Below are 72,089 nucleotides of genomic sequence, written 5' to 3' on the forward strand. Positions count from 1 at the left end.
CCTGCAGAGAAAAGATACTCTGAAACCTCTGGGGCTGTGAGGGCCATGTTTATAAGAACTGCCCCCAGTCGTACGCGGATAGAGTCGGGTCTACCTTCTCACGGACCAGCAATGCAATAGTCAAGCTGTTTTGTTTGCCATTATTGTTGAACTGAATTTTAAGAATTTTAATCATGAGCATTAAAATTTGTATTGTTTTAATTTGTAATGTAAAAAACTAAACCAAATAAACAGTATTTTCACTATTTTATCAGTATTTTATGATTCTATCAGTTGTTTATTGTTTTGTCTAGTGTGGAAGTGTTGTTTTATAGTCCGTGTCTTGGCCTGTTTTAGACTTTCCTCACAACTGCTGCATTCAACTCCACTCCTCCCCCACCTGGATTATTCACCAAGACCATTGCAATGCTCTCAATTTTTTCCAATCAATCTCCTCCACATTCATTGCTGTTTACACTGGACTTCTGCTAGGTGAGCTCACTCCATTCTTTTGACATTGGCTTGTTTTTCATGATCATTCTCGTCAACACATTGTTTATTCTTTTGTTACTTTGCAGAACAGTTCATTTTGCCTTTACTTTGTTACTTTTCTTCAGCCTGTTTTCAATTGTGCATCCATTTCAATCTCATTTACCCCATTCCAAGTGTCCTAATTCTTTTCTATAGGGTGTGTTACGCTCCTCAGTGAAGGGGAACATAACCGCCCATGCACACACACACTGGGGTAGGAAGAACAAATGTAAAGGCAAGTGCACTACCAAATGTACCCGGAAACAAAACAAGTCTCCCAAAAGAGGGATTTTATTTCCTTTTTAACAAGCAAAGAACTACTTGTTAACCAAGTTAATGAAAGTTAATAACAAACAGGTTTAAATATATAGAACATGGAACAGGGTTACACAATATAACAATAGTCAGGTTTTACAAATAACAATAGACAGATAAGGTAAATAAAGGGGTGGTGGTTAACTGACAAAGGGTAGGAGAAGGACCGTGCGAATGGTCTGTGAAATCAACAAAGTAACAAAAAGGCCCTGACTTCCCTACACCTCTATCTCTACTTATAACAATACTAAGCCCTGAATCTAACCTACCTGCTACAGAAAGATGGTGACATCCATTCGTTCCTAACCTAGTGTATATAACAAACAGCTATGTGATGCAGAGTTTACCCATGGGTTTCTTACCTAGCCCTTCTCCATACTGACAGGAGCCGGAGCCGGGCAACACAAAACTAAAACACCGCCATACCGCTCTCTCTCCACACACTAAACAGCACAGGTATATATAGGTGATGGGTCCTGCTGTGATTGGCCGGCAACAATAGATGGGGGAACCAATGAGGACAGGTAAAGCACCCCCTCTTCAGCAACAAATGCCCACAACCAAAAGAGAGCTCTTCATCAGCAAATCGCACCTAAAAGAGAACTACAGACAAAATCAAAGACAAACGGCAACACACAGATTCACAAGAGACCAGGAACGTAACAGTGTGTTTGTTGGGTTGTTTGTATGTGGATGGTCTGAATGCTTCAGCCCAACACTTTATTTCTTCCTTCTTTTTCTGCTGTTGTATTCCATGTGCTTTTCTACCTTTACCAAGTTATTTTCCATATCCATTCATATCCCTTCTATATCCTTATATACTATAATTGTACTCTGCAGTCTTTCTCTTGTCCTATATTCTATACTTCACTTGGAGTATACTATACAGCTGTCTGAGTTGTGGGAAAGCAGCCCCAACTGTGAAGAGCTCCTGCATGGATTTATTCAAGCAAGTTTTGCAGGGGTAGACCACCAGATTAAGGCAGCCATTTCCATTTTTGGTCTTTTTGTCTCTAACAGCTCTGCAATTGTTGCTCATTCTTCTTGGCAAAATTGCTCAAGCTCTCTCAAGTTGGATGGGCACTGTTGGTTAAGAGCAACTTTCAAGTCTTGCTACATATTCTCAACTGGATTGACGTCTTGGCTTTGACTGGGCCGTTCTAGGACACTCAGCTTCTTCTTTTTAAACCACTCCAGTGTAGCCTAGGTTGTGTGTTTTCCACAATTGTATGGCTGAAAAGTGAACCTTCACCCAAATCCAAGGTCTCTTGCAGACTGAAGCAGGTTTTCCTCAAGGATTTTTCTATATTTGGGTCCATCCATCATGCCCTCAATCCTGACAAGTTTCAGTCCCTGCCGATAAAAAGCTCAAGGAGATGAGTAGTGTTGTCTTCGTGCCACACATAGCGTTTTGCATTTAGGTCAAAAAATTCAATTTTGGTCTCATTTGACCAGAGAACTCTTTGCCACATCTTTGCTGTGTCTTCCACATGCCATATGGCAAATTTGATGTGACTGATCTTCAGCAATGGCTTTCTCCGTGCCACTCTTCCATATAGCCCAGCATTGTTGAGCACCAGGGTAATATTTGTCAGTTTACCCCATTCTGTCAGTGAAACTCTGCAGCTCCACAGATTTAACATGGGCCTCTTGCTGGCATCTCTGATGACTGACCTCTGTACCCAGTCAATTAGTTTCAGCAGACAGTCTGCTCTTGACAGGCTTGTGGATGTGCCATATTCTTTCATTGTAATGGATTTAACTCTGCTCCAGGGGGATGTTCTAAGTTTGGGATATGTTTGTATAGCCCAACCCTGACTGCTGCTATCACAAAACTTTCTCTCTGGCTAGTTTTGAAAGGTCCTTGGTCTTCATGTTATGGTGGTTGCTTGTATATGCTCACTGACATAAGCTGGGGCCTTCTAGAAACTGGTGTATTCAATCTGAGATCATGTGACACTAATTGCATACAGTTGGAATCTATTCAAATAATGATATGACTTCTGGAGGTAATTGGCTGCTCCACAGCTTATTTAAGTGTGTCATAGCAAAGGGTGTGAATACTTATGCAAGGAAGACATTTCATTTTTTTATCTGTAGTTAATTAAAAAATATAATTCCAACATCAACATTATGTAATACTTTGTTTTGATCACTGACAGAAAATCCCATTTAAATATATTTTAGTTCCAGATTGTAACACTACAAAATGTCCAAAAGGGCTTGAATTCTTATCCAATCCATTGTACCTTTTGTTTTGTGTTGTGGGACAGCACCTATCCAGTCATGGATCTGGGTGAGATACTAATATTTATATATGAGTAATATTTAAATTATATCTTATACTCATCCAACAAACCTAAACTCACTGTTTTTGAATATATATTTGACTGCATCAAATTGGACTTGCCAAAAATAAAAATGTGGAATTAATCTTTTATTTTATATTTTAGACTGTGACGGCAAACTGCCTTACAACTCCCCACAGAGGTGCGAGAACAGAGCAATTACTAAGAAGAGCAGGATTTAAAGAATGATAACTATATGGCCTTGAACTTTGGATAATGGAAGCAGATTAGGGACTTACTTGGTTGCTTTGTGTTTGTGCTTATGATTAGTGATGTGTTTAGAGAGGGACCTGTGCTATATGTGTAATTAGGCTCAACGAGGAGTAAGGGTTTGTTGTATGTTTTTTGACTGTCTGTTTATTTTGAACACCGGGAATAATAAATTGAAACAAATTCACAAAAATACATGCTGTTTTGCTGAGCCCCACCTTTCAGAGACTTTACATTTATATGTAAATAAGTGACTGGTTAATATGTGCCTACCGTCCACTTGCTAATCAAGCCAACCATAAACCAACGTTGGACCAACAAAGTTTCATGTCTGCAAAATGTTTGCACTTAAATGTGTTAATTATATGTTTTTTCAGTATTAATAGCACAGGCTATGCAACCAGTGGCGTAGGTTTCGTTTCAGAAATGAAGGGGAAATGCATTTTCATTCCGTTGAGGGATGGGGTGGGGGGGTGAGGGATGTCATAGAGTGGAGGCGTTAATTCAGTCGTGAATAATGACAATGAATTAATGTATTTTTGAAGTTAAGTGTAGGGATATGCACCACCCTAAATTATGCCTATGTGTAAATGATTGCCACTCTCTCAATATTGGGGGGGATCTCACACATCACACACACAGAAGTCCACAACACACATTCACAGAGTTTTGCAGAATGACTTTATTATTATTATTATTATTATTATTATTATTATTATTATTATTATTATTATTATTATTGCTAATTTTATGATTATTTTTGCAGTGAGAGGCATGGTAATGGCCAAGAGAGTTCAGTGATGCAAAACTAACACACCTTCCATGTCAACATCTTTGTCACCTTCTTTATCATCATTGCCTGACTTTCAGTCGTCATCCTCACGAGTGACATCCCACTCTAGCTGGCTTTACCTCACTCAGTCTAAATCACACTTTTGCTGAAATTGCCCAAACAGTTCAAACACACATTTTTAATATCTGGTAGAAATGTGACCCTTAGATATGCCCCAAAGTGACCCTTCTGTGTACATTTCATAGTCATACACAATGTATTTTGCAACATCCTGGAGTTTTAGCAAATATCAGCAAATGAATGTCATAAACGGAAATACAAAGCTACTCAAAAACACTCCATGTAATAAAGAGACATTGAAAGACTCCTGTTTAGGCAGAGGGAATACAGAAGGGTCACAATTTGTAACATACATTAAAAATTGTGGTTTCTTCTATATGGGGAAATGGGGATATGTGAAACTTCTACCTCTTTGCCCCCTTTCCTGCCTCCACCCCCCACCCTGCATCAATACACACACACTTCTTGAATCGCCCCTGCCCCACACTGATGACACACGTCCGTCTGACAGCGGAAGAGCTCCACCTTGTGCTTGAAGTGCTGGAAGGCCTTGCGTCGTTTCTTGGCAATTTTCTCATTGTCTTTCTTCCTGAAGATCTTCAGGGAATTCCCACTATACAGCTTGTCGAACACAAAGGCTTTGGGTCCGGTCCACTGCTGGAACACGTCCAAGTCAGACAGGAGGCTCTGATTGGAGTTTTCAAGACAGTCCTTGTCACAGAATGGACTGAGGGTCAAGAAGACAAGACACTGGCTCTTGTCCGCTTGAGCCATCATGAGCTTCTCCAGTACTCGGCTGTGGAGCAGCTGATGCTCAGGGGACTCCAAAGTCTTCTTGAAGTACTTTGATCTCTCGGGCACAGCCGCCACCAGCTCCTTGCTCTCATACAGGGACTTCTTCTTCAGCACCTGGGTCATTGCAGAGAGTGCGGTCATCAGGGGAGTCTGATTCTGGAGCTCCTCAGATCCCTTGCACACGCCCACCGAAACCACCACAGCAATGGCGAACAGCTGATCTTTGGGCCTGGCATCATGGAAACAGAGATGAGAATTGGGGTGTGAACGTCAGCCATGTCTGTGAGTGTCTGAAGCGCACCTTGACATTCATAAACTGAGTTAGGGTCTGGCTCTCTCGTCGCCTCTCTCTATTTGCATCTCTCTCTCTGTCTCCCACACCCTCCTTCTCTCTCTCCCTCCTTTCTTTTTGTCTCTCCTTATTTGTTCCCATTTGTCTCTCCCTTCCTCTCTCTCTCATGCTTTCTCTCAAACCCTGTGTCTTTCACTCTAGTAATCTCTGAGCTTCTGTTTTTCTCTCCTTTCCCTTTTCTATTTTTTGTTTTCCTTCTCACTCCATTTCACTCCCTCGTTCGTTCAAGACAAAATCAAATTAGCTGTGCTACTGCAATTTCCCCTTTGCTTTCGAGAAAATAAACATAAAATACTCACTTTGCAATGTTCTTGCTCTTGGCAGTTTTTGGCAGCTTGCTGTGATACATGGGAGCGGGAGACAGAACATAAAACCATTTCAAGTTACATCAATACATCCCCATCAATTTGACCCGCCGACATTTGGTCCCCATGACAATTCACTACTGCAACAATTCGTTCCCGCAGCAATTCGTCCCCACAACAATTTACCAGATTAGCCTACTATACACAAAACAATCCAAGTCTGAGGATTATAATCAGTAGACCCGTTCGCAACATGGAATAAACATAAGTCATATGAGCACACCTCAGCACACAGAGTGCAGAAAAAATCACGACAAAAATAAGGAATCTCTTGCTTCCATAATACACAACGGTCGCGTTTGTGTAGCACAGATTTCCGCAGCACAGTTCTGCACAGAAATTCAGAGATGTTCGTTCTTCGAGTGCTGCTCCGTGACATCACAAAGCCCCACCCACAGAAATCTTTGCAGGGTTTTAGGAAGACATTTTTCAATGAGGTGCAAGTGATGTCAGACAGAGCGCAGCCACGAGTTGATGAAGCTTGGATTTGATACAAAGGAGTAATCAAGACTTTGCAAGGATGTCTGGGAAAGGATAGGAATATATAATGATGGCAAGGGCAGGTGTAACTGGGTGTGTAGAAAGATGGCTGAAATGGGATGATTAAGGTGAAGGTGAACAACAATCCATGGGGAGATGGGATCAGGGATGGTGACCTATTCTTTTATCTTTCTATTTTGCCCTCTCTCCCCCACTCCCTCCATTTCTCCCTCTGCTTCTCTTCTCCTCTCTCCCCCTCCCTTCCTCTTACGTTCCTCACATTGCCACTCCTGTCACACACTGTCTCTTTCTATCCCTCCCTCGCTTTTAGTTTCTCTCTCCCTCTCCATCCCCCACTCACCTTCTCAACTGAGCAACAATTTTAGAAAGGGCAGTGGGGTCCACTCCATCCCCCGCCCCTGCTTCAGTAACCTCTCCTCCATCTGCCTTGTCCTGATCCTCCTCTTTCTCAGCCACATCCTCTGGCGCCTGATCATCCTGCGCAAAGCTCCGCCCCCCCAGGCACAGCAAAACAACACACAAAGCAAATCTCTGGAGGTGAGAGAATGGACAATTATAGAAAAAATAATACAATTACACCAATATGCAACCAAAAAATTAATGTAATATATGGTAAAAATATTTGCTTTTTATATATATTACAGAAGAAAAAGTATGTTTTAAGTGAAAGTAATTGCTGACAAATGCAAATAAACCTCTCTGAAATGTGTTAATATTTACCTTAGAACAATGGTTCTCTTTCATAGACCCGGGGACCCCCCTTTGTATGAGAGAGAACCCCTGACAACTCTGTGCTGAATGGGGTCATATATACATTGAAATTCATGCCAGTAATTCATCTCAGAATAATCAATTCTGGAATCTATTCTGTTTTTTTAATCATATGGATTGGACTCCAGCACTATATTGATCTTGAAATCGATATGAATATTTTTAGTAATTGATAAAAAGCAGACACAATGAGAGTGCAAAAAGCTTTAATTAATTAATACAAACCATTACATACATTAAAATTCCCAAAATACTTGGGTATTGCATTACAGGATTTAGCCGATTTGTTGCGTCATAATGAAATACTAATCACACGTTAAACTGTACAAGCTTAATTCAGTCACTACCATTGCGCTCAATGTAAAACATTCAAGACAATAAATATTGGTAAAGGATTCTTGCCTTCTAAGCGAAGTGATTCGTTTATATTTACACCAATCAGCCATAACATTATGACCACCTGCCTAATATTGTGTAGGTCCCCCTTTTGCTGCCAAAAGAGCCCTGACCCATCGAGGCATGGACTCCACTAGACCTCTGAAGGTGTGCTGTGGTATCTGGCACCAAGACGTTAGCAGCAGATCCTGTAAGCTGCGAGGTGGGGCCTCCATGGATCGGACTTGTTTGTCCAGCACATCTCACAGATGCTCGATTGGATTTGGGGAATACCCCAAAAGAGCTGCAGTTTTGGAGATGCTCTGACCCAGTCGTGTAGCCAACACAATTTGGACCTCGTCAAAGTTGCTCAGATCCTTACGATTGCCCATTTTTCCTGCTACTAACACATCAACTTTGAGGACAAAATGTTCACTTGCTGCCTAATATATCCCACCAACTGACAGGTGCCATGATAACGAGATTATCAGTGTTATTCACTTCACCTGTCAGTGGTCATAATGTTATGGCTGATCGGTGTATGTATTTTATTAAGTGTTGATAAAATGAAACATTCACACATTCATACACTTTAACATTATTTTTACAGATTTCAATTTTAATTAGTGTATCTGATATGCAAGAAAACGGTATAGCTGTAGCTTTAAGTTTCTAATAGAATTCATCTGCTTATTATTATGTACTGTATATGTGTGTAATAAACTGAGCTTTATTTAAGTTTACATAATTGTTTAATTGGTTTGTAGCCAACCACATAATCCAACAATAATAAAATCTTGATAAAGTCTTGCATGTAGCCCCAGAATAGTTTTAATAGTTATTTTGATATTACACATGTATGTGTGTATATTTGTATTTTCTTAATATTAATGATACAATATTATCATTACTAATACTATTACAATACTACCAATACTAATGATGATAACAATAATAATATCAAGACTACTAATAGTGTTATAACCAGATGGCTTGTTGATTCAGTGGCTCTGTCAATACTCACCATTGCTGTGTTGTCTTCGGGTCTGTATCTTGCCGTACGGCTGTATCTGGTGTCAGTATTCTGTAGAGTGGGAACCAACACAGGGTTATTATAGTGGAGTCAGAGGGAAGAAAAGACTTGTCCTGCCTCTCTCTCTGTTTGACAGCCCCTCCCTCCTTCCATCTGTCTCTCTCTGTGGGTCTCACTCACGGGCGAGGGTATTAATATTGCCTCCTGTGCATGTTCCTGTCCTTAGTTATTCCCACTCCACTCCAAATCTCACTCTCTCCCTTTTATGGTCTCTCTCACTCCCTCTCTCTGTCTCACTCTCTTTTATTATTAATATTATTATATTTCTTATCCAGGGCAACCATATATCACATTATTTACATACATTAATAAAGTAGCTTAATATGCAGAAAGATCCCATTTGACCAGACAATACTTGATCTCTTTGGACCCTTGCATTAAATAAGTAAAATTGCTTTGCATGTGCCAGACAGAGAGATGGAGCTGAATAGATAGAAAGGAGTGCGATAGAGAGAAAAACAAATAGAGCTCCAGAGAGAGGAGTGAACAGATAAACATACAGAGAGATAGAGTGAAAGACCTACAGAGAGGACTTTATTTGAGTTCTGTCTTATCAGGCTAATTTATGAAACAATGAACAGTGAGGCTCACTTAATCACTTTTTTACTTAATTGCTTGTATTGACTATTCATTGCTATTCTTTTTGGCTCATTCACTTGTGTTATTTTCATTTGTATCATTATTGCCGATTATCATTAAGGTGTGCATTTTATTTTACTCTGTGTTTCAATAATTATTTAATTGTTCACTTGTATATTTTCCTTTGAACATCACCTGCTCCCCACGCTCTGCCTGTTAACGCACCTGCTCCCCGACACTCCGAGAGAGGTTTAGCCCTATAAAAAGAGGGCTGGAGCAGGACAAAGGAGATTTGACCTCTGATTGCAAGCACAAGCCCGAGCACGAGCACAAGCACTAGCTCCAGAGAGGGGACGCTGGACCTGAGCACGGGAGTTCTTTGAAGGACTGAAATGGCATAATTGCATTGGAAGGATCCCTAGAACAGAAGACTGTGGAAAGTTGATTATACTGGCTTATTTGGCAATCACTCTTGTTTACATAGACCTGTGATAAAAACAAGAAATGAGAACTGAGATGATGTGAAATGTAGCAAAACATAACTTTTTATACATTTCCAGTCTGTTGCTGAGGTCTCTGGTATCTTCTCCCCAGCATAGCAACCCCATCTCTCCTCTTATAAAGACATTATAATATTATACTATATTCCAACAAAGGCACATTCTATACACCTACCTGGTGTGGTTTGTCTTCCAGCCTTCCCTTACGTGGTGGTGTGGGTCCAGTGGTGCAGTGGCTCCCCTGAGGAGAATACAGTCAGTCAAGGCAAGGGGCGCAGACAGCACAAGTGAAGGACACTGCCTTGCCTGTGCCTGGCTGTATCCAGCGACCGGCCCTGGAGGCCATGCTGGTAAAGAGGAGGAAGACCACGGAGCGCAGCTGCTGGGAGATAAGCAAATTCTGTTCAGGACAGTGCTATTATTTTATTTTTCTCTTCTTTTGAGAATTTAGGAGGGCGAGTTTGTATTAGGATTAGGGGGATGCTTTTGTAGTTTTTAGGATTAGTTAGAGCAGACATAACTTTTATCTTTTAGGAACAGTTTTTATATTTCATTTTAGAGCCCAGTGAATTTAAGGCTGTTTAGAATAGAATCATAATTTGGTTCTCCCTGGATATATCTATACCATTCATAGAGTATCCTTGCCTTGTCTCTGAAAGTGAATACTGTCATCAATAAATTCTGTTCACATGCCCGGCACACAGACAACAGGGTAAAGTGTAAAGTGTGTCGAAGCTGCATGTGGAGAGCGTACATTTAGATGGTGTTTGAGGTCCCTCCTCATTAAGTACTAGGCGTGCCGTAGTCGGCTCATTAGTGCACCGGTGCCATCTCCAGCTGTAGACCCGGTGACATACCTTTATCATACAAAATGGTATGGCACAAATCACAACGGACAGGAGAAGGGAGAGAGAAAGTGGGGGAGGTCTAAGTGAGGTGCAGAGGGGTGTGTTTCAGGGAGAGGGAGTGGGTGAGAGAGAAATAAACGTACTCAGATCTTTCATTTGAAACATTTAGTTAATAGTTTATGCTCTGCCTTACAAAAGTATTCAGACCCTCTCACAGTATTCACATTTTGTGGCTTTAAAGCTTGCAGTCAGAACACTTTGAAGTAGGCATTAATGTGTGTTATATACACAGTCTTCTCCACACATTCAAAGCAAAAATAGAAATAAGTAGAGACTTCATATAAAAATAAATCAGGATTGCACAAGTATTCTAATTATTCTAAGTATTCTAAATTAATTTAGATGGCCATAAGAAGCCACATAATTAGTTATTGGCATCTGTCTGTGTGCAAATTGTAGTTCTCATGATGTCAGAATACAAACCCCTGTCTCTGTGAGGTTCCTCAGTCAGGAAGTAAATTTTAAGTCTCAACCATAAAGGCAAGGCAAGTCAGGGATAAAATAATTTTAAATCATCAAGAAATGGAAGGTGCATTGTACCACCTAGCCACTGTCTAGATCAGACCATCCCTTTAAACTGAGCAGCTGGGCAAGGAGGAAACTGGTGAGGGATGTAACTTTGAGGGTAAAGACAGTTTTGAAAGAACTACAGAGTTCAATGGCTGAGATAAATGAAAAAAATGTGAATCAGTCAACAATATCCAGAACACTTCACAAAAACTAGCCTGTATTGTAGGCCTTATCTTACTCTTATGTCTTCAGTTTGAGCATTAAAGTGTTGGATACAATAATGTTTATGAATCATTTTGTAACTTCACAAAATGGGACAGCATAGGAACGGTCTAAACACGTTTGCAAGACACTGCATATAAGTGAGTGAGTGAGACAGGAGGTACACAAGATGGTTGTGCTTTACAATTAAAATAGTCTGTGAATATGTGCCGTGGGAGGTAGTGTCACGAGCAGGGCATGACTGGCCTTAATCACTTGATTATTTAATTATTGATTGTTGGGGTTTTCCTTCTTGTGGCCACTCCCAGATACGCAACCTGAAAAAATAAATCTTGTAAATCGCCCTGGATAAGGGCGTCTTCCAAGAAATAATAATAATAATAATAATAATAATAATAATAATAATAATAATAATAATAATAATAAAAGATGAGACATTATTATTTCAATTTGCACAATAATAACTACTTCTGTCAAGGGACATTACCTACTTCGATTTCCTTGTGATTCCTGGTCAGTCAGCGTGGTGCCAGTCCGGGTTTTGCCTGGCCCAAACAGCTACCGTCCTTGGAGGGTCTATAGATTAAGCACGTTCTGCAGCAGGCATCTCACCAGGGGCAATTCGAGAATTTTGAAAATTGCGGGGGCCATAAGGGGGAAATGAGTCCATCCCTGAGCATTTGTTCAGTGCAAGAGGGAATGGTATTAGTGAACAAAATAGGGTCCCCTTAATGTGCAAAAATAAAGAATATGCCTCATTGGACAGAATGGGTACACAACCCCCCCAAAATCACTGGAATGCATCTTTAAGAAGCCCCTTTTAACCCATTAGCTAAAGTTTCTGCTTCACTGACAATTAGTTGAGAAAACCAGAGCTTGCTAGGGTTACCAAACCTGAACTTCCAATAAAGAGGACACTTCAAAAGGTGGGAGTGGCAGTGGGGGGGCTGGAGCTAAGTGTTATGACCTCAAAAAATCTCATCTCATCTCAACCTATCTTTTCCTTTTGTAAACTGTTAACACCCCAGCTAAATAAAACGTTCCTTATTGGTTGTTGAAGTCTTTACAGACGTAAGTCATTTATTAATAACCAATAGTTGTTCATAAAACCATGACATCAGTGAACACTATCACCTTAAACATCATCATTCATACATGATGGAATGGTAGCATTGCAGGAGTGGAAGGGTTAAACAGGCACCCGGGAACTGAAGTGTTGGAAAAAGATCAAGGAAATCTCAGACATTTTTAGATCCAGCTGGACGGAGATTAAAGGACTGAAAAGTCTGTTAAATACTGGCTATATGGTAACCCAAAGATAGTGTAGTTTAACTATCACCATTGAGTAAATTGTCAGTGTTATAGCAGGAATAAAATTCAGGATAGCAAGAGTATTTAAATGATCGATTTACCATAAACTGTATTGTCTTGAAAGTAACCTGTAGTGTGTCAGTGGCTGTGTGCATGCGGAGCAGAGAGCAGAGCGCAACAGCAACTGTGTTAAACTCCTCTGTCTCGCCTGAATTCTTGCCAGGCAGTATACACACAAAAACGACAACTTTGGTAATATAAACTAATGTACTCGAATATGGACTCTGGAAACTGACTATGAATTAAATGAAAAATGTGAAGTTAGTGCGGGCACTCATGGGGCCAATCAGATTTCAGCAGGGGCCAGTGCCCGTGTGGCCCACCCCCTGGCCCCGCCCCTGCATCTCACTTAACCATAAGTGGTTTGTGGTGTTGCCACTACCTGTCAAGACAGAAGTCCAGAATTTATCAACTGCTGCTGCATTATTGTGTCCTTGAAATTTAGTATTGTCATTTATTGTGGGCATAGGTCATTGAAGTCTACAGTGTATTTGTTTACAGTAAGGGGGAAAATAGTTTTTATATTAATAGCTTTTACTAGATCATTTAGTTATTATTTCTACCCCAGGCACCATGCTCCTGCCTCCAGGCCCCCGTGATCCCCTCGCCTGAGTAAGCCCCCCCGGATACATTTTCACCCGACAGAAGGAGAGAGACGGAAAGGGAGACCAGGATTTGGGAGCAGCAGCGAAATCTATATATGGTTATTACCAGGTGGAAGAGGGCCTGGAGAGTGTGATTGAAGTCTACATCCACCTTCAGTCGGGTATATCATCGAAGGCTTTAGGCTGGTCCGGTCCAGGTATAGGAAAAGACACAAGCAGTCAGTGTATCTGTTAATCAGTCTTATTTTTAAGGGACTGGGTCAGAGCATTGAGCTCAGCTGAGGCACAATTACGCACAGACAAGACTGGGACAGACCAGGATAGGACACAGACATGCAGACACACAAACGTACACAGACATACGGACAGAAAGGCAAGACACAGTCAGATTCGGCCAGAGACAAAGAGCGATAAACAAGAACAAGAGGACACATGTAGGTACACAGATACAGATAGAGATGCATAGAGAACCAGAATGAGACCAAGACATAGAGACTGCTGCATGTATTTTTTGCATTTATAATTAAGTAGCAGACCCCTGTGCATCAAGGGGCTTCCTTAAACAATGCAGAGGATTTCCATGCCATCTTACAGAAATATTAATGAGAAGCTCAACAATATTGGAACATAAAGTCTTATATACAGATGCCAGCCTGGATGGTCTAGGAGCAGTCTTGTCACAAGTTCAGGAAGGAATGGAGCACGTTATTGCCTACACAAGCTGCAGCCTGCACCCTCCCGAAAGGAATGATAAAAATGACAGCTCCAACTGTTGGTCCTAAAATGGCTTAAAGACTAAGGACTTTCTCTGCGGAGCTTCCTTCGTGGTGTACACAGACAACAATCCCCTAGTCCATCTAAGTACAGCCTGGCTGGGGGCAGTTGAGCAGAGGTGGATGACTCAATTATCCAACCATGATTTTGAAATCAAATATTGTCCGGGCCGGAACAACCAGAACACCAACATTTTGTCTAGGTTGCCGGGAGAAGTGCTGTATGAGGGCTTTGACCAAGTTCCAGATAACTGGAAGGCAAGTTTCTGTACTTCATTTGGAAAAATACCAAAATAAATATCAGACACCTTGGATATGTATTCCACTATTTGCCTCTCCATCTCAAAAGGAAAGATCTGTCTATTCTTAATGTATCCAAATTATGCCGTTCTTCCCTGTATGTCCTCTACATCTTTTTGCAATCTCGACATGTGACAACCAGTCCCAAATGTCATGTGACAACTTGCCTCAACCAGACTGTTGTGCTAACTTTATGCTGACTACCTGACATGATGTGTCATAGCCTTCCTGTCATGGACACAAATAAATATGCCTCTGGGTTTTCCAAAAGTATTCAGTATTATCCATTATGAAAAAATGAGCAGGACTGGCATCTGTCTCTGGTGAATAAAACTGTACCAATAGTACCATCTGGTGATTTTGTTTATTTTTCTTTATAAGACTCTTCAAGCAATTAGTGAATGAAATTCTGCCACTGAAGAGTCACTTAGATAGAATTACTATCTGATGCACTGTCCTAGCAGATCAAAAAATATATTTTAAATAAAATCAAATGTTGTATTTCTCTCTGCTGGTGTATGGTTAGTTGTCTTCATGAGAAAATTAACACAATATTGGTTTCTTTTTAAAGTCTTCTCCTGAATCACAGGACAATACAATCAGCTGGTAGGATCCAGCACATAGAAGCAGGTGTGCGGTTCAAGGAATACACATATTGTGTCGACTGCAGACTGCCACACAGTCCCTGCTTCTCACTCCTAGGAGGGTTTTTGATTGGTGGTTTCAATTATTGGCACTAATTTCTAGTCTAGCAAATGAAACGCATAATAACCCACATTTTCACAGAGCAAATCAACCATTCTTGTTTATTAACTTTATTTCACTTTAATACATATGTTGAGCCAGGAATAAAACCATCTCTTGTATTGACTGCACCATTATTTTATTTTATTTATTTATTTATTTATTTATTTGTTTGTTTGTTTGTTTGTTTGTTTGTTTGTTTGTTTGGTCCTGGGTAGTAAGTGCTATTTCCTAATTGCTTATGCCTCAAAAGAATAGAAAATGGCTATTATTCCCCACAAACTTTGCTATTGTGACCAGGACAGTGATATTTTGAAATGTAATTATTTCCAATGAGAAAACGGGTGTTTCGTTCACATAAAGTCAGAAATAAATGACTCCAAAAGATTTAGAAGTCAGTCATTTTTTGAGATTTAGGATTATACTGTAAAGACCCTGTTCGCCCGTTTTCTCACTGGAAATTGTTACATTTAAAAATATGAAACTTTGAGAAAATGGGCGAATTTATGTCTTTACAGTATAATCGTAAATCTCGAAAAACGACTGAATTCTAAATTTATTGAAGTTATTTTTGTATTGCTTTAGTATAAATACATGTTAGTTTGGATTCATACATTGTTTTTTCCTGACTTTATGTGAACGAAAAGACGCAAATTTGCCCGTTTTGTCATTGGAAATAGTTACATTTCAAAATATGAAACTTTGACAAAACGGGCAAATTTGTGTCTTTGCAGTATAATCCTAAAACTCAAAAAATGAATGACTTCTAAATCTTTTGTAGTCATTTTTGTATTGCTTTAGTATAAATACATGTTAGTTTGGATTCATATGTTGTTATTTTCTGACTTTATGTGAACGAAAAGACACAAATTTGCCCGTTTTCTCATTGGAAATAGTTACATTTCAAAATATCACTGTCCTGGTCACAAAAGCAAAGTTTGTGGGGAATAATAGTAATTTTCTATTCTTTTGAGGCATAAGAAATTAGGAAATAACACTTACTACCCAGGAACAAAAATTGTATTACATAGTGTAATGAATTTATGAAAAGTAAATGCATGTGGAATGTCTTGTGAAGTAATTAGTTCCTGCTAAAGATGTTTACTGCTCACATGGTATCTAATTTCCTGTTACTAGTTTTTTTCTGCATTTCCTCAAAACCCTGATGATTGTCGGTTTATTAAATGATACTAAATCGGAGATACTGAGTGTGTTGCTGGTATCTTCTTCTCTACTTGTATCTCGCTGGCCTGCACCTCACTAATCCAGGTGTGTGTCTGTTTTCAGTTTTTACGAGTGTCTGAATGTAACCGGGGCTCATTCGTACTATAATGAGCCCGTTACAAAGTGACGTAACCCCTCGGTAAAAGTAGTACAGTGTTAAGCCTCCCACGGTAGGGGGCCCGGCCTTTTGGCATAGAGGGCTTAACGCTGTACTGCGCTGGAGCCGCTGCAGTGCGGAGCGCTCGGAGGAGCGCCGGTGGTGTGTGGCTCGAATCCCAGGGCGTGGAGCTCTGACCCGCATCAGCTACATGAAGGCTAACACCATGTTGCTGTGTATCCAAAGTCACAGAAGTTCTCCTCCTCCTCCTCGGTGAGTATGATGGGCTGCTGAGGTGGAGTCAGGACTGGTATATTTTCTGACACGTATGCGCTGCTGAAATTCCTGACATCCTTGTGCCCTCTGATGGTAGGGATGAAAGGAGGCTTCACCTTCCTTTCCAGCAGCCCATTCCAATCCACTCTCTGAAACGAGACAGAAGAATGAAAGGACGGTCATGATAAGGTGGTGCCACCTTCATGTGAAAGAGTGGTTATAAAACGGATGGGTGCGCCAACGTACCGAGAAGTAGGGATGCTTCTTCACCTCTGCAGCATCCCCTTCACCTGACCCAAGGCGCTCGACTGGAGTTTTATGCAGAAGCTGCAGAGGATTCAAAACAAGAAGGAGACCACGTTATTTTCCATTAATGTACTTCAAGTTGAAACATGATGTTAAAAATAAGTTCCCATAGTTGGAAGTACAGTGAGTGAGTTTGCGTTGTGGTTTGGAACCTCACTCCACTGCTACACAGTCACTGGGTATTGCTCCAATTCCATAACATTGACATTAACATTTAGGATACAGAGAGACAAACTGGAGGCAAGAACTTAAAGAACAACCCTGGCATACAGACCTCTTTCATTATGGAGGCGGCCTTTGAAGAGACGAACCAAGGATATCGCACTTCAGCCTCAACAATATTCCGAAACAACTGCTCTCCATCGTCACCGCGGAAAGGAGGCTACGGGCACAAGGAGAGAGGGATGAGAGCACATTAAAGGGATACTCCAGACCAGACCTTTGAATATTCACATTCTGAGCCCAGGGATGCAAAAACCACACAGACACAAATATTGTATACTGCGCAACAAAATGGTAAATTCACACCTTAGACATGTCTTATTCATCGCTGCAATAACTGTTAAGAATACCCACCCTGCCAACCAGCATATGAAAGATGAGCACACCCAGGCCCCACCAGTCCACTGCCCGGGTGTAAGATGCTTGGGTCAGGACTTCTGGAGCGAAATACGAGGGAGTGCCGCAAGGTGAACTGGTGTGATCTCCGAAACCGATGCCTAGCAAGAATAATGAAGAGGAGTCAGGGAAAAAAAACACATTGTAGTACCAATGTAAATTATACATAAACTGCTAAACTAGGAAACAAATACACATTTTTTTTTGTACCTTCCTTGCAGAGCCCAAAGTCTGCAATTTTCAGAAAGCCCTCTGAGTCCAGCACCAAGTTATCTGGCTTCAAATCCCTGAAATAAAAACACAGTATAATCACTTGGACTGCCGAATATAGAGAGAACTTGCCAGAAACACAAGAACTATTTCACTGTCAACCATTAAAGGACACATACATTTCTCAAACTTTTTGTATTCAGGTACATGTGTACACTGATTTTAGGACATGACGTCTATTATGAGGATTTGTGAGCATCACAATAAATCATGTACACAATCATTATAATAGAAATTACATTAAATGTGTGAATAGTTTAGCCTTGATCTCAGTGAGACTGTAGATTTTTTGCTTCTAGAAATTGCTGATGTGTGATAACTTACCTGTACACTATTCTGCGCTCGTGCAGGAATTCCAAGCCCAGCACCACGCAAGCCGCATAAAATCTGTTCAAGAAAAAGATCAACAACAAAGAAAGGAGTTAAAATAGTTTTCCTCTTTGGTTCTTAAGCTCGGATTGCACTCAAATGTCAATGAGCCAAACCAGCCAATTTCCTGTCAATGCAGGAACTCCAGCAATCCATGTTATCCGATTTAAACACAAAATACAAACACCACAAACTGCCATTTTGGTCATTTTTTAAAAGTGCATCTGCATTCCTTTTGTGATAATGATCATATTATTTTGTTGTACTTAGTTTTGTTATTTGGAGGTTGTGTGCTGATGTTTAGGAATCATAACCTGCAATAATGTCTGACCATATAGGTACACAGTCCTGAAACACACCTCAGGCATGACATCACTACTGCGGGCAGAGCGAGCTTATCTACTGAGATGGACGATTCTGCACACGTCACACGACTCAAAGTTTCACTTACATGGCCCTGGGCTCCTTAAACCTGGCTGCCTGCATGTGTGTTGAGAGGTTTCCCCCTGCCGCAAACTCCATAACGAAACAGATGTGAACTTGCGTCTGGAAGCAGGACAGGAGGTTCACCAAAAAGGGGTGCCGGACACTGCTGACGGTCTCCAAAATCCTCCTTTCACACATGACGCTGAGGCGAGACAAAAGCATGTGAATATACATTTATAAACAGCATTGGTGAATAATCCTGCAGCTGCAACAAAATGCCGACTTTCCTGCATAGTAAGAAAGTAAAAAAGTCAAATAAGACCTTGCTAATGCAGTGCATTGGTGTATTCCATAAAAACACTTGACTAGATTTATCCATCATTGGTCTGCTTTCAAATCCAGCAGCTTCACTAGAGTCAAAATGAAGCCTTACCTCTCAACATTACCAAGGATTACAATATCTCCTTTTTTCAGTGCCTTAATGGCCACCATTTCAGATCTATCTTTGTCCTCAGCAAGCAGCACCTATGAGAGCAACACAGAATCAAGATGGTCAAACTCCACTCTCAACCCCTAGATCTACATTCACAACACAAGCATTTAGTAACACATCCTTCCTAATGCTGCACTTTAATAAGTCACACGCAATGCTTGTGTTAAAGGTTAAAAAGTGCAAATAATTTCAAAATTGTCCACACAGATTTCTTAGGAATCTAGTGTCGTGCAAATATCTATTCTCCACATTTCCTATTAAATTACTGATCGTTGGTTCTGCCCCACATTATAACCATGATAACTCTGATTACTGGGATTTACCTTCCCAAAAGTGCCATGCCCCAGCACGGCAACAGATTTGTAGTTCTTGACACCAGAACCCAGAAGCCGCTGCCCCCTGCAGAAGAGAGAGGGGGGAGAATAGTCAGTTGCAAAAATAAAGGACAATTCACTTAATTCAATAATCCAAAGAGTTACTGTGTCGTAACTCCTGACATATTGCATTATCATAGATGGACATTCAGAATTTATTTTAAAATCACAGGAACGTCTTCAATGTATTTTGCATTCTCCAAGAGCTCTTACCAAATCCATGAGTTGTACTGCACTCCAGTCACTATCTTATGCAACGTTTAAGAGATCGAAGTGCTAATTTAATTTAATATATAATATCCTGTCATTCTTGTATTTTAGGAAGTTTCACAATGGAGTAAAATGTTAAAAAGTACCTCATATCTGTAGATGATGGAACAGCTAAGCTCCCCGGCTCTGGAACGTCAATCTCCTCTCGACGGTGGGCGTCTGGTTTTGCCACATCACTACTTCTGTCAGTCGGGATGTCAGTCACCACTACATCCTGCAAATTGAGCACTTTCATGTTGAGAGGAGGAACAACAAAACTGTGGCCCTAGAAAAGTTCTGTTCCCTAGGGATATTACTGACGAATATTATTTCAAAATAAAATACATACATAGATACATATATAGTTATTGGCCAATGTAATGGTCAATTCACAGGGTCATTTATATTGCCTGATCTCTATAATCACTTCAAACACACTTGAAACTAATTAGAAGCCTGTGTAGGGCTTTGAATAGTGAAACAGCAGTAAAGCAAATGACTCCTGATTGTAAAATGTCTGCATAAAAGTAAGTTAGAATATCCATTTGCTTTGAAACATGCTTGGCCCGGCACCTCTGCCATCGGCGCAGCCACCGCTGTGTAGGGCTCGTTACTGATAAAAAGTCATATATTACATTACATGCTGATTTTGATATGGCGCACATGAGTAAATGAGTCTTGTTGGCTTTACAGCTACTTCCGATTTAAACACCTCATCATTCACATGGAGAACATATAATATAGCATCAAAACACCCATGCGTTTGCTAGAGAAACTGTAATATTATCACTCAAATTAAAACTCTAACGCATTACATGAACTTGTTATTAAGAAATGCAGTGTTGTTACATTGTTATTACTGACGCCTCCCCCAACTCTGGCGCCGGCACATGAATTTCTGCTATAAATTTGCTTTTCCACCTGGTTCATTTGCTTTACCTTCTGACTCGGTCTTTCCACGGCCGTCGTGCTGGTCGCCGGTGAGATGTCGTGCCTGGAGGCGGCAGTGAGGCCCTGTGCCTCAGGCAGACCCTCTCCAGCGCCTTCCTCTACCTGCCCACCAGCATCGGGCTTTTCCGGGCGAGACGTGAAGCGCCTCCATAGCATGAGTGCCAGCACCACAGGATACACGTAGGACTTCCTCAAGATCGCCTTCAATCCCATCTTGTCTGCAAGCAGTTGCACCTGTTGGCCAAGAGATTCACTCTTGCCAGGTGGCTTCCACAATGTCAAGGGATGTGCACTGTCTGTGAGCTCTTCTCGATAATGAAGGCTTTGGCACAAGCAGAGCCGTTCAAGGTTCTGGAGTCCCTGTGACGTCACAATGGGATGACGCGCGTGCCGTGCAAGCCAGCAAAGTATGTCTGTTTAACGTCTCCATGGTTACGGTTGATTGCGCAGACCCTGCTTTATATACAAATATTAATGTACGCATATTTGTCATTCATGTTAATTAATTGCAGGCAATGGAGAAAATGCATATACATATATATATATATATAAAATGATCATTATTATGATGATGATGATGATTATTATTATTATTATTTGAAATGTATTGTTATGGAGGTTTGTTGCACTCAGTGCTTGTTATTGTGTGGAACCCAGTAGCAGCCCTTCCTGGTTATTAGCCAGTAGGACGTTAGTATTATGGGATGTCCCATGGCTGATTGCTCGCAGGTTCCCGGTCCGGACTGGGGCAAGAGCGGCACTTTGTACTCGTCAAGCACAGGTACTGGGTTTGTTTTCCTGATTTCTATAATTAAACAGCTAAACTGCGGATCGTCTGACCTGTGGACATATTTCAACCTCGCGTCCAAAATATAAAAGTGCGCACACGAGCAGGCAGGGGGGCTGGGGGCTCACGGTGCCACAGCTTGTTCACCAGAAACTCCTCCATCAGGGCTGGAAGCGGCTGCTTTCAATGAGGTCGCATATTTGTAGCGGCGCACGAATAGAAAACGGCGCCTCAGCCGATACAATCACAGCTGCACCGAAACAGCTGGTTGACGAGAAAGCGCGCCTCGTCTGCAGTATAATGGCGGTTCAAATGGGATATTTCGCTGCTGTATGTGGTTGTGAAGCAAAGATGTGTTTGAGTCCAAATCCGCCTGATTTCATGGATCGCATGGAGATTTTGAGGCGAGTTTATTGACTTCGAAATGAATTCCTCAATCCTCATTTTGCAGCATTAATTTTGAACAGACAGTGATCAAGGGAAGTGTTAAGACTTGAATGTAATAAGACACGAAATGCTTGAAAGTTGATCTATCTGCCTACAGTAATCTTTAACACATTAAAACAATACAAGTGGTCTGAAAGCGCTGTAATACTTATATGCACATCTATGTAAACGTTTTATTTTGCACTTTGTCAAATGAAAGTAATAAATATGTGTGTGTGTGTGTGTGTTGGAGGTGTATCCCTGGTGTCTGGACCTTGACTATACCTTGACCAAGACATTTGCACCCTGGCAAAAAGTAATTGACTACCCGTGCCGTAAAACGTCAATTAACACGCCTGGCGTTTAATCCAAATAACTGCGAGGAGCCGCGGCGTCAATTAGACCAGCGTTTGTATTAATAATCATCAGTAAAGAGACACCGCGGACACACGCAGGGTAAGAAGAGCCTGGAAAGATAATAGACCAGGCTTTTATTGATTGAGTTATTATGATCCATTAATCATTTGCTTTCCAAAGATGCAAACAAATCACATTCAGTGTATGGTGAAGTACACACTGGATTGGACACCAGATACCGGTGATTGTGTTAGCAGTGTAAGAGTCCATATACTGTGAACTGTCGCTAAATACACACAAAGCACCTCAACACGACTGTGGAAATACGCTTTAAACCCAGCCATCAACATTATACTTCATCAATGCATTGTTTATGTGGCAATGGACACAATGTACAGCAATACAAACATACAGCAATATATGGGTCAATGACGTGACACATGCATTCTGGAGTCCCAAGCATATTACAAATATTAGATGTATTTATTTGTTATTAAATAATATGTCTCAACACTCCTATCTTTATTCACTGATTGGAGTATTTTTCACGAGTATTTAAAATGTTAGGATCATCCAAAATGTCATACTGTCCACACCTAAAATGAAAATTCAAAAACTACAATTACAAATTACAAAAACGAATTAAGAAAACTATAAAACCTTAGATCTAACAGTTGGACATAATTGTGTGAGTGTTTGCATTGTTGTATAAAAATATTGCAAAGACTCTTAATTTCATTTAATTTTTACATGAAAGATACTTTTGTCCCCATATTGGGATTTGTCATTCCGGACAACAGACACTCAGGAGCATTTTTACATCATTGCATTTTGCTGGCCATGTGATGGACATTATCATTTAGAAGATGATGAAGGACCCCCAGGCTGTGCAGAAAGTTTAGTAAGTCTCTCCTAAAATGTTGATAATTTGACCTTTTCGATCACTGGTGCACTAGGGTACAAAATTCTGTGTCATACAGGGCAACACTTAAAAATCATTTATAATATAGTTTTTTGATATGTATATTTATTTGTGAAAGATGGCATTGAATAGTTGTAGGTCATAGTAATACATTTATATAAATTGTCAAGTAATTGCCTGATTCATAAGTTAAAACTTGTATTTTGTCATAGCAGGAAATGATCACTTTCTGTTATCTAACAATATCACTCATTATCTGGAGTGACTTACTTATACTTGTATTGTTTTTAGGAGTATTATTAAGCATGTAGGCATCACATTTACATTGTCATGTTGTTTAAATAACACAATGAAATATTTATAACATTATTTCTGTAGTTTTAATGTACATATTTTGTGTGGATGTCCTTAAATAAGAAACAAGATGGCAACATGGTCATTATTGTTTTGTTTTAATTTATGTTTATGTCATGAAGTCATTTGCAAGTTTTAAGAGAATATAAAAATCCAAGATCAAAAATAGCATAATTCCTATATATTTAATATGGTATGATATCAAAATGTTCAATATACTTTTTAATCTGTTGAAATATTACTGAATTGACTTCATGTCATTAATGACTTAGAACATTGTTGTCCCAATTTGTTTTTACATCACAAATGTTTACATGTTTGTTGTATAACCTAAAAATACTTAATGTGCTGAAAATTATTAAGTTAATGTTTTGAAATCTTATGTTTTACTGCTATGGCTTTATCAAATATGCCTTGAGTGGAAATGTATTGCTCACCTCTGATTATTTGCTGTTAATTTAAATAAATTATACATTTAGTAACTCTCACTCTCAGTTAAATATAGAATTATTTTTTAACTACATCTTTGTTGCTGAGACTATCTTGAGATATCATCCCGTATGAAATCTCACAGTATGTCATTCTGAGTAACAATATCAGTCAGGTAGGACAACACTGAATATTCTTGTAAAAATACAGAAGTCAGTAACAATAATGATATACTTTTTACTAGAAAGCATTTTTAAACATTTCCCAGCATTTTCCACTATTCAGCGTTATGTTTTGAGTGACTAACTTCACAAAATGTGCCGCTGTCAATAGAAAAGCCCACATTTGTGAGATTAATTGTGTTTTTTGTTTTTTTCTGGGCTGAATATGTTTGTTGAGATACATATGAATACTCATAACTCACTCTATGCTGACAAAAAACTAAAGTCAAATAATTTGCAAATCTATCTATGTTATCCGGTATGACATTTTTGATACTAGAAATAATGATTTATAATACAAAAGTATACATTATTTTCAGAAATAAACCTTTGAAATATATGCATAACATTATAATGAAGAGCTTTAATTTGTATTTTAAACTGTTTTTTTTTTTTTACCATTTTAAAATCCTTATTCATCACTGACCCATATATATATATATATATATATATATATATATATATGAGTAAATGTCTATAATTTTAATGGTAGGTGTATTTTAACAGTGAGAGACTTATAATGCCTTGCGAATTTCCCTCATTAACATGCAAATCCATTTATAACTTTTTTGAAATGCATTTTTCTGGATTTTTTTGTTGTTATTCTGTCTCTCACTGTTAAAATACAACTACCATTAAAATTATAGACTGATCATTTCTTTGTCAGTGGGCAAACGTACAAAATCAGCAGGGGATCAAATACTTTTTTCCCCTCACTGTGTATATATATATGTATACACAAACCTTTAAGTTGGAGGTATGGCGCCATCGAGGGAACCTCACAAAGAACCTCGACGACATTTAAAAATAATTGAGTGGAGTCATTGGTTAGGCAGAAGACATCAAATGGTGTTCTAGGCAGACTTTTCCATGATGTGAAAAGGTTCAAATTCTGAGTGTTTAACTTATCTTACTTTAAAAGAAGAAAAGAAAAACATTGATCAAACATTTGTGAGGTTTGATTAAAAGTGCAGTGACTCTGACCTACAGAATCTTTTCTGTTTGTTTGTTTTAAATATGAGGACACACCTACACACAAAACTGAATGTATCTAAGAAATACAGCAACATGTAAATCTATATATGCATATTTTTGGTTGTATTTTTTACATTGACAGAAAAGGCCAAGCTGTACATTTCCCTATGGCAAACTAGCCTTTTTATTTTGTAATAAAGCTGTTTACTGTCATTTGTGTTGAGTGTGTTATTACTCTGTATTCAAGCAAATAACACAGGAAGAAGGGTTTATGAAAGTGATACGACCTATAATATTTATGTCACTTTATTTGAATTGCACAAAATCCTTCATAGCAATGTAATGTGAGTGTTATAACTCTTGCAGCACCTTATACCAGTGTTATAATACATGTTAATGTCCTGGTTTATTGAATATACTTAATCTACATACTGAAATGAGTAGCTTACTTCCATTTAAGCAGCACAAAAAAGAGCAGCAAGTAAAAGATTGACATGGTCCTTCATTTGAGCTACAAAGGTATATATTTATTTTAAAATAAGAAAACAGTGACATGATCAAACAATAAGATACAGATGTACATCAATAATCCATTTAGGTCCACAATGAACAGAACACAATATTAATTATGATGAGAACAATATGTACCAAGCTGTGCATACATTTTCTTCAATTGAAATCTACAATTTTCTTTGGTGTCCTATGGCAAGATGTTATGTCCCATGTTTCATAGCAGAGTGTTATAACATTATGTCTTGTATGTATTTATACCTGCATTATGACGCTTTACCCCCAAAATCAGGACGAATCATTTTATGACATGTGGCATGCATGGTTATGTCAAACATTTCATAGGGAATGCTACAATCAGTGTTGTGAATACTTATGTGCCTGTTATGTCAGTTGGAAAATGGTTATGGCTGGTTATGAATGTATTATGGCTGTGTTATGTAGCCTTTATGTAGGCTACATAGAGGGGTGTTCAAATAAAGCGTTACCATGCGTGCACTGCTTCGAAGCACTGGACACATGCTCTCCATAGTGACATCAGCTGCTCAATACATGGTATTGCGACTGTATCGAGTGACTGGAAAGACAATAGTCCTCGGACATCAGCCAGGCAATATACAAATGAACCCATCGTCATCATGTCCACAAATATTCGGTCATTAAACCTGCTTTGTCAGCAAGGTATAAGTAACATTATGTAATAGTTTCTCTGTGATCAATATAAAGACTCAAGACTAGATGATGAATTTAGAGTAGGCAGTCACATTTACCTGATTAATGTCGTATGTTAAGTAGCCACGCCAAATAAATGCAATTAACTATAAGCATAGTCTACATTTCATATAGCCTAGATATAGTCAACAGTTACATGTATTTCCTGTTCATATATTTAGGGATGTGGTTGTGTGATGATCCAAGTGATGCTGATATAGAGTATCGCCTACATTTTGTTTATGACAGATATTGTGCACCTGGGAAAGTGATGGTTTATATAACAGAGGGCAAAGACTATATTGGGAAGTACAGAGAGACATGCTTGTTTAAACCAGAAGTGTCGATACTGCTTCGTGAAGCCTGCTTCGAGTGTCACATCACTAATTGTCGGTGGATATTTTAATGCATTTTATTGATAATGTGCTCTTCTCACACCCAGGGTGCTACAAGTCTAGAAAAAGATAAGAGTTGTGTTGCATCCATGTCTTAATGTCCAGTAAGCAGTTTGTAAGGACTGTATGAGTGACTGTCATATCAGGCTTTGTGGCCATGTAGATTTAGGAATAATTCTGAGGTCATGTGGTTTGTGGGTTTCCAGGGAATGGCATTTAAAAGAGGACATTTTATGATAAATACAGGTTGAAAGCTGCAAGAGACAGATCTTCAAAAATAAATGCAAAATCTATTTTAACATTGGAAAAAGCCTTTCTAGTGAATACATTCAGGGCCTGTAGACAGTCCACACCCCCTTGAGCTTTATTCACATTTTGGTGTGTCAGAGCCTCAGAGTTTCATTAATTCATTTTTTCCACTCATCTACACAACACACTCCGCACTGCTGAGGTGAGAAATTTTTATCATGAAAAAAATCTTAAAAATACAGCCTCCTCCAGCAGCAGCAGCCATCCCTGAGACTGACCTTGAAATAACGGTGCAGGCAGTCCTGGACGGAGCTCTGAAGGAGGAGGTCCAGAGCCCGGTGGGGGGAGGCCTCTGAGGAGACAAGTGCAGCTCCGCTGCTGCAGGAGAGACACAGATGGGGAGACACAGGGGCCACAGTTATTAAACACAGCCCGTGAGGAGTCAAACACATTGACCCCACTGGTCTTCCATCAGCCACTGATTTGTTTCATTTGAAAAAGATCAGACACAAATGGGGGGTTTGTTCTTAAGTTCTGTCCTTCACACCAATTTCATTTTTCAGATCAGTGCTCTTCCTGCAGGTCATTATCTCTGACCACAGCCCTGCCATTGACTGCAAAAAAGCAAAAGTGCCTCAAACTTATGCTCTGACATCGGGAGCAGCCTGGCTGTGAGTGCTGTCCTCTGATCTCTACTGCTGGGGTGTGAGACTGCAGTGGGGAGCCCATCTCCTTCCCTGAGGGAGTGTGGCACTTATTTACCCTGGGGGCTGTCTGGCAGGCTGAAAAGAGCGTGTGCATATTCCCTATTCCACCTTGCACAGTCAGTCCATGATTGTCATACGACGGTGAAATTAGTTTGATTCTATCGATTGATTGATTAGATGGGTTGAATGGCCTCCTCTCATTTGTAAACTTTCTTATATTTTACGTGCACTAAAAGTGACATGACCAATGAAACACGAGAGGAAGACCTGGATTGGTGGAAAAGCTTATCTGCGTGTCTAACCGCAAATAACTGTACAACAAACCAAATAAATATAGACAGACAATATATAACAAGCTATCGCGGAGGAGCTGGGGATGAATGGTGCCTACTGATGTAGCTAGAATTCTCCTAGGAAATGGGTAAGCACAGATAAACAACAAAAAGGAGACTTACATTACTTACAAAGATTTGCAACTTCAAATAAACACACTGAAACATGCTCTCTGCATTTGTGTCTTTATGGTGAGGGTAGTCTGAGTGAAATCTTTATTATTTAATTTTTTACATATTTCTAAATGATTTCTTCAGCAGCCCCGTTGTAACCTCAAAACATGTCAGGTGACAGAGCTTTCTGTAGACATGCCTCGCAGCTGAAGCTTCCAGAAATGTCTTAAAATTCACCTATTTTAAAAAGCTTTTAAGGATCTCTGTTAGTTGCAAGTTTTTAAATCCTCATAGGCATTCTTACATGCTTGCTCCCCATTATTGGCTGACCTGCTTGTTTTGTCAGTATGTTTAAATTGCCACTATTGTGCTGCTTGTTGCCTTTGCTAACTCACAGAGTCCCGAAGCTGAAGGTCATGCTATCCGTTCTGCATATCCCCGTCCGTACACACGTCTTGCTTGTGGCTCCTGACAGTCTGCATGGGCTGCACTCGATGGTATCAGTTCAGGTTTGACAATCGTGATTGCAACCATTGCACAGAATCTGATACGCAAAAACAATAAACATTCAAAACAGAAGTTACAAAGAAACATTATGCATATTTAGTGTTGATTGTGTAATCTCTAATATAGGACAGTTCCTAGGACAGACAACAGACAACACATACAAATCAGACAAAAGGCGTCCAGAAATGGCTTGTACCCATTGATCGCATAATAAGCAAGAGTAGTCTGTTCCTGCTCCCTTGTTGTGGGTCCAGGACATGTAAAAGAAAGAAATACTCATACTATAGTTAGAGCATCCATTCTAGGAATAGTCTTGATTGGAAGAGACTGAGTTAATTAATTACATTTGCCATTATATTGTTTGACCTGAGCCCAACATTTACAGCACACCCCTCTATCCTGTCCGTCCACAAACACCGGTAACAGCATTGTGGGCCACTTCAGGTCTTTTCAACCATTTCTACTTGAAATTTTGCTAAAACATCTTATAACAGGATAAATCCTATGAATTGTTTTGGAAGAAACTTCTTTAACTTCATTGGCGAGATGATACCTAACAGAAATCTTAAAAAAACTAAATCAGTTTATATTTTTAAAAATTGCATTCCAGTAAAATGTTGCAGGGGGAATAGAAATACATCATTTCCTAGTTTGTTTAATGTCACATTTCCTATTTAAAATATCCACGTCCTCCAGCAATAAGGATGATGTCTGAACAACAGTCTCTAGCTGGCAAACCTCCTTATATAATCTTAACAGTAATAAAGTCCCTCTGGGAATTGCAACAAAAACTATTGCAAATTAACTGGATTTTTAAATGCATTGAAGAATTCTGAGTAATTAAATAATTATATTTTAATTTAATAATTATGTTTATATATTCATTTCCAAGTCAATTGTACCCGTTTATGAACAGTAGCAAGTTTAACAGGGATTTTATTCACATCAAAATTACATAAGAATTCAATATCACCAACCTTCCGAAAGATAAATCTAGTGAATACATAACTGATCTAGATATTCCTTCATTCTTCCATAATAGAACACGGTCTGATACAGATAAATCCCTTGTTCGTGATGGGTTAGTGAACCCAGGTGCGCAGCGACAAGGCAGATCAGGCTAGCAGGAGGTCAAGGGCCGGTGAACAGTACAGTGTAGGTCATGGGATCAGACAAACAACACTAACTAGGTAATCCAAAGAGCGATGATCAAAACACAGAGCGCTCTACAGAACTAAACATTCAGAAAAGCAAACTCCTAGAGAAGGCAAGACTTCACAGAGAACAAAGGGGTATATATACAGGAAGCAGGTGAAGCAAGGAAATGAGGAACAGGTGTGCTAATGGATTGGGGAACAAGGGGCAATAATTCAATAATGAGGTGAAGAGGAATGAAAGAGACAGGGGAGACATAACACTGGGGAAAACTAAGACCTCTGGTGGTGAAATGTAGACATGACAGGAACCCCCCTCATGCTATATATATCACAAACCAAGAATTACAATTATTATTTTTTTCTATAATGGGCATGAAGTTCAGACTACTTCTTTCTTCCAGATCTTAACATATCTTGGAATTAAAATGTGTAATCACCTTTTAATAGGAATGTCACTGAAAAGCCCAGTAAAGAATTTATGTCTTGAAGCACAGAGGATACAGTATTTATTTAACATGCCCGGCCTGGAAGCTCTCCACCTCAGCAGAGTCTCTCTGAACAACACAATTTAACAGCCTTTTATACAATGCATGACGCATGGTTCTGTGGGCAGGGTCAGTCACATGCTTCCAAGAAGCGTTGCCCCAAGGTCAGGTCGTGGACCTTTGCAAAGAGGTTGTCTTCCTGGTGGAAGTTGAGGGATGCAGAAACCAGATGGCTTCCCTTGATGTACTGGGAGAGGTCCGATCCCACGGTCATCATTAGCAACTGTCAACCAATCATTAACTAAAACACTTCCTGCCAATCTGGGGAACCAATTAACAGACTTTTAACAAACAGCTGTGGACTCTCTCTCCACTATGTGATCATTATATCATTGACAGGAAATTATAACAAATGTACCTTATTGAAATTTGCTCAGTCTGCATACTATTATTCATATAAAACATTATACAGTTTATATAAAGCATACTGGCTCTTCAGTCACAGATGTTGCTTAACTCACAATCTTCTAAGGCAAATCATTCAAATTCTTTAACATTTAACAATAATCCACATACAGAAGAAATCTATTTTGATACTATCAAAAGCCTCCTAAATACTTAAAACCCCAAAACTTGCAGTGTTTTAAACAAACTCATGCTTCTGTGACAAAGGCTTTATACAAATCCACAAACAAAATTAAGCTGTCTTCATGAATGAGGTCACTGTAGTCCAGTGGTTTTCAAACCGGTCCTGGAGTACCCCCTGCCCTACTGGTTTTTGTTCCAACCGAGGTTTTAATTGCTTAATTGAATCCTTAATTGACCTAAAAAAGCAATATACCATTCAATTAAGTAATTAAGACCTCGTTTGGAACAAAAACCAGCAGAAGGAAGGATCACACCCAAACACTCGAGTAACTGATGTAAAAATTAGGAAAAATTACAAACCATGCCCATTCCAAATATAAACAGTATTAATCTTATATATCCTTAAATGACCGCATTATAAAAGTGTAAGATTTCAAGGTAAAGTAAGATGCTGATGGACATTTCATTGTTAGCAATGTTGTATTTTATGTTAATAATGGCAAAGCTTTTTTTTTTTCTATGATCATTGTTTTCTATCCTGTGGGTCTGCTGTGTACCGTTAAGATACTTTACATCGTGTTGTAATCCTACCATTAAAACACTAATACAAAGTTTTAAAGCTGCAAGGCACATCTACTGGTTTAATTTGAACACGTTGTCACATGACAGCCATGGATTCCGGGATGGAAGTGTTTTAAGTGTTATTCTCACGCGTGTAAACCAGCCTTTCTGGCACTTTCCTGCAAAAAACACTAGACCACTGCAAAAACTGTACTAGAGCTGATTTGTGAGCAAGTTAGTGGTTAAAACACACAAGTCAACTCTGCCATAGACGCCATCAACACTGAAAATACATTCACTTTGTAGGGTGGTACAGAAAGACGCACTTCAGCCAATCTTGCAAGGACAGGTAGTCGATACTGGTTCATTTTCCACCACAACAACAGGCTTTTCTTTCGTTTCATTATAGTTACACCAAAATGTCTTCAACCTCAGTGGGGTAGGAGCGGGTGCTGCATGCAGTTATTATATTAATTGTTACGTTAATAAGTGGGCATTATTACTTATTCTGGTCATATTATTTCATACAAATACACAGCGCAAGGAAATGTTTAAAACACATTTATTCATACTTTTAAATATTTAGAATTGGGAAGCATGGACAGAGAGATTCTAGAGTCTGTAGGGGCCCTAGGCAGAATATTTCCGGGGTGTGTGTGGGGGGGATGCCGATGTGTTTTCTCCTGTGAGAGCGGAGGGGGGGTGCTGATGGTGTTTTCTCCAGTAGCGGAGTTTTTCTGGTAGCGGAGTACTATTGAAGATGGTGCCAAGATATTTGTACTGGTCTACAATGTCCACCTCCTCGCCATGGATGATCACCGGGGATTGCTTCTTTGTTTTCAAGAGAGGTGGTTCAAAGAATTCCAGTGGCTCCACTACAGTCCTAGTGTGAATGGAGTGTTATGCTTCTATTCCACAAAAGCTTTCAAAAGCCAGAAATCACCACTTGCAAAAAACTCTGATGCTGCATTTGTAAACTCTTGATTCAGAAACTGGAAAAGAGCAATAGAAACATTTGCTTTACATTCAAGCACCAGTCACACAAGGTTGCCATGAATACACAGTCATCAAACAAGTCCAGTTGATACCCAACTGTCCACAGTTAGAGCTCTCCAGCAAGAGAGAGCAAGATCATGCCTCTCAAAAATAGTGGGTACTGTGCAACTTTTAATTAGACAGAGTTTAGCTCTCAGGGGCCATGAGGACAAGGATGGAAATCTATACCAAACACTGAAAATGAGATCTGAGGATGACCCAGTTCTTGCTACATGGTTGACAACACAGTGCCATGATTATTCAAGCACAAAAGTTCAGAATGAAATCCTGTGTTTATTGGCCAACTGCATTGTCAAAGATATTGCCAGTACAGTCCTCAATCTACCACTGTAGCAATACTCGATTATAACAGATGGAACTCAACAGGAGTTATTCTGTGTCCGTTGTGTGGATCATGACCTGATCCCCCATAAAGCATTTGTTGGATTATATCTGGAGACAACCTGGCAAAAGTTGCTATGGATGTCCTGCTGCACCTTAACTTGCCCATCTCAAGTCTGCGTGGACAAACATATGATGGAACACCAACCATACTAAGAGAAAAGCAGCCACTTGCTCTGCATGTCCATTGTGGCCTTCACTGTATAAATCTTGTCACACAGGCTGCCTGCACATCATCACCTCTGACATGTATTGCCCAGAGTGAATACACAAGTCTGTATAGGCAATTGGGGAAATTAGCAATCCACTCAGTAATAAGCCTTAGTCTGTAGAGTTCAGCTTGGAGCAGATCGCTACATCTGATGGCTCAGACACAGCAACAGCAAGAGGGCTTCTTGAGAACTTTGAGAAAGGGACCACAGTCCTGGGACTCCTTTTAGCCTCTATGGTCACAGAGGAGTTGGAGTGCCTGAATAGCAGCTTACAGAAGAGAACAGCTGCAGTGGCTGGAATGCGTGCTGCAGTTGAGTGTGTGAAGAACACATTACAGGCAAAGAGGTCAGAGGATACATTTAAACAGATATATGACAGAGCAACAGAGATGATTGGAAAGTTCAATTTACAATCAATTCAGATGCCTCACATCTGGAATCCATCTAAGCACTTCACTGGAAATGCTGCTTCTTATTCTCCCACATCTTCTCAGGAATACTACCAGGCTGAGTTTTATAAGATGCTTGATACTGTGGATGTGCAGCTGAATGAGCGCTTCAATCAGGCCTGCCTATAAGAGCTTGACAAACTTGCAAGGATTCTCCTCTCAGGAGAGGTTAATACTGTGGTGGACCAGTACCCAGAGCTGAACAAGAGATTGATTGATGTGCAGTTGTCCATGTTACAAATTCACCACCAGTATAGCACAAGTACTGAAGCTGCAACTATCCTCAGAGACCAGCTGCCTGAGGTCCGTGGTCTTTTCAGCCCAGTAGAAGCACTTGTTAGACTTCTTTTGGTTGTCCCTGCTTCCTCTGAAGCAGAGAGGAGTTTCAGTGCTTTAAGAAGGCTTAAGTCCTGGCTCCGAAGTACAGTGAAGCAAAGCCACTTAAACCATGCAGCAGTCTGTCATGTCCATCAGGACAAGTTGGATGGATTGGACAGAAAAACTATTTGCCAGCAGTTTGTCTCTACAAATGAACGAAGAAAACTGGCGTTTGGAGCTTTCAATTAATAAAGAAAAATGTTAGGATGTAAGAAAATGAAGAGAAGGAAAGAAAAGTTGATAAAGTTGATAAAGTTGTATATTCATTTTTATAATTATTTTAAAGAAAGTATTTGAATAAAGGTCATCAAAAGTAAGTTATTGTACTTTGATTTAGTAATGTATCAAAATTACTGAATGTAGCATATGAACCTGGTTTTTAAATATACACAAACATATTGATATCTTACATTTACTTTTGGGCTATTTTATACATGTTATAATAATGTAGGCCTATAGTACTATTACCTTTTATATCTAGAAATAAATTCCTGACCTAAAGGTATTACCTGCAGAAAAATATTTGTCCCCCTCACATTTGAATTCAAACCTACACCCCTGATTAAAATGCCAACAAATTACAAACTACATCTTTCATAGTTGTTTTGCAAAGTTACCTCTGTATGAATTCCAGCGTTGATGCCAGTTCTGCAGGGCACTTGATGTTGAAGATTGATGTAGTAGGATGCCATCATCACAGTGAAAACTGTTTTCCTTCACAACAATCCTGTCAATGCTTAGCATGAAGCATGTCGCTGTCAACAGAGAGACTCCTGAGATGATAAGAATAAAAATAATTAATATTCTGCATGAACGGTCATGTTCATTTCTTAAGGAACATTTTGAACAGCAGAATAAGTATATGACACCTCAGATGATACAGTATGTTAAATAACTCAACACAAAACATTATGCAAGGTGAGACTGGAAGACTTGGTGAAGGTATTTCATCTCCTAAACAAGTGTCACTGGCCTCATGAAACATCAGCCCGTCATCTTTGTGAAAGTATGCAAGGATAAGTAATATTGTCCCTGGAACTTCTGGAACTTGATTTTCACTGCTTTTTCAGCATTTTCCAGTAGTGCGTTTACTTCAGTTACCTTTTTATTTTTCCCATTACCAATTATTCTAATGTAGGCAATAAGTCTCTTCCCTTTAGATGACAATGTCTCTGTCAGAGTGTCTTCAAAATGTTTCCCCATAAGTTCCTTGAAATGAATAAGCATGCCTGTCATCTCAAATAGAAAGGGTCAATCTCTCAACTGGGTTTCAACTGGCATGCATCACAAGAAATCCCTTCCCTGGGAATAATAGGTGTAACAGTCCTTCATAGTTGCACTTCTGTGGTGTACTGCTTGAAGAAGAGGAGCTTTATAAATCTCTCTTCGTCAGTGGAGCTGAATGAACAAGGGAGTCAAAGAGTCACCGTTACAATTTAAGAAATAGGCCAAATATTAATAAACAAAATATACATGTTTGTACGTATGTAGGATTACTACAATTTACACAGGGAGATACATGTAGTCACTTCAAAACTTTTAAATAAACCTAAAGTGCATTTACAGATTGGTCTTTGAACAATTCATTGTTATATACTAAAACATTACAACAAGAATAATCATGTTGGCTATAAACCACAACAGAAAACACTGATATCAGGGGGGGAGGGACAACTAACTGATGAGTAGCTTAATTTAGACATTACACAAAACAAAATGCAAAACAGACAAGGAAAGGTTTAGGCAAGGGCAGATAACACATTTGTTGTCTTAAAAGCATACTGTACTTATTCTTTCCTTTCAGTGCAGGTAAAATAATTTGTAGGATGAATGCTGAAATATACAATTCCACTTAGAATGCAACAATCAAAAATGTCAAATTACATAAAACAAAAGGGGACATACTGACATGTCACAGTACAGCTGGATATCAGTTTTCTTGCCGGAACTGGTTTAAGAACCGTGAGCAGATCCTCCTCTTCTATGAATTTCAAATCTTCAGCAGTATCTACACCCAAGGTCATAATGGTGTTTACTGAATTGAATTCTTAATTTCTCAGGTTTGGCAACACTGACTGGATACAACTCAGCAATGTATGAGTTTCTTCCCTGACATTTTCCATGCCTTTTCATAGAAGAAAGAATACACCTAGATTTAGTCAATTGTTCACAGCTAATTATGAAACTATCACTTAATCTAGTCAATTTAAGCAATGGCTAATCACTTAACCAGGCTCTTAACAGGGGGGGGGGCTTAAACTGAAACTGGAGTGTTTTTTAAAGAAATTACTTGAAACCCACAAGTTGTGAAAGCTGGTAATGGATAAAAGCCACTAAGGAAATTAACATGCATGGTATAGTTACCATTTGTAACTCACAATCCTAGAAACCTCAATATCTGAAACTGACTTGTCATTTTTCAGTGCAAATTACAATGTCTGTTGTAAACAGACAGGTTTTTAAGTACAATTCTGGCACATTTTGTGGCAACACACCTAACTGGCTTTCCAACATGCTTTCACCTGGAGTGTCTTCCGCATTCAGAGCATCAGTCACGGCTACCATCCAGCGCTTCCACTTTCCCCACTAGATGTCGCCATCACGCTGCCTTAGCAGTCACTTCTGCCAGCTCTTCAATCATTCAATTATCATTCCTGCAACCCTTGCACTTGTTCAGTCACCCTCTGCACCTCCCATCCCGGTTCTCAGCTCCACATATAAACCCTCCACTCACTCCCAGCCACTGTGAAGTTTTGTACTACATTGCTGAGCTTTACTGACTGGGCCTTGATTAGTGCCGTGTTCCCTGGATTCCTTGCCTGTGGCCACGGCCCGTCTTTGCCTGGCCCTTGATCCGCTGCCCCGCGGTACTACACCGGTTCTGAGGACGGAGCCAACATTGTGACTGACTAAGAAAACCGGTTGAGTTTTTTCTATTTAGTCTGTGATAATAATAAGAACAACCATGCATTCTTAACCAAATATATGCTAAAGAAACTGAACAGAAATGGGTCCCGAACAGTGTTCCCAGACCGGACTTACTGGGGAGCAGAAGTCTAACCTGAACGCTAGTGAACAACCGGGTCGCCAACCCCGAGAGGCGCAGCAGCGTTGAATGTCTTGCTGGGTTCATCCACAGGACAGAAAAATCAATGCCACTCACCCGGCGAAAACCAAACGACAGTCATTGTGGAGCCCCTTGGTACCGTGGACCCAACCACTAACGCACAAGTTGTATCTCTCCATGTGTGTGCATGCGTGTGTTTGTTTCCTTGAGTAGACGGATGTCTGGAGTACAGGGCAGTCGCTTGTATCTACCGCCTCGATAGCAGGCAAGTCTTTCAATTCAAGTGGAAAATCGCTCCTCTTCATAACCTAAGGATCACGCCCAACATTTGTTGTGATTTTCTGTTCATACCTTTCTCTCGCAATAGCGTCTAAACTAGTACAGGACGGACTGTCCTTCATCTCGTCCATTTTGCTTTTCACTCCCGGCCTCCTTCTGAATTTCGCGCGTCATCAGAATCACGTGACTGCACACACGCGCTCCCTAAGCGCAGCGACACAAAATGGCGTCCAGGAGCGGGTGGCAGCAGCGGCGTAGGCAGCTTGAGAGTGTGGTGCGTCAGAAGCACAAAGTAGTTCCTTTGTTAATTCTACTTTTTCTACTTAATTCAATTTTTTTAAATGTTCGCTTATATAATAGCTGGCACACATACGCGTGTGTGTAATATATATATATATATATTTATATATATAATAGTGTGTGTGCTGTGAGAATACCAGAGCAACCATCTACTATTGATCTCGCTTGTAGCGCATGGATATCACATCTGAAAGTATGCTCCGGACCTATTGTTAACAAAAGAGAGTTGGCTAAGGAGGGTAATCCGTGCCAACATTAAACTATAAATAAATGTAATAGGAAATACATCAATAAATACGAAATGAATAAATAAATGCAGTTAAAAATTAAATCGAATATTTATATATTTAATATCGTATTTTATTATTTTATTCATTTCGTGATTTATGTATTTACATCCTGTTTTAATTTTGGCACGGGTTACCCTCCATAGTAAGGGCAGTAGTTAAGTTACTCTTCAAAGGAAAATAAAAAGTAATGTTTAAGTATAGCTTTACCGTAAAGCAAAGGTAAAATACAATTAAAAAAAAAAAATGTTTAAGTTGTTACCATAACTTTACAACAGAACAGTATTTTTGCAGTCAGATTACATTTTTAAAGGTTTCAATTCAATTCAGGGGAATGGCAGTTCTACAAAATGGTTCTGTACATTAAAAACAATTATGGATAATATTTGTAAAACTACATACATTTTGTTTTTTAATAGTAAATGTCCAGGTTATTCAGTGGATTTTAACCATATGTTAAAATGCGTATATATATTAACATTGGAACAATATAGTTAATTACATATTTTTAGAGTTTTATTTTAATTTTTTTACAGTGTAGATGGACATCATTTCACAACATTTCAGAATATTTAAGACTTAAAACATACGTTATAGTTAATATGACTAGCATATGCCCCAAAAATACTGGGCACTCCACACTACACACTATACCAGAGACACGATGGCCTCGACTCACAAATCATAAGAGATCTCTTAGTGAGTGAGGATTGGAGTTCCTCTCAGACCACTGTCACACTATTTTGTTTTTAGAAACTAAAGGAAACCGAGATTTTCCAACCCTGAAACCAAAATGCTTATAAGAAACCACACAGCAGACACTTTCACCCAGAGTGACTGGTTGCAACTAGGTGGTGAACTGTACATTAACAGCTAATGCTGCAAAGTCAGTTTTCAATCAATGGGAGGGATGAGGGACAAGGAGGAGAGAAAACGAACTCAAGACGACACGCAGGGAGCACCTGGTAGAGTCGAGAGAGAACCTGTTCTGTGAGCCTCCTATTAAAGTCTTGTCCTGAATCACAGGACAATACAATCAGCTGGTAGGATCCAGCACAGAGAAGCAGGTGTGCGGTTCAAGGAATACAAATATTGTGTCGACTGCAGACTGCCACACAGTCCCTGCTTCTCACTCCTAGGAGGGTTTTTGATCGATGGTTACAATTATTGGCACTAATTTCTAGTTGAACTGCAGCAAATGAAATGCATAATAACCTGCATTTTCTCAGAAGAAATCAACTATTCTTGTTTTGTGTTAATAACTTATTTTTTCTTTTATACATGTGTAGAGCCAGAAATCAATCCATCTCTTGTATTGACTGCACCATTATAGTAATGTCTTGTTCTTGCTGTTATGATTGTTTATTCATAATGTAAATGATGATTTGATTATGAAAAGTAAATGCATGTCAAATGTCTTGTGATGTAATTAGTTCCTCCTAAAGATGTTTACTGCTCACATAGTATCTAATTTCCTGTTACTAGTTTTTCTCTGCATTTCCTCAAAACCCTGACGATCGTTGGTTTATTAAATGATTCTAAATCGGAGCTACTGAGTGTGTTGCTGGTTTTTTCTTCCCTACGTGTGTCTCGCTGGCCTGCACCTCACTAATCCAGGTGTGTGTCTGTTTTCTGTTTTTACGAGTGTCTGAAGGTTAACAGAAGTTCTCCTCCTCCTCCTCGGTGAGTCAGGACTGGTATATTTTCTGACACGTATGCGCTGCTGAAATTCCTGACATCCTTGTGCCCTCTGATGGTAGGGATGAAAGGAGGCTTCACCTTCCTTTCCAGCAGCCCATTCCAATCCACTCTCTGAAACAAGACAGAAGAATGAAAGGACGGTCATGATAAGGTGGTGCCACCTTCATGTAAACGGATGTTGTGCCCCAACTTACCGAGAAGTAGGGATGCTTCTTCACTTCTGCAGCATCCCCTTCACCTGACCCAAGGCGCTCGGCTGGAGTTTTATTCAGAAGCTGCACATGATCCAGAACAAGAAGGAGAGAGAACGTTATTTTCCATTAATGTACTTCAAGTTGAAACGATGTTAAAAATAAGTTCCCGTAGTTGGAAGTAAAGTTGAGTGAGTTTGCGTTGTGGTTTGGAACCTCACTCCACTGCTACACAGTCACTGGGTATTGCTCCAATTCCATAACATTGACATTAACATTTAAGATACAGAGAGACAAACTGGAGGCAAGAACTTAAAGAACAACCCTGGCATACAGACCTCTTTCATTATGGAGGCGGCCTTTGAAGAGACGAACCAAGGATATCGCACTTCAGCCTCAACAATATTGCGAAACAACTGCTCTCCATCGTCACCGCGGAAAGGAGGCTACGGGCACAAGGAGAGAGGGATGAGAGCACATTAAAGGGATACTCCAGACCAGACCTTTGAATATTCACATTCTGAGCCCAGGAATGCAAAAACCATACAGACACAAATATTGTATACTGCGCAACAAAATGGTAAATTCACACCTTAGACATGTCTTATTCATCGCTGCAATAACCGGAATCCTACCGAGAACCTAACCTGGTTAACAAAATGTCCTGAAGGGGTTGCCATCGTAACCTGGCAATAAAGGCATGTGCTTCCGGTTCTGTATGCAGGAGAGATCTATTTTTGGAACTATAAGATCGGATTTCAAATAGTCTAATTAAGTCATCAAGGCTTATGAATCCTAACTGGCCCTTGGTGGTATAGATTTAACTTTGCTTTGGTGACATTCAATGAAATGGTTTTAACCGTAATGGATCCACGAGAGGATTACAGTGGCCCTCTGCTCTCACTTTAATACTGCATTACCTTGTATTTTTCGAGGCACTTGTAGGAATTAATTGGCAATCCTCTTTTCATACATGACGCTGAGGCGAGACAAAAGACAGACAGCGTGTGAATATACATTTAGAAACAGCACTGGTCAATAATTCTGCAGCTGCAACAAAGTGCCGACTTTACTGCAGAGTAAGAAAGTAAAAAAGTCAAAGAAGACCTTGCTAATGCAGTGCATTGGTGTATTCCATAAAAACACATGACTAGATTTATCCATCTTTGCTCTGCTTACAAATCTCTCTACATCACCAAGGATTACGATATCTCCTTTTTTCAGCGCCTTGTTGGCCACATTTTCGGATCTGTCTTTGTCCTCAGCCAGCAGCACCTATTAGAGCAACACAGAATCAAGATGGTCAAACTCCACTCTCAACCTTAGCATCTACATTCACAACACAAGCATTTAGTAACACATCCTTCCTAATGCTGCACTTTAATAAGTCACACGCAATGCTTGTGTTAAAGGTTAAAAAGTGCAAATAATTTCAAAATTGTCCACACAGATTTCTTAGGAATCTAGTGTCATGCAAATATCTATTCTCCACATTTCCTATTAAATTACTGATCGTTGGTTCTGCCCCACATTATATCCATGATGACTCTGATTACTGGGATTTACCTTCCCAAAAGTGCCATTCCCCAGCACGGCAACAGATTTATAGTCCTTGACACCAGAACCCAGAAGCCGCTGCCCCCTGCAGAAGAGAGAGGGGGGAGAATAGTCAGTTGCAAAAATGAATGTCTCATCCAAGATTTGACGGTACATGGCCCGTCCATCGTCCCTTTGATACGGTGCAGTTGTCCTGTCCCCTTAGCAGAAAAACACCCCCAAAGCATAATGTTTCCACCTCCATGTTTGATGGTGGGGATGGTGTTCTTGGGGTCATTCCTCCTCCTCCAAACACGGTGAGTTGAGTTGATGCCAAAGAGCTCGTTTTTGGTCTCATCTGACCACAACACTTTCACCCAGTTCTCCTCTGAATCATTCAGATGTTCATTGGCAAACTTCAGACGGGCCTGTACATGTGCTTTCTTGAGCGGGGGGACCTTGCGGGCGCTGTAGGATTTCAGTCCTTCACGGTGTAGTGTGTTACCAATTGTTTTCTTGGTGACTATGGTCCCAGCTGCCTTGAGATCATTAACAAGATCCTCCCGTGTAGTTCTGGGCTGATTCCTCACCATTCTCATGATCATTGAAACTCCACGAGGTGAGATCTTGCATGGAGCCCCAGACCGAGGGAGACTGACAGTTATTTTGTGTTTCTTCCATTTGCGAATAATCGCACCAACTGTTGTCACCTTCTCACCAAGCTGCTTGGCGATGGTCTTGTAGCCCATTCCAGCCTTGTGTAGGTCTACAATCTTGTCCCTGACATCCTTGGACAGCTCTTTGTTCTTGGCCATGGGGGAGAGTTTGGAATCTGATTGATTGATTGCTTCTGTGGACAGGTGTCTTTTATACAGGTAACGAGCTGAGATTAGGAGCACTCTCTTAAAGGGAGTGCTCCTAATCTCAGCTCGTTACCTGTATAAAAGACATCTGGGAGACAGAAATCTTGCTGATTGATAGGGGATCAAATACTTATTTCCCTCATTAACATACAAATCAATTTATAACTTTTTTGAAATGCGTTTTTGTGGATTTTTTTGTTGTTATTCTGTCTCTCACTGTTAAAATACACCTACCATTAAAATTATAGACTGATCATTTCTTTGTCAGTGGGCAAACATACAAAATCAGCAGGGGCTCAAATACTTTTCTCCCTCACTTTATATATATATATATAATTTAAAATAACCATTCATTGTTTTAAACTCATGATTGCTATTGTTAAGGTACAGTGTATCAGGCACACCAGTGAATGCTTCCAGTAACGGATGAGACCTTTCTGCAGGAGACGAGCGCTCGGGAAGGAAAACTTCACAGACACTGAAGTCTGTTTGTTTATCTTCGTTTATTGAAAGTTTCACACAGCCTTTTATACATTTACAAGCAGTATTTCAAAGGAGTTTGGGGGCACTCCCGAAACTGGATATCTTCTTGGCATATGTCCGGGGCAGTTCCGAGACATGGGAAGCGATAATTAATAAGGTATTCTTTATAATTAGTTTAAGCAGGGAGGCGTTGATATCAAAGACACAGGTAACAAAATTTCGTAAGGTTTTCTTTGTAATTAGTTCAGTTATGGAAGCGCTGGTACCAAGGACACACTGTACTAATAAGAACGTATTAATACATAATTTTGGTTCGTTACCCAAGGAATTTCCACGTCAGCAGAAATTGTTTCTGTCTGCCACACAGATAAGTCTGAGCAGAGAAATCATAATGTGAGCAGATAAATCCTAATAAAAATAAGTTTTAACTAGTACCTTTCTGGAAAGTTTCTTATATTTTCTAACAGTTATACAGTGGGTATATACAGTACATAGGGGGCAATTTTACCCCAACAGCTATTAAGTGGTAGGTTGATTAGATAATCATCTTACTTCAAAACCAGATTTAATATTCTTGTACCTCCACTAGCTCTTGTGGGCAGGGCTTTGACCAGTTCTTCCCAAGATGCATCATCATGAACCAGAGTTAAATGTTTGATTATGCTACCAACACTATGGAATTGAACTATCCCATCCATGGACTGCTCTTCAACAACCTCTCTCAGGAAGAGTGAAGCAGCCTGTCTCAGCCGAGTTATTCTGTTATACTGTAGCTCAATGGAAAACATGGAAATAATAATACAGCGTTACATGACTCATACAACCTTGCAGATCAGTACACATGCACACACACAAAATACATAAATAAAACAGAAAATGTGTTAATAAATGTATGTTCTTTTTTTAATTGTTATAATTTATTTAAAAAAATTGATTAACATGGGGAAACATGCACAGGCAACATGTATGTGAAATAGATTACTGGATGTAGTTTCATACACATAACAACAAGTGTAGCTTTTGAATATTAATGTGCTAGAGATGATTACCCATATATTAATACATTCAAATTGGCAATGATTTAATTTACAGGACATTTGTTTACCCAGCTGGCCAGGATTTAAGTGCAATTGTTTTCAACACTAGTCCCCTCTTTCCAAAGGATTTTATTTGTCACCTTAAAATTATCAATTTGTAAAGATTTATTTAGCAGTTGTGTTGGTGAATTATGTAATTTAAAGGTAATTTGGTATAAACATCTAAACACTTTTCAGCTCCCAGGGACCAGAGCTTCCACTGTCATATCACTTGCTAAATTGATTAATAACTAACTTATTACAAACTACATTTATTCTAGTGTTTAGACATTCGTGATTTAGAGTGACCTGTACAATTAGCTGGATCAGGATCAGGGCTGTTTAAGCATCTCTGTAGCTTTATCGGAGAAATACGTAAGTGTGATAATGTCTGTGAAAAAAACAAACAAAAAAACATGGTAGTATCTTAGTAGTATGTTGGATATATATGCTAATCTTATGGCTAGTGTTTACTATGTTCTGTTTAAGACTTTGTCCATTGCCCTTGCAGGAGTTATATATTCTATGTAGGGTGTTTTGTAATCTCCTAGGTACATCTTTGTATCCTCCACTTATGATTTAGATATAGATACATCCGTCTCAGTGTTAATTGATTTCAATATTACAATAATGCTTTAAGGACTTACAATCATGCTTCCTGACACATCCAGCACCAAGCACATTTCTCTCTGTCCCTTCTGTAACACTGTGAACTGGGGTGCAGGAGGAGGGGTGACCAAAACACCAGAGTTCCTGAAGTCCTCAGAGCTGCCAATCACACTCCATACACTTCTGTAGTTGCACATTCTGTTCTGCATGTTCTGGGCTTCCGTGTTATGTCTTTTGTCATTACAGAATCCAGTTATCTATAAAATACAAGCATTAGTGTACCTGCAATTTCTATTCACGTCTGTGCTAAAATTTCAAATTGTACACTGGAGCAAACAGCTTTGAAAGTTTGTCCAGTTCGTTAGTTGTTGGGCATCTCTACTGGACTGACTGGGAAGGATAGAGAACACTGAGCTATACTAACCAAAGAGGAAGTAATAAATGTTAATTGAAAACAAGGAATGATATTGGACAGATATTTTGTTTCTTGAGGACTTGTCAAATATCACACATGTAGATTGGTATGAGAACATTTAAAACTTAGTTTTACTACTTACAGCAGGCAGGCTCTTGATTATTTTCTGGGATAAACTGGCAGGTTGTATTGGGTAACCAGTAGCTGGGTCAATGGAGCACTGCCGCACAGAATTGCCACAGGGGACACCTATGGTGCTTTTGAGATCTTTGAAACACCTGAAAAAATGTGCAATTTTTAAATATGAATTTCATATTTTAAATGGTAATTTATATGAATACCATAATAATTAAGAGCAAAACCATATCGAAAGCAAATAAATTATAAATTAGTCATGTTTTGAGTATCAAATTACTTACTACTGGTTATTGTCATGATTACCTTCGGGGGCACAGGAACAGGGGATCCCAGTGCAGTGCTGGATCGCGGGATGGTCGGACAGGTGTGGGTTGGGTACCAGCAAAGCAAGGCAAACAAGGGCTGAACGAAGACAAGGTCGTGGTAACAGGTGTTGGTCGTGGGATCAACAGGCAAAGGCAAGATGGATTCGTGGTCGGGAAGACAGGCAGGAAGTCAAGGGAACATGGGAAATCCAAGGCACAAAGAGGACAGGGATACGTGACCAAGACTGGAACAGGCACTGGGACAAGGCTAGGGATTGCAGTTGGAACTGACAACACTTCGCCCCGACGGAGGGAAGTGAGGGGATTATAAGGGAAGCAGGAACCAGGCTTGGGATGTGCAGGGCGAATGGGAACAGCGGGATAGAACAGGAGTGCACATGGGTGACCGGAATGTTAATAGACAGAGTGACGAGAGCAGGGAGAAGGCAGGGAAATGGCGGCCCCTAGTGGGGATAGAGGGGGAGCGCTAGGGGACCATGACAGCTATAGACTTATATAACTATTGCAATATTATGATGAATAGGAATGTAGTGTAATTAAAGTGTAATACTGTAATACAAATGTGTATGTTTCATTAATCTATATAAACACAATCATTATTATGTATACATACAGTACATTAAACTATAATGTATTGAAGCTTTAACTAAAATAGTTTAAAATTACCTTGTTGCCTCAATCCGTTTCTCTTTTGATATGTAAAATGGCATTTGCTGGTTGTATTCATCATAGACCCCCATCTCAAATGAGCCCATTCATGTATAAAGACATGAAGACACTGTATACACACTTCACCTATCTTACAATGTCATGTTAATATGGTAAACATTGTTTTATAGCACTCAAATAAACATTTACATTAATAAGCAGGTTGTTATTTTTCTTTAATGATATTTCGCTGGCAGGCTGAAAAGGATGGAATTTAGAAACAGGAAGAGGTCATGAACTATTACTCTCCAATTAAACACATTGTTTCAGAGAATCGGTAGTTTAAGCATTTTTTTTAAATAAAAACTTAAATAAATGCTAAATCTCAATTTTTTAAGAATATATATTTATCATTTGATAATTTTTTTAGCAAAATAAATATATAGCTAGCATGCACATACAGTCCTGCCCATCTGGTGCAGGTCAGCCTCTCACAGCAGTGAGGGCGGTATTTCAGTAAACTGTACAATTTGAGCTGCGTTTTAGTGCATCGTCGGGGCATCAAATTGTCCGACTCTGTTTTCGTGATGTGGTCTGAGTGGAGACTCTCTCCAAAGTAAAAAGCAAAAGCAGCCCAGTAAAAACTGAATAAAAAAAATCACAGAACTGGGGCAGGAAGGGTCAGGGCAGAGCTTTATATACTGTGAGTGGTCAGAGGACCAACACGCCCAGGGTGTGAAGTAGTAAACTCACAGAGAGCAATTTCCCCCTTTGATAAGCTGGCACACAATCCCATCAGCATAATGGCCTGGCTTCGTGTGTCCTCTTCACAGTGTCTGTGGCCTGGCTCAGTGTGTCCTCTTCACAGTGTCTGTGGTCTGGCTCCGTGTATCCTCTTCACTGTGTCTGTCGCCTGGCTCCGTGTGTCCTCTTCACAGTGTCTGTGGCCTGGCTCTGTGTGTCCTCTTCACAGTGTCTGTGGCCTGGCTCCGTGTGTCCTCTTCACAGTGTCTGTGGCCTGGCTCTGTGTGTCCTCTTCACAGTGTCTGTGGCCTGGCTCAGTGTGTCCTCTTCACAGTGTGTCCTCTTCACAGTGTCTGTGGCCTGGCTCAGTGTGTCCTCTTCACAGTGTGTCCTATTCACAGTGTCTGTGGCCTAGCTCAGTGTGTCCTCTTCACTCTTTAGTTCAAAACACAAAGAAATGCATGTCATTAATCCACAGCAGCTAGCAGTGGACAAATGCAGAATGTATTGAAAGCAAGGAATGAGTGAACCTTGAATAAGATTTGAGCAGACGTTTGCAGTCACCCTGGAAGCGCAATCCCTGCTCTGCCTCCCCGTCCGACTTGAAGAAGGAGCCTCGGCCTCTGTGGAGCGATGAGGACAAGTATGAAAAATAATTATTAAAGCTGTTATACAGTTAAATGGTTAGATTATGCCTTAACTTAGATATGTGCAATACCAAAAAAACTAAACGTTGACTTTTTATGCACCAAAAACATGTAATTCTTTAACAAATTCGCCATCTTGGATTTTCTTTAATTATTAATTAAAAAGAAGTTTTAAAATGTACTAAAAGTAAACGTATAAATAACGACCACATTTATCATAGCACAAGACTCTTGTCTAACATTTGGATGGGATAGTTGATGCATTTGTATCGATTTGTGTGAACTACACATACATTGTCAAATGGTATGGCTCAGAGCATCTACAAAACTGCAGCTCATGTGGGGTGTTCCCGGTCTGCGGTGGTCAGTACCTATCAAAAGTGGTCCAAGGAAGGAAAAGCGGTGAACCGACGAAATGGCTTGATCATTGTCATGTAAAATATGAATTATTCATGATTTGAGAATTCAATTAAACTTATTAGGTATTATTACAGTATATTTGTATTAAAATAAATGTTACATTAAACCATATTAATATTATACTGTATGTATTTGACTTTCTTCCATTAACCCACTTATAGGTAACAGTACAGACAATACATCAAGTGAGGATCCTAAAGGATTGTAAAGGATCCGACAAGATTCTGTCAAGATTTTTATCTGTGAATCCAAGGAAGCAGGGTGTTGTAGGAGGGTTGTCTGAATGTGGCTTTACAAACAAGGCATCAGTACATAAGTACTTCCTAAATACTAAATACTTACATAACATATTCAATGTGACTGAATTGTAGTTTGTTATTAGGCAAAAAAAATATTCTGGACAGGATTATGGCCAGGATCAATCACATCGCTGGGGAGTTTTTTTCAGATTGTGACGCCTGTCTGTGTGAAGAAGTGTCTCCTGTTTTCTGTCCGTGTGTCCCTGCTGATGTGGAAAAGCTCCTCTGGTTTGATGGTGAAAAGGTTCAGTTCCCTCAGTCTCTCAGTAGGACATTCCCTTCAGACCTGGAATAAGTCTGGCTGTTTTATTGACTGTTCCTTTCCTTTACCACTGTTTATTATTTACGTGTGTTTCTTGATGTAATCGAATTATTGAGTGCTGTGTGTTTTATCACTAACCATGGTCCTCTGCCCTTCGCCAAGCACCTGTCCCTGATCACAGGTGCGCCCCAAAGCTGGACTGCTCTTACCTGTTCTCTGGCCCTGTGAGAGGGAGCTGACCAGTGAAAAGGGGAATGGAGTCAGACGGAAAGGAGACACACTGGGTCCGCAGTCTGTGAGAAGCTGAGCGCAAGAGCCAGTCGAGACGCAGAAGAGCGCTGCAGGGGGAATGGCGCAAGCTGCAGCAATTGGTAATAGACTTGACTCCCTGTTCCTGTATCTATTTCCTGAGGTCCCCTACTAGTGTTCTTAATACAAGAACAGGGGGGAAAAAATCAGTCATTGAATAAAATGCACCTTTCTGGTTAATTTAGAGATTCAAAAGTAGTCAAGAAAGTTGTTGACTTTTAACTTGATATCACACTTCAGTGTTTGTTTTAAAAGCATCAAGTCTTTATTTGGCACAATCTGGCATTAAGAAAATGTGCTGAGGAGGGCCGCCCAGAGATGCACTCCAAGCAGTGGTGTCTGTTCACACAGGAGGGGTCCTCCAGTGCCCTGCACAGGTGGTCTGGCCCCAGGCGTGTGGTGCAGGAGGCGTGGCCATCCTCCGGGGGCAGGGTGCGGTGGCCGCATGTGGAACCATGTGCCGCAAGAGTGTGCCCTCTCCCTGACTGGGGTCTACTGTGTGTGCACCTTGGGACGCAGGCAGGAGCCCAGTTGCCTGAGGGTGGACAGCGGGTCCATGACAATTCATCCCGTGACAATTTGTCCCTGTCAATTCGCCCCCATCATTACATGTTCTCCACTTGATCATTTGTAACCAAATTATTGTAGAGCCATAGAACACATATATGTGTATATATACTAGGCAGGCTATATAAATATATATATATATATATATATATATATATATATATATATTGTAGCAAAGTGCATGGCCATGTAGTGGATGGGCGCTATTATAGGAACTACAAACTACAAAATCACTGCTGCTAAAAAAACTACATTCCCCAAGAAGCATCCAGGTCCTTTGTTTCCAAAGGGCAGCAGACTCACCTGTCAGGCATTAAGGGCTAATGCAATGCCTATATAAAGTGATCTCTGCTCCTGGAAAGGTGTGGTAGTAGGAGGACACTGTGTGTGAGAGTTTGTGTGGTGTTTGTGTGGTGTTTGTGTGGTGTTTGTGTGGTGTTTGTGTGGTGTTTGTGTGGTGTTTGTGTGGTGTTTGTGTGGTGTTTGTGTGGTGTTTGTGTGGTGTTTGTGTGGTGTTTGTGTGTTGTTTGGAAGACAAAAGGATAGACCTTACTGCGTATGACCCTTGCTTGTTGGGACTTTCTTTCTGGCGTGATATATATTGTTTGGAGGAGGAACTGTACTGAACTTTGGACTGGCTATTGGAATATGAGACTTGTGCTTTATAAGGCAGAAATTATAGACATTGACCCAGGTAACCCAGAAACCGCTTTGAACAGACAGTTTCTGAAGAATCCCCTAAGTTATTTTCAGAAATCAGATTCAAGATGTTTGAATTAAATAGAGTCTTTATTAACGAGCGCTCGGAAGGAAGATCGACTGGTGACACGCAGGTATTTGTCTCAACTTCCTTAAAGAGTTCAGAGAGCATACAGTTTTATACACACACAGTCCTGTGTCTCATACCAATGCTAGGGGACTACACCCGTATATTTTGGGTGCCAGCCCAACGAATAAGAGAATGATATCAAGGCAAATAATCTATGGCACAAACATATATCTAGTACATCTTGTCTTCACAGCTTTGCAGAGCCCCCCCTTAAACGGGAAGAAAGCGGACTCAGGCAGAGAGAGAGAGAAGGGGGTTAAGGGTGGTCTTAGTTCTATTTTAGTTGTTTCTCATTTAATCTTTGAGATGCTTCTAGAGGCTTCTACAGTATCTTTCCTGCTCAAGAGTGTGCAAGAAGCACCTGAGGGAGCCTCTTTGTCACAATATATATATGTAAAAATATACACACAGACACACAACTATTTTGTATTATTTATTATAATGTGTTTTTAATTGATACATTAATTTGAGACTATAACCCCAATAATTACGTTTTATAGAATTAGTCAGAACAGCTGGCAGCAAAGGCTGCAGGCTACTTAAAGCAGGTTTCACATTAAAGTTGTACAGCAGTTGCTACAGTGGTTGGAGAACAGCATTGTGAACTTGGTGATCTGGGTTTGATTCCTGATCAGTACTTGTTAATTTCCTGGAGTTATATGTTATCAGAGTAGAACGAACAAATACAAGGCTTTTGAAAATACAGTGCTACATATGGAGGGTCAGTCCTTCTGACAAATATAATTTATAAATTTGTTTATTTTTTCACTTACACGTTAAATTCAGTGCATATGTGGATTCCTTATTATTATTATTATTATTATTATTATTATTATTATTATTATTATTAATATTGATTTCTTACATTGCTTGGTTAAATTCGAATAATGATCCAGTCTAACTGGATATTAATGAGTGAATTTGCCTCGCTGTCTGATTTGCTACTAGTTCATGTTACCTGAACCATGTTATTGAAACAAAATTCTAATTAGGAGAATTTAAAATCTGTATTAATCGCCTTGTAATTGTTCGTTTTACTCTGATACCGTTTAACTCAAGGAAATTTAACTTTAACATGAAACCTGCTTTAAGTAGTCTGCAGCCTCGCTGTCGGCTGTTCTGACTAATTCCATAAAACTTAATTATTGGGGTTATAGTCTCAAATTAATGTATCAATTAAAAACATGAATTGATGTTAAGACAACAAATTGTAACAGGATTAATTGTTGGGGATGAATTGAGGCGCACACGTGGTCAGCGCCAGCTGGTGTGGGCACTGGTCAGAACTCCAAACTTGAGACACTTGTGTGGGCTGTAGTGCAGAGGAAGCTGGCAGAGAAGCCCCCCACGCGGGTGAGACCTCCAGGGCAGACTGGTGAGCAGCTGGGGTGAGCAGCATCCGGGTTGCGGGTTAACTGCCGCCGTTTCATATTAAAAAAAAAAACGTAATTTGCAAGCAGTCAATCTGCTGTGAAGCCAAAGTCCTGGAACTTCTCCTCCTCCTGCTCGGTGAGGACCCGGTGCTGGTGAGATGGAGTCAGGACTGGGTCTTTTGAGGTGAAGTGCTTGTTGAAATTGCTGACATCCTCCCGGCCTTGGATGTTAGGAATGAAAGGAGGCTTCACCTTCTTTTCCAGAAGCCCTGGCCAATCCACACTCTGCAATGAGAGACGAATGAAAAGACGGTCAGGGTAAGGCGGTGCCACCTTCATGTGAAAGAGTGGCTGTAGAGCGGATGTGTGCGCCAACGTACTCTGAAGAAGGGATGCTTCTTCACCTCCTCGGCATCTCCCTTCCCTGCCCCAAGGCGCTTTCCGGGACTTTTATTCAGAAGCTGCAGATGATTCAGAACAAGAAGGAGAGCACGTTATTTTCCATCAATGTACTTAAAGTTGAAACACGATGTTAAAAATAAGTTCCCGTAGTTGGAAGTACAGATGAGCATATGTTGGAATTGCGTTGTTATTGTGAATCTCACTCCACTGCTACAATCACTGGGTCTTTTTCCAATTCCACAACATTTCAATAACAGTGACATCCATTCATTACGGTTATAAGCAGGATACAGAGGGACAAGCTGGAGGCAAAAATTTGTCACAAGAAAGAATAACCCTGGCATACAGACCTTTTTCATGATGGAGGTGGCTGTTGAGGAGAGGAACCGAGGATATTTCACTTTAGCCTTAGCAATTCTGTGAAACACCTCTCTTCTGAAGACACCTTGGAAAGGACGCTACAGGCACAATGAGAGAGAGGACAGCACATTAAAGGCTTACTTCAGGCCAAACCTTTGATTATTCACATTCAGAGCATGGGAATGCAAGAGCCACACAGACACAAATATTGTCTACTGCACAACACAATGGTCAATGCACACCTTAGACATGACTTATTAAAGCAGATAAATGATCGAACACACAGTTCATCGCTGCAATAACTGAAATCCCACCAAGAAGCTAACCTGACTCAATTTTCAAATACTCTAATTACGTAATCGAAGCTTGAATTATAACCCAACTGGCTCTCATGGTATAGATTTAACTTTGCCTAGGTGGCATTAGTATTTTAGAGGATATGTATAGTATTCTGAAATTCCTAGGTGAGTCAAGTTGGATATTTGTAATTTTCTAAATCAACTGGTAAAAAATGAAGTTCTATTTAGAATACCCACCTCACCAACCAGCATCTGAAAAATGAGCACACCCAATGCCCACCAATCCACTGCCCGGGTGTAAGGCCTCTCTGCCACGACTTCTGGAGCAATGTACTCTGCAGTGCCGCAAGTTGAATGAGTTCGAGCTCCGAAACCCATGCCTAGCAAGAAAAAGTTGGGAAAAAACACTTAGTAGTACAAAAGGAAATTATACAAAAAGTGTCAAACTAGGAAAACAATACAATTGATTTATAACGTACCTTCCTTGCACAGACCAAAGTCTGTGATTTTCAGATAGCCCTCTGAGTCCAGCACCAAATTTTCAGGCTTTAAATCCCTGCAATAAAAACACAGTATAATCACTTGGATTGCAGAATATAGAGAGAACTTGTCAGAAACACAATTCTCAAACGTTTTGCAATCACGTACATGTCCACACTGATTTTAGGACATTCTATTGTGAGCGTCACAATAAATCATTTACAAAACATAAGAGGAATTAAATGATATCAGTGAATAGTTTAGGCTGTGCTTGATCTCTGTGAGACTGTAGATTTTCTCATCTTCATATATTGTAAGAATTGCTGATGTCTGATGACTTACCTGTACACTATTTTGCGCTCATGCAGGAACTGTAAGCCGAGCACCACGCAAGCCGCATAAAATCTGTTCAAGAAAAGAGACCAACGACAAAAGCACAGTTCAAATATTTGTCCTCACTGGTTTTTAAGCTGATTGCACTCAAACGTAAATGAGCCAAACCAGCCAATTTCCTGTCCATGCAGGAACTCCAGCAATCCATGTCATCGGATCTGAAAGACACTACAAACAGACACCAAAAACGACATCTGCATTCCTTTTGTGATCATGATCATATTAGCCTATTTAGTTGTACTTTGCTTTGTTATGTGGAGGTGAGGCCAATGGTTAGGAATAATAATTTGCACGGTGCTGAAATGCCCCTCAGGTGACATCATCACTGTTCGCAGAGCGAGCTTTTCTACCGAGATGGACAATTCTGCACTTACACGGCCCGGGGCTCCGAAAACCTGGCTGTCTGAATGTGCACAAAGAGTTCTCCTCCCGCCGCATACTCCATCACAAAGCAGACATGCTGTGGCGTCTGAAAGCAAGACAGGAGGTTCACCAGAAAGGGGTGCCGCACACTGCTGACAGTCTCCAAAATCCTCTTTTCACACCTGAGCCTGAGGTGAGACAAAAGACAGACAGCATGTGAGTATACATTTAGAAAGAGCTCAGGTGCAGAAGCAACAAAATGGCAGCTTTCCTGCAGAGTAAGAAAATACAAAATCAATGAAGACTTTGCTAATGCAGTGTATTAGTGTGTAGCATTAAAACATGACTAGGTTTATTGATATTTGCTCTGCTTACAAAATAAAATAAAAATGAAGCCTCACCTGTCAACCTTATCACGGGCCACAATGTCTACTTTTTTTAGCGCTTTGATGGCCACCATTTCTCTGCTCTTCTTGTGTTCAGCCAGCAGCACCTATCAAAGCAACACAGAATCAAGATGGTCAAACTCCACTCCCAACCCCAGGATCTACATTCACAACACAAGCATTTAGTAACACATCCTCACTAATGCTGTACTTTAATAAGTCACACACAAAGGTTTTGTTAAAGGTTAAAAATGAATTTCTTAATTGTCCACAAATATATTTTTTAGGAAAACTGGTGTCCAGCAGATATCTCTTCTCCACATGTTCTATTGAACTACTGATTGTTGGAACTGCCCCACATAATAACCATGATGACTTTGATTACTGGGATTTACCTTTCCAAACGCCCCTCTGCCCAGAACAGCAAGACATTCAAAGTCCTCGAGACCAGAATGCACTTGCATTTTCCCCCTGCTGCTCTTCTCCTCGATGCCGTGGCTGGAAGAGGGAGCGAGGCTGTGTGCCTCAGGCAGCCCCACTCCAGCACCTTCCTCTGCCTGGTGACTGGTGCCGCGCTCTTTCCAGCAAGACGTGCACCACCGCCAGCAAATGAGCCCCAGCACTGTAGGCAATGTGTAGGACAGCCTCAAGAATGACTTGAACCCCATCTTCTCTGGACCCTAGCAGTTAGCAAAAGCAAGAGGAGATTAGATACATCAAACAGACATCCTGCTCTAATGGGCTCCATCAAACTGTCAAACACACTTCAGTTCTCCATCTCTGTTTCCTCCTCAAAAGATTTAAGCACAGTGTCTGGAACCCTCTTCCTACAGCTCACCCTGTGGGCAGCCAGCATTTGTGCAAAGCCAATCAATAGCATTTTAAAGCATAGCATTTAATGCCACCAAACCTAATATACATGTCACTACATACTGCATGGCAATGGCAAGTTGGCATCCTAATCAAACACTCAACATATTACCACCTGTTCGGCTCTCTAAGGCTAGGTAAGGAAACGATCAATGATTCAACAGAAAAGGTGTCATTCTGCTCAATGCACAGCCCGACTTTGTATTCAATTCATCATGACACGTGATAGAGCATCACTTAAATTGTATATAAAATGACTTACACAGTTTCAAATAAAGCTCCCGTGAACAGTTTAAAGGGACTGACCTTTCAGAACCTCATGGCTCAGGGCAATGGGGATAGTTTGCATTTTGACATTTATGATTCCAATCATGGAAAGTAACTGGTTTTATTCTGATGTAGATCAAATCAGAAACTAAGTTCTGCCAGTGTTGCTGCAGTCTTTAGAACTTATATAGCCAAGCAAAGGATGCAGAAGTCTGAGCAATTTGATGCTACAGTTACATCCTTTGTAAAACAGGTGTCAAAAAGTGTAGAGACACATGGGGCATTGATTGGATGATAAACATTTAACAATTAGACATTTGTATTTAATAAAAGAGTAACACAATGCACAAGACTGACATTTCTAAAGTTACAACCCATCAACGCACAGTACAGCGCGTTTCATATGTTCAAAGGACGCGTCCGTGTAGCGCAGATTTCCGCTGCTCTGCGCGGATCTGCGCGGCTCCACCAATGGGAGCGCTGGGATTCTGCAGACCTGCACCGAACTGCGGACATCTGCGCCAAACGGACCTTCGGTAATGATAACGGAGGGGTCCGTGTATATTTGCTGATCAAGTTGCCCACCATGTCATACAGCAGCACACACAGCTGCTGCATTTACAATAGTAACCTCTAAAATGAGCCAATGAGTTGCAGTGTCAGCGGCGACACTTTCACATCCACACATCTTACTCCTGTGACATCCCACAGCACCCAAACCCACCGGGGCACAGCGGGCAGCTTTGGGTTTCAGATGTGCACCAACGACCGACAACAACATACAAGCACACGTTTTCAGTTCCTGATACAGGACGCAAAAGTCGTGTTGGTCTCCGTTAGAAAACTCCCCTGTGCAGTTAGTTATCATCCCGATAGGAGTTGTCATACTCACGCTTCGCAGTAGTCTTGTCAATAGTAGAGGGGCCGATGCAGAAACAACGCACACCCGTCCGTCTGTCTGTCTGTCTGTCTGTCTGTCTCCGGCTCACTCCTCCACACGAACCAATAAAAACAGACACAACACAACTGTCGTTATGCTGTAGTCAAGCGATGTCAAACTCTAAAAACACTGACAACACCGCTTTCGCTATGACGTTTCCACAAACTCAAGGGATGTCCGCTCTCTTGTGGGTTTGCTCTGGAACTGAATACGATGGCATAAGTAGAGCGATCTAGAACTCTTGAACCATTGTGACGTCACAACTGCGTGATGACACAATGCACGTATCCCACGGTGATAGTACGGAATTAAGTAGCAGTATGAATCATAAAGTGCACTGGCATTATAACCTATAAAGATCCGATTGCTTTTGTTTTTCATCAACTGTAAGCCTTTCCAAGATGAATACAAAATCAAAAACATTCCAGTGCAGTTCACATAATATCCGCCTGATGGTGCAGAAGTGTAAGTCTTACAGGTTTAAAATGAAACTCATACTTCTTCTCCATCTAGTGGGAATGATGTGTATTGCCATGGTAAGTCTATTTCTATCCAGTGGTAAAAACATGACGTTTAAAATACATTGATACATTACCGAAATGAAGAATGGAAACCTGTAGTGCACTCAGATTGTGAGCTCAAACTCACTCTGAAGGCAATAAAAATACAGTGAAATCCTACTAGATTTTAAGGTGATGTTTGCACTTGTATCAGTGTTCCCAAGTCATGAAATAACCAGTCCATACATACTGCTGTGGAAACGAGCAATATTTATTTTTGCTTGGTCAAAAATATACCTTTACTTTAAACTTAATTTACTAGACTATCAGAAATCTATCAATCAATACATTTGTATTTGTTTAGCGCCCTTCGCAGGGAGCCACAGAGCGCTTTTGACATGTCAAATCCCAAATCATTCAAAGTTAATATGAGTGAAGTGGATTGCATGAGTTATGAGCATGGATAGCCTATGTGGTGCTTCAAAAGTGTGCGTCTCTCCTGTTACAACACATTGCTGATAGTGGAATTTCCATAATTGATCAGTGGGGATACATATATAGTGGGTTTGTTATTATTATTATATCAGGTTTTGCTTTCTGATTCACGTTGGCATTTCAGACTTTCATTGACATGTAAATCTTCTTTATAGTGGACACCAGACAAACAATACTCAAGTTGCATTGTAACCGACTGTAACTATAGTATGGATAGCAAATATTTCATTATTTATTTTTATAACCACTAGCGCAAATGATTCAGGACCTAAATGCCTTTATTTTTCCCAATCTGACTTTCCATGAGGCATGTGTATGTGTAAGAAATACCCTACCTGTCTGCCACACTCCATTCACCTTGTTATATCTCGAATCTGCATATTCTGCACTGATGTCCATGACCAGACGTCGAAGTCCATCATCGGAGCTGTCTCTGTTATGTTTCCCTTACAAACTGTCCATCGCGTATCATTTCCCTCCGGATGGGTCTCACACTTGCAGACAACACACATGATATTTCAGGAATGGTGAAGTCCTGTTCTAAGAGATATTCAACCTGTTCCTTGGATATATTGAATGATGGCTGACCTTCATTGTCATTTTTTCCCAGTCTGATTTTCCATTAGGCATGTGTATGTGTACACAGACATACAGGTCTTTTTCAACCCAGTGGATACTGTTAAAAGCATACTGTCCAAGTATGGAAATATTACTATTTGTAAAATGTATTTTTATAGTTTGTGGTAAATTTCCAAACTATGTTCCATGCAGTCTTTTAGCTGAGATGTTAAACCTTATGCCTGGATTTAATAGATCCCAAGGCACGTGTAAAAAAAGAGTAGCGGTATCAAGCCAGTCTCCTGGCTAAATTCCAATACCAATAGCCACTTCCCTGGATCCAATTGTACTGATGACCTAATAGTATAAAAGAGTGTCAAGATATAATAATGACAATAAAATAATTATTATAACACATCTTAAATCCAGGATACACAGGCACAGTAGGAACTGTACAAAAAAGCTAATATTTGTACTGTGTTAATATTGCATTGTATGGCCTATAGTTGGAGGATAAAAATTCAAGGTGGCATTGATTACTACAGTAGAAAAATAGTGTCCCTGAAAGCCAGCAACAACAACAGAGCTTCAACCGTTTTTGAAAGTTGTGTTTTTGCTGTACATCAGTTTGTCTTACCATCATGAGTCCAGTGACAAAGGCCTTGAACATATAGAAGTTTGACTACAGGTAAGGCGAGCAAGGGAATGTGTTTATGCCCTTCCAAAGTCTTGGGATATTTGAATGCCCAAGTCCACGTCTTCCCTGAAGCCCTCGTATGAACGCCTGCATGGCACCCTTCAGAGATTGAATCATGTATTTGCAAGCGGAAACTGTGAACCAGCATGCAAATATTCTACGGCTGGAGAAGGGTTGGAGCCCAATGGTGACACTCTTGTTGCTCGTGGTTTTTATTTGTTCTGACAGATAAGCAGCGCTCCTTGAATACGCATGAGTTTCTAGGTTTGAATCAGTAGTACCAAAGACAGATGCACTCAATGCATCCAATCACAATGAGCAGCGCTCACCATATATATGTAAACAGTTTGGCCCGTGGGCCAGTGACTGCAACAACACCATTGTTGACCCCAGTGAGCCGTGGCCCGGAAAACAATCCCTGTCTGTTTCGAGAGCGCATTAGCAACCTTAATGGCCAGAGATGCAGCTGGGGCAGTGGGCACCACCAGCCACCCAGAACAAGCGTGGACGCCCACGACTCACGTCTGAGGACCATGGTGTCCTGCTAGGTCCTAGACCGAGACCGCCATCTGCAGCTCGTAGTGTGACCACCAGAGTGAGGCCTGATTCGATCAGACCACCTAGACCTGATGTGAATTAGCAGGTATATGCATGTATATGCATGCATGTATATAGCTATGCATGTATAGCTCATAGAGCCCAAACAACGCTAGTTAGTGCAGATAAGATGAAAGAGATGTGCTTAAAGTGAATGAGATGATAAGGAGCTGGACATGGGCTGCTGAGACGCTGTCAGGAGTGGGGTCCACTCACAGTCGTCTGTGGACGGATGTTGACGTATCGAGTCATGGAAGAGGTGTCTCTCGTGCTGTGGACTGGCACGTCGATTCACACTCAGTAGGGGTTTAAAAAGATATCTGACTGGGGTGTTGACTTCTCTAATTAGTTGAAACTTCACAAATTGCATAATGTCATTTCACAACAGTCCAGTGACCCATTTTGCACAGCAGCACCCTTCCTATTGATTTATCAGACTGTCATAGCGTGTGTTTGACATTGGTTTATAGATTGTACTCTTGACAGTCTGCATTGCCCCTACTTAAATCCCACTGAATGGCTCTTGTGTAATGCAGTGCCACTTGGGGGTCCCAGGTGGGGGTCAATGCAATGAGAACACTATACCATTCTAAAGAGACACAATAAACATTGGACAAATTTGCTAATAGTCTCAGAGCTTGTGCCCAGCTTTTCCACAAATTCCAGCTTATCTGATTTTATATGGTTTACTATTGATTTGTGGTGACATAACACAATAAACAGATAGGTCTGCTAACATGTCTTGCTGTAGTAAGCACTGTTCATCATTGTTTAAAGCAGTAATTAGCATTGTTCTTCAGTGCCCACTGCTTAGTCAAATCATAGAGTTCAGCTGACTATCATGCATTTATTCATAGTTTTCCATTTAATCCAAGAAATCTGATGAAAATGAAAAAGAGTAATAATAATGTCATCACTATGTATGTTTCACTGTCATCATTTGGCTTTATGTGTAAGTCCAGTGTTGAAGGGTTTGTAAAATCAGTACGAGAGCAGCACGACTGAATAAGGCCACTCACACTCACAATCGTGCACATGCAAGTACAGAGACACACACAGCGGCACAGTAATGATCACTCCAGAGTGAGTCAGGAATGCTTTCATTTTGAACCAGGAATAAACTCGCTGTTCAAAAGGGCACAAGCTACAGGCCAGACGCATTTCCCCAGCACAGCCCCCGCTGATTGAGGACAGTGATTGGCTTACATGGATTCATTCCCTTGTGAGTGTGCAGTGTGGAAGTTGACGGAGCTGTAGTGTGGATTTCCAAACAGCACCCCTTGCTGGTCTGAACAAAGTATATAAATGGCTGATAATCCTTGTTACACTGAGTAACACTATCACATTGATTTGAATTGCATTGTGTTGAGACACTAAGCAAATGTGTCACTTGGTTTTGCTTTATTGGATCTTTAATGGCCCTTTCACAGCCTCATTTTCTCAAGTGCCTTGAGATGGTGCTACCCATGTACATCCACAGCACATTGCAGCACTGCAATCTCTCCATCGTTCGGCACTGAAGACAGTTTGCTCAACTCCTCCACTGCAGAGCCCAGGGCACCCAGCTGTGCAGACAAGTGAAGAAAGAATAGAGGGGTGAATACACCGATACAGAGAAGGGGTTCATATACTTACACACAGGGATAAGGGCTTTAACACTGATACACACAGAGTACAGCAACTACACTGAGCCACAGTGCTGGTTACAGAGAGAGAAAGCAGTGCTCCACTTCTCACAGCAGGCCTGCAAGAGGCAGCAAGAGGAGCAGGGCATTCTGAGGAGAGTGTGAGGGTAAGAACAGGGGGCCACACTGAACAATATCAGTGTGCAGACAGACTCAGGACACGTGTAGCCAAGGAAACCTCAGCAGAGCTCTTTGTGTACAGGTCCAGCACCCACAGCTCCAGAGCTGCCCAGGGAGTGGGGTCAGACACACCGTACATCTGCTGTTTTGAAGCTCTTACCATGGTCCTGTCCCCTGGCTCTGCTCCGCCATACCTCCACAAATACACTGTGCCGTTACACACTGCTACCACCAGGAGGGGCTGTACACCAGACTCACCCTGGGACTAAAGTCACTCACTGGCAGAAGGATCAACAATCCTTGCAATAAGCAGACAGCTTGTCAAGTTGTAACTGCAGATTCCTAGGCAGCTTTAGAAGGAGCAATATTTGACTTAAGATAAGACAGTTGTTCCTACACCTGCAACGATTAGTCTGTCCACAAATTGCCAGTCATCATCACACTGTGTCCTAGTCCTGTCTTACAGGGGCTCATGTGTGCAGTCTCACCTTTTCACAGCCTCTGTCCCAGCATGCATTGCATCATCCTATGCACCAGCATCAGTGTGACCTCTGAGGGGAGGGCAGCAGTGGTCATGAACAGCCTAGAGCTGAGAGAAACACAGACACAGTCATTTTTAAGACTATATTTTAGTTGTGCAGGGAGGGTTGGGAGCTATAGTAAGATTCAGGTTAAACTCAGGATATTAACAATGACTGTACATTTGTTTGATCACAAATCTTCCAAAAGTTGGTCTGTGTTATTATGGCAAATCCCAAAACTGGCTAAACATGTATTAGGAGGACATCCAAAACCTCACACAAATGTAATGGAAAGGTCAGGCTCTCTGCTACTTGTGTGCCAAGTATTAGGGAGGTTTCATTTTGTCTTCTCATCTTGATGGAGAATTTGGTTATAATGAAATCATTTGGAGATAATTCAAACTGTAACTTGCAAGTAGTTTACAAGAGATGTGCCCTGAGATGATAGAATCACTGCTTCAACTGAGAAAGTAACGTATCATAGAGTCACAGGTAATTAAAAATGTATTACATATATGATATAATAGCTGGAGTGAGAACTGATCTTATTTTATAACCCCCAGCTCACAACAATACCTATGACATTACATATTTTGCTAATTCAAGAAAACATGACTTAATATGTGGGAGATTTAATGGAGGGGAGAGAGTGAAGCAGCTCCATGGCCTCAGCTCTGGCTCCAGGCTCTGGAGCGCTCTGAAGAGCCTGAGTCCAGCTCCAGCTCCGCTCCGGCTCCAGAGCACAACTTACAAAATCTGTCCAGCTCCGATCCAGCTCCAGGTCCTGGAGATGGCTCCGGGCTCCAGAGCTGGTGCACGGCCAACGTTACAAGGCAGCAATCAGGTTGTTTCCCAGAAATGTTGCAAATGCATTGCTCATCCATATTACCCAATGTAGGAGTCACTGGAGATGGAGGTCACCCTCCTCTTTAACTCCAGACTCATCCATGGCCTGTGGATAATACACATCCTCCTCAAAACCACATGCCCTGATACACTGATACACTACAAAGACATACAAATACAAAGACAATGCAATAATACAATACAAGTGTAAGATCTGAGGTTCCAGGGTTCAAGTCCCTGTTTGGGTACCAAATTATATGCAAGTACAGCCCAGCTGTTTAAATGTGTAAAACATGTAAAATAATGTGATATACTGTAATAATTGTAAGTCCAACACAACATATACCACAATATCATAGTTAATCATTAGCAATATAATGTACATTCATAAATTCAATGGTATTTGCCTTAAAGGCACACAACCAGATTTTAAATGCATATGTGAACATGTGATCAGCCAATATTGCAGTGAATTACACTGAATGCTGCACACACACTGTACACTGAATGCTGCACACACACTACGCACTGTACACTGAATACTGCATACAAACTGTACACTGAATACTGCACACACTGCACACTATACACTGAATACTGCACACACACTGCACACTGTACACTGAATACTGCACACACACTGCGCACTGTACACTGAATACTGCACACACACTGCGCACTGTACACTGAATACTGCACACACACTGCGCACTGTACACTGAATACTTACGCTACACATCATACACCACACGCTACACAAACAGTGCACACCACACCGAATACTGCACACTGTACATTATACAGTGCACACTGAACACACACAGTAGGGCATTTCTCTCATTGTATTATAATATAATTCAGTACATTAATAAATGTCCCTCTCGCTCTCTCTCTCTGCAGGCTGGTCCCGGGGCGGCTCTGTTCCAGGCAGTGGTGTCACTGCTGTGCTCAGTGCAGGAGCAGGGAGACCGCACCCCCCCAGGCATACTCAAGGCTGCTCTCTACCTTCTGGCACTCAGCCAGGACCGGAGTCCCCAATGACTAAATCCATTATTTTGACAATAACGTTTTTAGGGGTAATTGTCATTTGTTTTTATTTCATACATTTGTGTGTAGTGTTCGTCAAGGTGTTTTCACACTGCTAGCTACATTTTTCTTGTATGATTATTTCACAATACAGCAACATATGAATGATGAATCATGCTGTAAACATGTATGACGGAGATGAACCTAAATCTATTTCTTGCATCTTGAATAGTGTAGGGAAAAAATGAAAAGGAAATTTAAAAGTGGGGACATTTCCCGCTTCTTCCTTCCCCTAAAACAGTGTAGGGGGCACAAGGAGGGAGAGTTGGAGAAAGAAGGAGAGCAGAGCGAGAGACAGGAGAGAGATGGTGAACTGAGCTACAGAAATAAAGACAAGAGACATGGAGATGGAATGAGCAGCGCCAGAGAAGAAAGAGATTCAGAGACAGGCAACGATCAAGACAGAGATGGATAAAGAAAGTGAGAGCGATAAAGAGAGAGACAGGAACCCACAGGTGGAAAGTGAAGGGAGACAGAGACAGATTGACATGCCTGCCCCAAGTGCAGCTGAACCACATGCTATGTTTGTTGTTTGTGGTCTAGATAACAATTAGGCTGAGATATCTGCCTTAGTTGACTGAATTATTTACAGCAAAGTGTTGCTTTACTAGTAATTAGACCTTCCTTGACTTACGTCATCAAAAAAGGCTATCTTATGTTTGAAGAAAACAGGCTCCTGTATGTAAATATTTTCATGTCTACAAAATCTCTGTGATTTAATGAGATTAAAGAGGTAACGTATGCTACTCTTCCATGCATTCTACATACCGGTCTATTTCAGATGAACTTTATTATACTGTGCTTTCTTGTCTCCCCAAAAAATGTAAATAGGGAAATGAGCAACATCCAGGCAGTCATTGTTTTAATCTTACTTAATCACCGTCATTGTCATACTTGTGTGTCCTTTAGTGCACATCGTCCATTCTCCAGCAGATATTGTAGCTGCACGAGGCATCGATCCAGTCTAACTATATGTGGCAAATCTATTTTCAAGTATATATAGTGATTAACATTGAGGCTGGCTGATCTGTTTTTGGTTCATCTCCCATCAGAAGACACTAACGTCAATTTGATTTGGATTGTGTGGGGATTCTTCCACGCCTCCATGCCACCCTACAACTATCTCCTGCCACCCGCTTGCCACCCCAGGTGAAAATGTCTAGATCCGCCCCTGGTTGTAAGTTACTCAATGTCAAATAAAAAAATAAAAAAAGGAATATATATATATATATATACACATATTGTCTCTGGATTAATTTTAATATTTGTATTGTATGGAACAAACTTTTTTTTATTAATTTGTCATAAGAACTACATTATTTGTGTCATAGGATTAAACACCTACAGCTATATTTCATAGCAAGCCTTGAAATTAGGTATGAAGCCCAATTCTGAAAATCATAGATCTCCTCATTAAAATACAATCCACCTCATTTAATGGGGCAATATTTCCATATGAACTCATTTACGACGTTTTAAACTGACCCTGGGGTTGAAAAGTATAATATTGATTGACACATCCTTCCCCCCGGTCCAATGAGTGCATTATCACAAAGTGGAATCAGTTGTTTATTTCTCTCTGAGGTTGAATCAGTGTGATTCATCAAATTGAAAGACACTCATCTGATACAGATTCATGACACAGCGTCACATCAATCTAAGACAGTCTGACAGCTGCTCTGGGTCTCTCGATTGTGTTGCTCACCCACCTGACTGACTGGAGCCCGTTCCCGCCTGGTGTGGAAACTGGGACACTGGACACTGGGGGGTGTCACCAGTAGTGTTCTCTGTGTGTCAGTGTTAGTGTGCCTCCCTGCTCAGGCTGCAGCGCCACCACTCTGCACAGCTACTGCCCTCTCCAGCCTGTCCACCACACTGGTGTCTGTGGCCTGGCTCCGTGTGTCCTCTTCACTGTGTCTGTGGCCTGGCTCCGTGTGTCCTCTTCACTATGTCTGTGGCCTGGCTCCGTGTGTACCCTTCACTGTGTCTGTGGCCTGGCTCTGTGTGTCCTCTTCACTGTGTCTGTGGCCTGGCTCTGTGTGTCCTCTTCACTGTGTGTCCTCTTCACTGTGTCTGTGGCCTGGCTCCATGTGTCCTCTTCACAGTGTGTCCTTTTCACTGTGTCTGTGGCCTGGCTGAGTGTGTCCTCTTCACAGTGTCTGTGTCCTCTTCACTGTGTCTGTGGTCTGGCTCCATGTGTCCTCTTCACTCTTTAGTTGAAAACACAACAAAATGCATGTCATTAGTTCACAGCAGCTAGCAGTGGACAAATGCAGAGCTATATTAGCAATGTATTGAAAGCAAGGAATGAGTGAACCTTGAATAAGATTTGAGCAGACGTTTGCAGTCCCCCTGGAAGCCAAATCCCCGCTCTCCCTCCCCGTCCGTCTTGAAGAAGGAGCCTCGGCCTGTGTGGAGCGACGAGGACAAGAATAAATTTGGATGTGTATATGTATTGTGTAAATAAAGGTATACATTGGTGTGTGTTAAGTCTTACTAGAAGTGTACTTAAGAAGGATGAGGTGATGCCAAGGGTCGGGCCAGAAGGTAGTTTGATGTGTTTGCTGCACTGCACAACAATGACCACCTGGGAAAGCCCCACCGAAGATCTATCATATATATGTGTTGGTTTGTCTGTGTGTGTGTGTGTGTGTGTGTGTCTGTCTATCTCTCTATCTGTCTGTGTCTGTGTATCCGTGGGTGTATGTGTCTCTGTTTGTGTTGGTAGTTTTAATTGCAATTGAATTGTAAGCACTGGCGGATCCAAGGGTTGGTAAGGGGTAACAGCTTCCACCCCAGTAAGAAAGACTTGCCACCCCAATCTCCCCATGCTAAAATATGTATTTTTTTACATTTTAATCCTGTCCGACATTCGCTATAGAATAGTTACTGTGTAGTTTTTCTGCGAGACGGTCTCTGACAAGAACGTGAACTTTAGTTTAGTGAACTCTCTACAAAATAGTTAAGGTGTTGGATGGGGACGGTGTGTGGTGGGGACTGTGGTAGTGCCAGTTCCCGTTGAGGCGGAGTGTGAAGAACCCAGAGAAGGTCTGCCACCTCCACAATATCATATAGATAGGAGAAGCTAGGGGGCTGGTCTACTATGATGGGATGCCAAAACTCTGCAGGCGGTGTCAGGGTCAAGACCTCGGTGTTGCCCAGTGCACAGCGGTGGTCTGTGGCAAGTGTAAGGGAAGTCATCTGACACATGCCTGCAGAGAAAAGATACTCTGAAACCTCTGGGGCTGTGAGGGCCATGTTTATAAGAACTGCCCCCAGTCGTACGCGGATAGAGTCGGGTCTACCTTCTCACGGACCAGCAATGCAATAGTCAAGCTGTTTTGTTTGCCATTATTGTTGAACTGAATTTTAAGAATTTTAATCATGAGCATTAAAATTTGTATTGTTTTAATTTGTAATGTAAAAAACTAAACCAAATAAACAGTATTTTCACTATTTTATCAGTATTTTATGATTCTATCAGTTGTTTATTGTTTTGTCTAGTGTGGAAGTGTTGTTTTATAGTCCGTGTCTTGGCCTGTTTTAGACTTTCCTCACAACTGCTGCATTCAACTCCACTCCTCCCCCACCTGGATTATTCACCAAGACCATTGCAATGCTCTCAATTTTTTCCAATCAATCTCCTCCACATTCATTGCTGTTTACACTGGACTTCTGCTAGGTGAGCTCACTCCATTCTTTTGACATTGGCTTGTTTTTCATGATCATTCTCGTCAACACATTGTTTATTCTTTTGTTACTTTGCAGAACAGTTCATTTTGCCTTTACTTTGTTACTTTTCTTCAGCCTGTTTTCAATTGTGCATCCATTTCAATCTCATTTACCCCATTCCAAGTGTCCTAATTCTTTTCTATAGGGTGTGTTACGCTCCTCAGTGAAGGGGAACATAACCGCCCATGCACACACACACTGGGGTAGGAAGAACAAATGTAAAGGCAAGTGCACTACCAAATGTACCCGGAAACAAAACAAGTCTCCCAAAAGAGGGATTTTATTTCCTTTTTAACAAGCAAAGAACTACTTGTTAACCAAGTTAATGAAAGTTAATAACAAACAGGTTTAAATATATAGAACATGGAACAGGGTTACACAATATAACAATAGTCAGGTTTTACAAATAACAATAGACAGATAAGGTAAATAAAGGGGTGGTGGTTAACTGACAAAGGGTAGGAGAAGGACCGTGCGAATGGTCTGTGAAATCAACAAAGTAACAAAAAGGCCCTGACTTCCCTACACCTCTATCTCTACTTATAACAATACTAAGCCCTGAATCTAACCTACCTGCTACAGAAAGATGGTGACATCCATTCGTTCCTAACCTAGTGTATATAACAAACAGCTATGTGATGCAGAGTTTACCCATGGGTTTCTTACCTAGCCCTTCTCCATACTGACAGGAGCCGGAGCCGGGCAACACAAAACTAAAACACCGCCATACCGCTCTCTCTCCACACACTAAACAGCACAGGTATATATAGGTGATGGGTCCTGCTGTGATTGGCCGGCAACAATAGATGGGGGAACCAATGAGGACAGGTAAAGCACCCCCTCTTCAGCAACAAATGCCCACAACCAAAAGAGAGCTCTTCATCAGCAAATCGCACCTAAAAGAGAACTACAGACAAAATCAAAGACAAACGGCAACACACAGATTCACAAGAGACCAGGAACGTAACAGTGTGTTTGTTGGGTTGTTTGTATGTGGATGGTCTGAATGCTTCAGCCCAACACTTTATTTCTTCCTTCTTTTTCTGCTGTTGTATTCCATGTGCTTTTCTACCTTTACCAAGTTATTTTCCATATCCATTCATATCCCTTCTATATCCTTATATACTATAATTGTACTCTGCAGTCTTTCTCTTGTCCTATATTCTATACTTCACTTGGAGTATACTATACAGCTGTCTGAGTTGTGGGAAAGCAGCCCCAACTGTGAAGAGCTCCTGCATGGATTTATTCAAGCAAGTTTTGCAGGGGTAGACCACCAGATTAAGGCAGCCATTTCCATTTTTGGTCTTTTTGTCTCTAACAGCTCTGCAATTGTTGCTCATTCTTCTTGGCAAAATTGCTCAAGCTCTCTCAAGTTGGATGGGCACTGTTGGTTAAGAGCAACTTTCAAGTCTTGCTACATATTCTCAACTGGATTGACGTCTTGGCTTTGACTGGGCCGTTCTAGGACACTCAGCTTCTTCTTTTTAAACCACTCCAGTGTAGCCTAGGTTGTGTGTTTTCCACAATTGTATGGCTGAAAAGTGAACCTTCACCCAAATCCAAGGTCTCTTGCAGACTGAAGCAGGTTTTCCTCAAGGATTTTTCTATATTTGGGTCCATCCATCATGCCCTCAATCCTGACAAGTTTCAGTCCCTGCCGATAAAAAGCTCAAGGAGATGAGTAGTGTTGTCTTCGTGCCACACATAGCGTTTTGCATTTAGGTCAAAAAATTCAATTTTGGTCTCATTTGACCAGAGAACTCTTTGCCACATCTTTGCTGTGTCTTCCACATGCCATATGGCAAATTTGATGTGACTGATCTTCAGCAATGGCTTTCTCCGTGCCACTCTTCCATATAGCCCAGCATTGTTGAGCACCAGGGTAATATTTGTCAGTTTACCCCATTCTGTCAGTGAAACTCTGCAGCTCCACAGATTTAACATGGGCCTCTTGCTGGCATCTCTGATGACTGACCTCTGTACCCAGTCAATTAGTTTCAGCAGACAGTCTGCTCTTGACAGGCTTGTGGATGTGCCATATTCTTTCATTGTAATGGATTTAACTCTGCTCCAGGGGGATGTTCTAAGTTTGGGATATGTTTGTATAGCCCAACCCTGACTGCTGCTATCACAAAACTTTCTCTCTGGCTAGTTTTGAAAGGTCCTTGGTCTTCATGTTATGGTGGTTGCTTGTATATGCTCACTGACATAAGCTGGGGCCTTCTAGAAACTGGTGTATTCAATCTGAGATCATGTGACACTAATTGCATACAGTTGGAATCTATTCAAATAATGATATGACTTCTGGAGGTAATTGGCTGCTCCACAGCTTATTTAAGTGTGTCATAGCAAAGGGTGTGAATACTTATGCAAGGAAGACATTTCATTTTTTTATCTGTAGTTAATTAAAAAATATAATTCCAACATCAACATTATGTAATACTTTGTTTTGATCACTGACAGAAAATCCCATTTAAATATATTTTAGTTCCAGATTGTAACACTACAAAATGTCCAAAAGGGCTTGAATTCTTATCCAATCCATTGTACCTTTTATTTTGTGTTGTGGGACAGCACCTATCCAGTCATGGATCTGGGTGAGATACTAATATTTATATATGAGTAATATTTAAATTATATCTTATACTCATCCAACAAACCTAAACTCACTGTTTTTGAATATATATTTGACTGCATCAAATTGGACTTGCCAAAAATAAAAATGTGGAATTAATCTTTTATTTTATATTTTAGACTGTGACGGCAAACTGCCTTACAACTCCCCACAGAGGTGCGAGAACAGAGCAATTACTAAGAAGAGCAGGATTTAAAGAATGATAACTATATGGCCTTGAACTTTGGATAATGGAAGCAGATTAGGGACTTACTTGGTTGCTTTGTGTTTGTGCTTATGATTAGTGATGTGTTTAGAGAGGGACCTGTGCTATATGTGTAATTAGGCTCAACGAGGAGTAAGGGTTTGTTGTATGTTTTTTGACTGTCTGTTTATTTTGAACACCGGGAATAATAAATTGAAACAAATTCACAAAAATACATGCTGTTTTGCTGAGCCCCACCTTTCAGAGACTTTACATTTATATGTAAATAAGTGACTGGTTAATATGTGCCTACCGTCCACTTGCTAATCAAGCCAACCATAAACCAACGTTGGACCAACAAAGTTTCATGTCTGCAAAATGTTTGCACTTAAATGTGTTAATTATATGTTTTTTCAGTATTAATAGCACAGGCTATGCAACCAGTGGCGTAGGTTTCGTTTCAGAAATGAAGGGGAAATGCATTTTCATTCCGTTGAGGGATGGGGTGGGGGGGTGAGGGATGTCATAGAGTGGAGGCGTTAATTCAGTCGTGAATAATGACAATGAATTAATGTATTTTTGAAGTTAAGTGTAGGGATATGCACCACCCTAAATTATGCCTATGTGTAAATGATTGCCACTCTCTCAATATTGGGGGGGATCTCACACATCACACACACAGAAGTCCACAACACACATTCACAGAGTTTTGCAGAATGACTTTATTATTATTATTATTATTATTATTATTATTATTATTATTATTATTATTATTATTATTGCTAATTTTATGATTATTTTTGCAGTGAGAGGCATGGTAATGGCCAAGAGAGTTCAGTGATGCAAAACTAACACACCTTCCATGTCAACATCTTTGTCACCTTCTTTATCATCATTGCCTGACTTTCAGTCGTCATCCTCACGAGTGACATCCCACTCTAGCTGGCTTTACCTCACTCAGTCTAAATCACACTTTTGCTGAAATTGCCCAAACAGTTCAAACACACATTTTTAATATCTGGTAGAAATGTGACCCTTAGATATGCCCCAAAGTGACCCTTCTGTGTACATTTCATAGTCATACACAATGTATTTTGCAACATCCTGGAGTTTTAGCAAATATCAGCAAATGAATGTCATAAACGGAAATACAAAGCTACTCAAAAACACTCCATGTAATAAAGAGACATTGAAAGACTCCTGTTTAGGCAGAGGGAATACAGAAGGGTCACAATTTGTAACATACATTAAAAATTGTGGTTTCTTCTATATGGGGAAATGGGGATATGTGAAACTTCTACCTCTTTGCCCCCTTTCCTGCCTCCACCCCCCACCCTGCATCAATACACACACACTTCTTGAATCGCCCCTGCCCCACACTGATGACACACGTCCGTCTGACAGCGGAAGAGCTCCACCTTGTGCTTGAAGTGCTGGAAGGCCTTGCGTCGTTTCTTGGCAATTTTCTCATTGTCTTTCTTCCTGAAGATCTTCAGGGAATTCCCACTATACAGCTTGTCGAACACAAAGGCTTTGGGTCCGGTCCACTGCTGGAACACGTCCAAGTCAGACAGGAGGCTCTGATTGGAGTTTTCAAGACAGTCCTTGTCACAGAATGGACTGAGGGTCAAGAAGACAAGACACTGGCTCTTGTCCGCTTGAGCCATCATGAGCTTCTCCAGTACTCGGCTGTGGAGCAGCTGATGCTCAGGGGACTCCAAAGTCTTCTTGAAGTACTTTGATCTCTCGGGCACAGCCGCCACCAGCTCCTTGCTCTCATACAGGGACTTCTTCTTCAGCACCTGGGTCATTGCAGAGAGTGCGGTCATCAGGGGAGTCTGATTCTGGAGCTCCTCAGATCCCTTGCACACGCCCACCGAAACCACCACAGCAATGGCGAACAGCTGATCTTTGGGCCTGGCATCATGGAAACAGAGATGAGAATTGGGGTGTGAACGTCAGCCATGTCTGTGAGTGTCTGAAGCGCACCTTGACATTCATAAACTGAGTTAGGGTCTGGCTCTCTCGTCGCCTCTCTCTATTTGCATCTCTCTCTCTGTCTCCCACACCCTCCTTCTCTCTCTCCCTCCTTTCTTTTTGTCTCTCCTTATTTGTTCCCATTTGTCTCTCCCTTCCTCTCTCTCTCATGCTTTCTCTCAAACCCTGTGTCTTTCACTCTAGTAATCTCTGAGCTTCTGTTTTTCTCTCCTTTCCCTTTTCTATTTTTTGTTTTCCTTCTCACTCCATTTCACTCCCTCGTTCGTTCAAGACAAAATCAAATTAGCTGTGCTACTGCAATTTCCCCTTTGCTTTCGAGAAAATAAACATAAAATACTCACTTTGCAATGTTCTTGCTCTTGGCAGTTTTTGGCAGCTTGCTGTGAT

At 40.6% G+C, this 72,089-nt stretch overlaps 4 protein-coding genes and 1 long non-coding RNA gene across 5 annotated transcripts in view; all 5 read right to left on the minus strand.

Moving 5' to 3' along the window:
* Positions 1-4,085: 4,085 nt before the first annotated feature.
* Positions 4,086-8,674, minus strand: LOC136714880 (uncharacterized). Its single transcript, XM_066692502.1, has 4 exons — positions 8,420-8,674; positions 6,590-6,780; positions 5,683-5,721; positions 4,086-5,260 (listed from the first exon to the last, which is right to left on the minus strand). Exons 1-4 carry the CDS (start codon positions 8,420-8,422, stop codon positions 4,684-4,686), a joined length of 810 nt encoding a protein of 269 aa, XP_066548599.1. The 5' UTR covers positions 8,423-8,674; the 3' UTR covers positions 4,086-4,683.
* A 7,789-nt stretch (positions 8,675-16,463) lies between these two features.
* On the minus strand, positions 16,464-20,866 carry LOC136715013 (serine/threonine-protein kinase N2-like). The gene is made up of 11 exons (XM_066692678.1): positions 20,642-20,866; positions 19,810-19,937; positions 19,403-19,478; positions 19,020-19,111; positions 18,612-18,788; positions 18,116-18,178; positions 17,732-17,808; positions 17,480-17,622; positions 17,178-17,285; positions 16,844-16,924; positions 16,464-16,746 (listed from the first exon to the last, which is right to left on the minus strand). Exons 1-11 carry the CDS (start codon positions 20,864-20,866, stop codon positions 16,540-16,542), a joined length of 1,377 nt encoding a protein of 458 aa, XP_066548775.1. The 3' UTR covers positions 16,464-16,539.
* A 4,763-nt stretch (positions 20,867-25,629) lies between these two features.
* Positions 25,630-37,449, minus strand: LOC136714837 (uncharacterized). Its single transcript, XR_010805057.1, has 4 exons — positions 37,335-37,449; positions 34,534-34,689; positions 28,538-28,686; positions 25,630-27,367 (listed from the first exon to the last, which is right to left on the minus strand). It is a non-coding gene; the product is annotated as an uncharacterized LOC136714837 (long non-coding RNA).
* Positions 37,450-51,372: 13,923 nt separating this feature from the next.
* LOC136714901 (serine/threonine-protein kinase N2-like) lies at positions 51,373-54,642 on the minus strand. The gene is made up of 9 exons (XM_066692528.1): positions 54,364-54,642; positions 53,984-54,075; positions 53,594-53,770; positions 53,169-53,231; positions 52,826-52,902; positions 52,584-52,726; positions 52,038-52,145; positions 51,666-51,746; positions 51,373-51,570 (listed from the first exon to the last, which is right to left on the minus strand). Exons 1-9 carry the CDS (start codon positions 54,634-54,636, stop codon positions 51,373-51,375), a joined length of 1,212 nt encoding a protein of 403 aa, XP_066548625.1. The 5' UTR covers positions 54,637-54,642.
* Positions 54,643-70,446: 15,804 nt separating this feature from the next.
* Positions 70,447-72,089, minus strand: part of LOC136714878 (uncharacterized) — a 4,589-nt gene continuing 2,946 nt past the window's right edge. The window contains exons 3-4 of the mRNA XM_066692501.1: positions 72,044-72,082; positions 70,447-71,621 (exon numbers count right to left, since the gene is read on the minus strand). Coding sequence (XP_066548598.1) covers positions 71,045-71,621; positions 72,044-72,082 — 616 coding nt within the window. The 3' untranslated portion in view covers positions 70,447-71,044. The remainder of the gene's footprint in view (positions 71,622-72,043; positions 72,083-72,089) is intronic.

This window comes from Amia ocellicauda, chromosome 19, assembly GCF_036373705.1.
Source record: "Amia ocellicauda isolate fAmiCal2 chromosome 19, fAmiCal2.hap1, whole genome shotgun sequence".
Taxonomy (NCBI): domain Eukaryota; kingdom Metazoa; phylum Chordata; class Actinopteri; order Amiiformes; family Amiidae; genus Amia; species Amia ocellicauda.

What these genes read in the sequence shown, in the direction of transcription:
- LOC136714901 (XM_066692528.1), bottom strand. Translation starts at nt 54,636, where the DNA reads ATGGGGTTCAAGTCATTCTTGAGGCTGTCCTACACATTGCCTACAGTG. An exon ending in TTTTCGGAGCCCCGGGCCGT is followed by an intron (nt 53,232 to 53,593) that starts GTAAGTGCAGAA and finishes TTTCTTGAACAG; the next exon opens with ATTTTATGCGGCTTGCGTGG. An exon ending in TTCAGATGCTGGTTGGTGAG is followed by an intron (nt 52,146 to 52,583) that starts GTGGGTATTCTA and finishes TTGTGCCTGTAG; the next exon opens with CGTCCTTTCCAAGGTGTCTT.
- LOC136714880 (XM_066692502.1), bottom strand. An exon ending in ATTGTTGCTCAGTTGAGAAG is followed by an intron (nt 5,722 to 6,589) that starts GTGAGTGGGGGA and finishes CATGTATCACAG; the next exon opens with CAAGCTGCCAAAAACTGCCA. An exon ending in AAGAGCAAGAACATTGCAAA is followed by an intron (nt 5,261 to 5,682) that starts GTGAGTATTTTA and finishes CCATGATGCCAG; the next exon opens with GCCCAAAGATCAGCTGTTCG.
- LOC136715013 (XM_066692678.1), bottom strand. Translation starts at nt 20,866, where the DNA reads ATGGGATTGAAGGCGATCTTGAGGAAGTCCTACGTGTATCCTGTGGTG. An exon ending in TGGAAAGACCGAGTCAGAAG is followed by an intron (nt 19,938 to 20,641) that starts GTAAAGCAAATG and finishes CTCAATTTGCAG; the next exon opens with GATGTAGTGGTGACTGACAT. An exon ending in CCATCATCTACAGATATGAG is followed by an intron (nt 19,479 to 19,809) that starts GTACTTTTTAAC and finishes TCTCTTCTGCAG; the next exon opens with GGGGCAGCGGCTTCTGGGTT.